Source organism: Lactuca saligna, chromosome 9 (genome assembly GCF_052625555.1).
Source record: "Lactuca saligna cultivar CGN05327 chromosome 9, ASM5262555v1, whole genome shotgun sequence".
Lineage (NCBI taxonomy): Eukaryota > Viridiplantae > Streptophyta > Magnoliopsida > Asterales > Asteraceae > Lactuca > Lactuca saligna.
The window spans coordinates 157,007,479-157,079,567 of record NC_136425.1 but is presented as its reverse complement, the minus strand read 5'-3'; the positions used below and the strand labels follow the sequence as shown (position 1 = coordinate 157,079,567).

The following is a 72,089-nucleotide window of genomic DNA, read 5'->3' as shown; positions in this document are numbered from 1 at the left end:
GGTACACCTTCGACTGTATGACATAATGAGATTAATTGGATTGAATATGTTCGTTTTGTTTTGTTTATTGCATTAATGTTTGAAAAAAAATCTTTTTGTACATATGTTATTTTCATTAGTTCTTCTTTTATTGCATGCATGCACTCTTAATTCCACTTAGTCCTTTTCGTTCCTTCCATTATTTTCATCTTGGTTTCTTTTTAGTCACCTGTCGTCTTCTCTAGGTAGATTCTCGATTTCGTTCTTTCTTGAGGACAAGAAAGGTCTAAGCTTGGGGAGGTTTGATAGGTGCATTTTATGCACCTATTTTGCATGTTTATTTCCAACTTTTTATAGCATTCTACTTTATAAGTCTTGCATTTAGTTGATTATTAGGGTAATTGCATATTTCATTAAGAATGCCTGGTACTTCACTATTTTTGATTTATTTTGTAGGCATTATGGAGAATGTAACGTGGAGCTTGGATGCATGGATGCTTGGAGCATAGAGCTTTGGAACATGAAGAGAAGATGAACTGGTCATTCCGTGCCAGAAAACATGAAGATGGAGCCAACAGTGAAGACTTTTTGGAATTTTAGCAAAAAGCATGGGCCATGCCAAAAACACATGGTCAAGACAAATGGTCATGCCAAAAACACATGGGCAAAAGGCATGGCCATGCCAAAAATGCGTGGCCTTATGGCAAGTCACGTGAACTTTAATTAAAAGAGCAGAAGAACGTCATTTGAAGAGAGAACGGTTTTGGGAGTAGTTTCTGGCGATCCAGGCCAATTTTGGGAGAATTCTTGGAGCTTTTGAGAAGACTTAATCATTGCAAACATTTGGATTTCACTTTTTTAAGGATTAAACATTCCAATTCCATCTTATTCTTGTTTGATTTGTTCTTAGCCATGTGTGGCTAAGAAACCCTAGTTCTAGTTCTTGTTCAAAAAAGGTTGATTGCTTGACTTGAAGCATATGATTTGATGTTTGATTTGTGATTCTATTCTAGTGATTATGTTTTTGTTTAAACTAGAATCCTTGAATTTGATTTGTGTTTGATTGGCCACTTTCATGAATTGAATTTTTGTGCAGTTAATTAACTTTTAGGGCACCTAATCATTCCATTGAGTTAATAATTGGTAACAAGCAATACGTTTTCTTATTGTAAAACATATATCACATGTTTTCACACTTCTGAGCGTATGAGAAGAAATGAACATTGTTGGGAAGCTTGTACAAAACTTAATGCAGTTTTTCAATACAATCTAAGAGCGTGTTTATGTTGAATTAGTAAAGCTAGGTCTAATCAAAGAGCGTGTTTTGGTTAGATAATTTGGCAAGCGAGAGTTATTAGAGCGTGTTAATATCTTTCAGTACCAACATAGAATAGCAATCTTGAATTACATCAAGTCATAATCAAGTTGAAGACAACATTGAGAACTAGAACTAGAACCATTCAATCAATTTGTTTACAAATCTATTTCATTTTGTGCATGCTTTTAAAGTAGATTGTTATTTAGTTATTTACTTTTGCAAACAAACCCCACTTTGTGACCAAAGTACCTTGTGCAAAAAGGTATAGACTTTTGTCCCGTGTCTCTGTGGTTCGACCCTGCTTGCCTTGTACTACTTTTTAGTGCATTAAAGCAGTGTACTTGGAGTCTATTGTACCCCTTTATTTGTTGGGTCTGACACGCCTAACAGGTTCTAAACAAACGTTCCAAGAAAATCGAAGAAACCTATTATGTCACCTTCGATGACAACTACGTCAAGAAGCTTCAAACAACCAAAGGATCAATGGAGGAAATCTTTGTGGTCAAGTCACAACATCCATTTCAAATTTATTTGAACAATACTTATCGTTATTCGATGAACTAGAGAAAGACATTCACTTTGAAGCAAAGGAAACTAACAATAAAATTGACACCTTGAAGCGAATCATTGATGACATAGCGAAGTATATGGAAAAAGAACACCCAGAGGCTACAGAACAGCCTAGTCTAAGAGAACCTCCAAAAGAAAGTTCTACATTTCAGGAGGAGGGTTCATCTTCATCCGATAACCCTGAATTACCATTCCAGGGGGAAAAACCATCCACTACTATATCAACCGAACGTCCAATCGAGGGGGAGAATTATGAGCCTGAAGCAGAAACTGTTTCATCATTCGAGGGGGAGAATGTTAATACAAATGATGAAGATGATGATACACATTCATAATTTGGAGAAGAAGTAAATGATGAACTGGATCCCTCCTATGATCCAAATTACCCTCCTCTTATCAAATGGACGAAAGATCATCCAAAAACCCAAATCATTGGTGAATCATCGAAGGAGTTCTCACACGCTCTCAACTGAAAGCGAAACAAACTGCTTTATTGTCTCAAGTGGAATTTTGCATGTTTAATTCGTTTGGCTCAAAAATTGAACTGAAGATTGTCAACACTGCACTCGATCACTCTGATTGGGTACAGGAAATGCAAGACGAACTCAACGAGTTTGAGTGAAATAAGGTATGGAGACTGATTCCTACACCAAAGGATGCATCTGTAGTTGGACTAAAATGGGTATTTCAAAACAAAAAAGAACAAGGAAGGGAATGTAATTCGTAACAAAGCAAGGTTGGTTGTGAAGGGATATTGTCAAGAAGAAGGGATAGACTACGAAGAGACCTTCACTCTAGTAGCAAGATTGGAATCTGTAAGAATTTTATCTTGCTTATGTTGCTCACAAGAACTTTGAAGTATATCAAATGGACGTCAAGTGTGCATTAATAAATGGAGAATTAGAAGAAACGGTGTATGTTGAGCAACCACCAGGTTTTGTGAACGACAAGTATCCAGATCATTGCTACATTCTGGACAAGGCGATTTATGGTCTGAAGCAAGCACCGAGAGCATGGTATGAAACATTAACTCGATTTCTAAATATGTCAAAGTTTAAACAAGACTCGGTTGACCCAACCTTCTTTTGTAAGAAAGAGGGTGACTACCTTAAGATTGTACAAATTTATGTCGATAATATCATCTTTGGCTCCACGAATCCTGACTTAACAACAAAATTCAGGAAGTTAATGGAGACTAAATTTGAAATGAGCTCAATGGGTCCAATTAACTTCTTTCTTGGCTTAAATATTAGACAGGGACCCGAAGACATTTTTATTAATCAAGAGGCTTACACGAACACTTTGCTTGCCTAGTTTGGAATGTTGGGAGACTCAAAAGTGAAGGTTCCCATGGCGTTTGGCATGAAGTTAACACCTTTTCTGGACATACCGGCTACTGACATGACCCTCTATCGTCAAATGATAGGGTCCTTGATATATCTAACAACAAGTCGACCAGACATAATGTTTTCTGTTTGTTATTATGCTAGGTTTCAAGCTAATCCTCGCGAACCTCACCTGTTGGCTGTGAAGAATATCTTTCGATATTTGAAGCGAACCTCTTCTCTCGGTCTTTGATACCCAGCAAAATCAGGTTTCTTTGTTCATGCATTCTCTAATGCTAATCTAGGAGGATGTGTACTGGACCGAAAGAGCACTACTAGAGGATGCCAGTTCCTTGATGGCAAACTTGTCAGCTGGCAATCGAAGAAACAAACATGTGTGTCTCTTTCTACAGCCGAAGCAGAGTATATAGCTGCAGCATCATGTACATCACAGGTCAATTGGATACAAAGTCAACTTCGAGACTGTGGCCTGAACATGAAGAAAATTCCATTATATTGTGACTCTGAAAGTGCAATAAGGATATATTACAACCCAGTGCACCATTCCAAAACGAAACATATAGCATTGAGGTATCATTTTATTAAGGATCACATGGAAGACGGTAATGTCGAAATACATTTTGTAAGAACCATTGATCAATTAGCTGACATCTTTACAAAAGCCTTGCCTGAAGCAAGTTTTAATAAAATCTTACAAGGCGTAGGAATGATGGAAGCTGAATCTGTATCGAAATCGCTTTCGCCTCATTAAAAGTTGGAAGCGAAATATAGCGAACACTCGGTCTATTTCAGGTCCTGATTTTTCGGGAACTGAAATGAACCGAACGCTCGGTCCTTTTCGCCTCTTATATTTTCATGACTTTTTGGTTGTTCCTTTTGTACACTTTATTGTATGTTAATTTATTTTATGTTTTTCGCTTACTTTTCATAAAATCCAAAAATATTTTTTTATTAAATTTCACAAACTCCAAAAATATTCTATTTTCTGTTCTTTTTGTTTTTTGTTTATTCTTTTCAGAAAATTCTAAAACTTCAAAAATATTTTTCCTTTCTGTTTCATTTCATGTTTGATTCTTTTCTTAAGCTTGATGATCACAAGAGCTATAATGATTGGAGCTAAAGCATGTATACCATTTCTATCTTTGTACTAGTTAAGTGTCCCTAGAAGCATGTTGTTGTATGAAGACCGAAGCCTCCAAGACTATGAGTGAAGCCTTAATGATTTGATCGACACCAATCATTTCTTCCCAATAAGGATGCTAAATTTACTCAAGTCATGAGCTTCCTTACTCTTCTCATAAAGAGTTAAGAGTTTTATTCTTTTTCACTCTCAAATAGCAAGGGTACTTACGATTTCTTAACCACCTTATCTTATTTCTCTATCTCCGTTCACTCCATAATTGTAACCCTTGAGACTCTCAGCAATTACCCCTGAGGTTTATGGTTACACAACATCTGTGTTGATGATCTTAGATACGTTCACCACGTGCTAAGGGAAACCCAAAATCCAACAACTTATATGAATTGACGGTGATCACGTATACATTTGAGCTATTACTTGTTATCTCATGAAATCATTTTTAATTTTTGCGTGATCTTTATGAAATTCTCTTGCACCAAGACGTTTCTTCCCATAAGATCCAGTTTTTTTTTTTTTTGTTGAGATTTCACATTATCACCCAGTCACTGAAAAAGGACAAAACCTACTTGTTTAAAAGGCTACACTGGTCTCACAAGTGCTTCTTCCACTTTTGGTCTTATGTAAAGTACCCAAGTATGGATTGAAGAGAAAGCCACCCTAATAGCTACATATAAAAAGATGCATTTCAATGTCTCTTTATAGGCATTTGATCGTAAATCAACGGGAAATCAAACAAGCACTTTGAAGTCTCTCTTGACTTTGAAGGTAGAGATTCGTGCCCAGGATCCACCGTTTTATGTCTTTCTAGACATCACATATATCCCACAAAATATTTGCTTTATTTATTTATCTTTGGCACTATCTTGCACGAAGATCTTTGATTTTCCAAACTCTGGTTCGGTTTCTCATAAGCTATTTTCATATATATATATATATATATATATATATATATATATATATATATATATATATATATATATATATAGCTTCAGTTCATTATGATGGAATGAAGTCTATTAAAAGTGAAAGGTTGAGTCATCATGGATATGAAGAGTTCGTCATTTGAATCAATAAGGATGAGATAAGTATGGAAGGACGTGTGAATTTGAAACGATCGCTAATGTCACCACCTATCTAGGTGTAACAGTTGTACAATCCCGGTTTTCTAGGCATCGATTGAGATTTTATCGCCTGTGATATGATTACGATTTCTTTCTCACTCCTGCTTGATAGTATAAAGAGTTTTCACAAATTACCTTTACTCTTTTACTGCTCACATATTTTCAAAGCGAATACCGGTGATTCTTTCTCCACTGTTCATCTTCTTCTACATGAAGCTTCAATAATAGCAAAATCCTCTTCAGTCTACGAAACCACTGCTCGATCAACTCTTCTCTCTATCTAGGCGAATCAGAATCTTCTGATTGATCGCACACCGTTTGCCTACGATCCATATATGTTCAATGTGGTGGAATGTCTCAAGTACTCTCCACTCGTCATCACTTTGACGAAGGTCGAATCCGTACCAATGTCTTTTCTCTCACAGGTGAACTCCACCACAACCTATGACAAGACAAAAGAGAGGGTTTTCTTTGAAGTTCTCGATCAAAAGACGTCGATTTCCAAGGATCGATTTTGCTCGCTGCTACGACTCCTTTACGACGCCACCATGGTCAACCCTAAATCTATTACCACTTCTCAGCTCTTCTCCATGTTCTACAATATGGGGTATACGGAACTCCTCACGAAAGTAACCAAAGTCAAGAAGTCTTGCCTTCGTCCTTAATGGAATGGCCTCTTCACCCTGCTCTTCAAGGGTCTTTCTGAGAGGGTCGCTGGTTCAGATGGGGCTAGCAAGCTTTTCATGACTCTTCTCTATGGTATTTACATTGGAGTAAACTTGGACTATGGTTCTTTTCTTTGGACTCAGTTGGTGCAAAGTCTTTCTTTAGCTTCGCGTCATTCAGAAATCTCATGTGGAAGGTTTTAGATTCTGGTCACCCATTGGGCTATGGATAGGTTTCATGTGCCTATTATGGCTGACTCATTACTCTCCTCAATCTCTATGTTTCATACAACTAAGATCATAGTCACTGATCCCTCCAGGTTTCCCTTTGACGGTTCTATTCCAGCCTCTATGTATGCTTGTGTGTCTGATGCAAGCAAACTCTTTCAAGCGTACAAGAATCTTCCTTCTTCTGGGACAAGAGAGTTAACTCCAGAGATGATCCAATCCTTAGAGGAAGCTGATAAACCACCAAAGAGGGGCAAAAAGCCTGATTTGAAGAAGAAGGAGACGGAGGGTCAATTGTCCAAGGTGACCACTCCTAAGAAGCGAAAGTATGAGAGGGCAGCCCCCTCCCAACCACAGAAGAAAAAGATTAAGAAACTCACTAGGAAACCACGTCGTGTTTTCTTCCAGTTATTCAGACTACACTCCTTCATATCGACAACCAAACTCTCCATAAAGCGAAAGCTCAAGCTCTGATTCAGATGATGAAAGTTCAGCCCGTGGTAATACACCTCCAGTCTCGCCTACACATGAGGTACCAGTTCGCTCCAACCCACTTTCATCTCCACTAATCTCAATCCCAATTTCCATAACTCTAATCCCACTAGTTATCACTTCCAATCCCACAACAACCATTCCCATACCTTCTCCCATATTCACCGAAGCAACCACTGTCACTGCTACCCATACTACCGAAACTGAGGTTCGTGCCAACGTATCTGATATGGGGGTTCATACCTCAGTGGCTGACACCCCTGTTACATCTAAACCCCTCTCACCTTCTCCATCAACAGGAAACACCCCAATTCTTGGAGGAGAGGATGTCGACTTTGACACTTTCTAGTCCTTATAGTGTGCAAATCGATGATGATGATGATGCCCCTATCATCAAGCGTCATCTCAAGGAGCTGAACGAAAAGCTTGACAAGCTTATGGCCTCCTCCTCTACTCAAGATTCTTCTTCTGAATCTGCTATCAAAACCATGATGGCCACCTGGGTCAAGGAACATGAAGCTTCAATCACCAAATCCACCTCTACTTTTGATGCTTCAACCAAAGTTTGTACCGAAGCAACCGAAAAAGTCGATAAACTAATTCAAGATGCTAATCTTTTTCTTAAGTCTTTACAGGGTGTCGCAGACAAAAATGCCAACAAAATCAACGCCATGATTCAGAGCTTAACTCAATCTTTTCAAAAAGAGAAAGAGCACTTTGAGGCGACTCGCAAAAACTTGACCTCTGGTCAAGTCAAACTACAAGTATCTGTCTCGGAATGTTTGGATAAACTTCAGGCATATCTTGCTTTGGAAAGCAGAGTGATGGATGAACCTGCTCTAAAACCCACTCAACTCAAAACCCAAACCCTGAAGCTCAACCATGCGAACTAGGAACTTGAAGCATTGCGTTCAGAGCAACGTGTGTTTAAAACCTCTGTGGGTGATATTCATTCAATTGTCCTTCATCTTCTCGAAGCCCACAATTATGTTCTTACAATTTCTGTTAGACGTCATTTGGCTGAGAAGTTGAGGCCAACGCTTGATATTCTGAGTCGCATTGAGGGTGTTCCGGAGTCTGTTGTCCCTCCGTAACAAGGGGGAAGAAAATAAGCCTTCATCTCTACCACCGAAAGCTCAACAACCGAAGGTGGTTACTGAATTGAAGGGGAAAGAAGCTTCGGGTTCTGGTGCTCAAAATAAAGGAAAAGGCATTGAAGATGATGATGATGAGGACGATGTTGACCATATAGAGGAATCGGCTCCCAAAACAAGCACATACAAAGCCAAGCCCTCTGTTCAACAGATTAAGATAAGGTTCAAGAAGCGATCAATCAAGAGAATGAACAGAGACAAGTGAATCTGATTAAACAAAGGAAATTGAAGTTTCCATTGTGGTCATTAGAAAGGCTTAGAAAGGAGGTTCTTGAAGCACCAAGCTCTCATTGGCTAGAGCCTGTCGTTTCGTTCGATGTTGAGAATTCTAAAGATTCTCAATTCGATATGCTTATCACTCGCAAGGCCTTCATCTTTCACTACTTTGAGTCTACAGTGGCGATTCCTTCTCCAGACCCAAAGGTTGATCAAGACTTGCTTGAGTACTATCATGAATTCTCTCAACCCCAGTACCTGACTTGGAGTAACAAGAAGATCACAATAGTTAAAGTACTGAAACCCACTCCAGCAGGGAAGTTCCTAAACATCAAGCTCAAAGTGACTTGAGGATCAGTCGGTTCAACTCATACAATCATGCTTGCTGACTTACCGAATCTAAATCCACATGATTGGATTCTCCTGAACAACATTCTACTTGCCAACCCAAAGGAGTGTGAACCAATAATAGGTCACATCAAGCATATGATAGTGTGCTACATTCACAAAGTAGAACAGATGGATCAAGAGGTTGCCATCGCTATTCGAAAGAAGCCTTCAATCAAGCCAATCGGGAAGGCAGGTGACATTGAGTAGATGGTGAAGGGTAAAATAAACTCACAGTTTTAGATTGTTATGTTTATTAGGCACGAAGGTCAAAGGTGTCTGTTTGTTCTTGCTGATAAACAACTATTCTCTAATTCTTGCTTAAATCATATTCTCGAGATTATCCAGGAATGTGATCAAAACAGTGAGGAAGACAAGAAGCAGTTCACAGATATGATTCGGTGGTATACGACTTTCAGACGAACTATACTTGCCATTATTCCAAGGTTGCTAAACGAATTCCTCAACCTCTATCGAAGTGAAATCTCGCCCCAATTGACGCAAAGGGGGAGATTGTTGGGCTTATAGTGTTGCGTCCTGGGCTCGGTTGTTAGTCCAATTTTGTCACCGGTTTGGGCTTGTCCAGTCGTGTGTTTTGTTTTAGGGCTTAGTATATAAGTTGCATGCATGCAATCTTATCATTAATGCTTTTGATTATTATTCTCATTAATTGTATTGTAAAACCCTAGCTCACCTCTACAGCGGAAGTTCTTTCTCGAGCTCTGCTGAGGTGTGACTATATTGGAATCATTAAGCTTTTTTTATTCAACTTGTGTTTGCATTGTTTGATTATTTTTTTTCATTAACCCGTTGAAGATCTAATCGATCTAAAGAGTTTTTCAACTCATCATAATGGATAAATTTCGAAACTTTATCCATTATGGAGTTACTAGGAACCATGAAAATTCATCTTGATGGGTTTTGGTGAATCATGCTTAAGTTGATGCTCATATTATAATTTTAGATGGATAAAAACGGGTTTTGGGTTCCATTAAGACATGCAAAAGCATAAAGTTGGCAACTTTATGGCTTACTACATTTTAAGGATCCTAGATCTGAAGATGGACGTTATGTCTTAACTGATTAAGACCTCAAAAATAGAAGTTGGCCATCTGGGCGTAAGCAGGGCGTACACATAGGTACGTTGAACATACGTGCCAAAGGTTCCAATGTTGCGAGGGTTTTGAGTACGTCGACCATACTCGGAGGGTATGTTGAGCGTACTTATCAGAGGGAATACTTGGACTTTATTTCAGGCCGTTTTGGGCCTTAAGAACGTCAGGCCCTTGTTGGACCGTGAGTTTTTCTGTGATGGGCTTTTAGACTTGGACCCATTTTTGTAATGGCATATCTTTATGGATTTGGGACTAATTTTATGTGGGCCTTGGTGGGTTAGGCCTAATAAGGCTAGGACTAAGTAACTTTTTCCCTTAAAGATAGGATTTAAGGTTGGGACCCTCGTTGTGGGCTATTGACCTAATTTCTAATTTGGGTTTATTTTACTTGTGATTTAGAGTGAGAGGATTTGCGAGTCAGTAGCTACAGTGTGATTGGATACCTTCAGTCTGAGGTGGGTTTCTTTCACTGTATTCGTGGGTTGAAGGTATCAATGCTGACCCACTAGTTTATGATGCAGTATGACGATTTTCTTCGTGACAATTGTCAATTATACCGGTATTTGCTTGATGACTATGTGATTATTTTGTTATGATATTATGTGGTAGTGGTAGGGGTGAAATAGAACCGATACTAGTTGAAATAGATCAAATGGGATTGCAAGCACCTAGATATGCTTGATTGTATCTGGTTGAAATAGACTAAATCAGATTGCAAGCACCCAGATATGTTTGATTGTATCTGGTTGAAATAAACCGAAGGGGATTGCAAGCACCCATATATGTTTGACTATTATGTATGTATGGTATGCGATATTTTGTGGGAGCTCACTAAGCTTTGTGCTTACGGTTTACAGTTTATGTTTCAGTTACTTCTAGTTCGAAAATGGAGGGCCCAACTTGATCGCACCGCATATGCCCATGTTTTATGCATTATGTGATTTTGGGATTTATACTATAATATTTCAATATGATACACTTTTGGTTGTTTTGACATGGTTACTGAATGTTTTAACATGAATTAAAAATGAAATTTTTACCTTCTAGTTTTTGGGATGTTACAATAAAACTCATCAGTGGTAGCAGAACCTATGTTTGTCTAACATTGGTTGTACATGAGATAAACGAACAAAACAAAAATTTTCAAAAAAATTGCATCTCAGAACGTGAGAAGTAGTGTCTCACGACCTGAGATTACTCTGAAATAGAAATTCGGGATTTTGTTGTCTAATTTGATTAGTGTGGTTAATTTTAGTAATTATCTAGTTTTAAATATGTCAAAATCCAATTTTTGAATGTCTTATATAATTAAAATAAAAACCATAAATATCAGGAGATAACCTTTAATTATAAAGGTCTAAGAACTTAGTTGGGTGTTAGAAGGACTATAAAAGGTTAGAAAGGGTGACCTAATGTTCTGGACTAAGCCATTGTTCAGGATGTTCATGGGACTCGGCAAGTGCATGAGCAGACTCGGCGAGTCCAAGGCAATCTTCTTATGGATGAAGATGAACTCGGAGAGTTTTTCATACAACTTGGCGAGTCATGGACCGGACCTGTTTATTAGTTGAAGATGGACTCGACGAGTTGTTCATACAACTCGGCGAGTCGGATGAAGATTCAGTCAATGTTCATTTAGAAGGAAAACTCTTCGAGTCATCGCCTAACTCGACGAGTAGGGACGGGTATAAGGGCAGATGGAAGGATAGGGACTTGACAAGTGTTCAGGCGACTGTTCAGTTTTCAAGATACTCTCTCCGGATTTTTCTCACCAAATCAAATCGTATATAATGGTTTTGATGGTTCCATATCTCTTTACCACTTTCAAACTCTCTAAAAGATTTATGGCGATCACAAAGCTCTTCACTATTCATCTTCTTCTTTAAGCTTCATCAATGGCGGCTTCATCTGAGAATCTTTCTGTTCAAGACCAAATTGCTTATTCATCTCTTTTGACTATTAAGAAACATGAAAACCTCATCATCGACCTTGATCAAGTTCGTTATGATCCCTTTCTATACCTCTGATTGAGTGCCTGAAATACTCTCCTCTCACCATTGGTGTGTCTCAAGTTGAGAATGTTCCACTATCGATTCTCTCCAATGCATACACAATAGCCAACTATGTCAAGGAAGAACAGAGGATTTACTTCGATATCCATAACCATACAACCTCGATTTCCAAAACCCGCTTCTGCAATCTGTTAGGGTTTCCTCAGTCTGAAAACATGGTCAACCCAGAAACCATCTCCAATGCTACTATCTTGGAAATGTTTTATCAAATGGGGTATAAGGAAACTCTCACAGCTGTTTCCAAGTTCATGAAACCCAATCTTCCACCTACATGGAATTCCCTATTCACAGCTGTTTCCAAGTTCATGAAACCCAATCTAAAAGGGTCATTAGAAATGATTGTGCAAGCAAGCTTTTCATGGGTCTAATGTATGATCTGTATACAGGTCAAAATGTTGACTATGGTTCTATCCTCTGGGCTCAACTGATCCAGAGTACTCACTCTGTTACTCGTCATAGTGAGATCTCATGTGCAAGATTTTGGACCATCTTCGTCAACAGGGCAATTAGGCAGCACAAGATTCTAGTGATGTTTGATGTATTGATGGCATCTATTGCAACACTCCATACAATTTGTATCATTATGGCGGATAGGTCAAAGTTTTCCTTCATTGGCTCGATTTTGGAGGTTATGTTTCGTGATGTTCCTCCCTCAAGTAAAATTATAGAGGGTTATTGTGCTCTTACTATTGGATAAGGTGTCTAAGTCCGTAACTATATTTGGTATCAACTTGACCCGACCCGGCATGGTCCATTTGGGTTACACTTCACTAACAACTTGTATGGATATACTTTTGAGAATAAGATGTTTATGATATATTAATATATTATTAGTTATAATATATTAATATGAAATCATAATTATGTAGCACCTGGTTCTTGGTATGTATTCTTTGTAATTAATCCTTTAAACATTTGCATTTTGAACTTGGACTCGGCGAGTTGAAGGACCAACGCGTCGAGTAGAAACGGGATTAGACGCGGGACTTAAGTGATGGACTCGGCGAGTCAGGGACCGGACTCGATGAGTCCGTGCTGTCTGGACAAAAACACTAATATGAGGGTTTGCACCGTATATAAACTCATTAACTTGGCCTCCCTTCTCCCTAACACTCTCCCAGAGCTGCATATCGAAACCCTAGCCGTTAGTGTGTGTTCTAAGGCCATTTTGGTGCTTTTGTGAACTTGTGAAGCTTGTAGGGAAGAAGAGAAGTGGAGTATTCGACTTGGGGGTTGTAGATACAGGAATCTCATTCCATCTTCAGCTTAGTCAAGGTAAAATACCCCTGCTTTGGTCTTTCATTGGATTGCTCATCTTTAGAATATGGATCTTGGGTGCATTTAGGGCTTTTCAAGCCATTTTCGGGCTAAAAGGGTGTTATGAGGACTTTGAATCCGGATCTGGACCATAAGAGGGGTCTCATGGCATAAAGGTGCTAACTTTAGGGCCATGAGAGCCCCATGCACATTGTAGGGCACTTTATATGGATTTTTGAGTTAAAAACCCCATGAATGTGCATCAAGTTTGGAACTTTATGCATGAGGTGGCCACTAGGAGGCCAGATCTATAGTTTTGGTGCGTTAGATCTCATTTAAATCGACTGCATGGATTGGTCAATATTGGACTCGGCGAGTCCGTTCTGGAGTCAGCGAGTCCAAGGCATAAAGTCCCATATCTGTTAAGGGTCTAAAGAACTTAGCTGGGTTTTAGAAGGACTATAGAAGGTCAGAAAGGGTGACCCAATGTTATGGACTAAGCCATTGTTCGAGATGTTCATGGGACTCAGCGAGTGCATGATCAGACTCGGCGAGTCCAAGGCAATCTTCTTATGGATGAAGATGAACTCAGCGAGTTTTACATACAACTCAGCGAGTCATGGACAGGACCTGTTTATCAATTGAAGATGGACTCGACGAGTTGTTCATACAACTCAACGAGTCGGATGAAGATTCAATCGATGTTCATTTAGAAGGAAAACTCGTCGAGTCATCGTCTAACTCGACGAGTAGGGACGGGTATAAGGACAGATGGAAGGATAGGGACTCCACGAGTTGGCGAGCCAACTCGGCGAGTCAGGTCAACTAGTAGTTAACTTTGACTTTGACTTTGACTTGGTCAGGGGTAAAATAGTTGTTTTACCCTAAGAGTAGATACCAGTTCTAACTAAGTGTTTTGTGGGAATTATAGCCAGAGGATTTCCGTAGCAGCAGCGGCCAGATATAGAGGATTCTCGCACAGATCATCAGCTACTACGAGGTAAGTAACCTTCCAGTAGTGGTGGGTCTACGGCCACAATGATGGCCCATCAGTAGGAGTTGTATGATTAGATGATTGTCTATGTGATATTCATCTAGGTTTGCTACTACCTGTTATGTTTATGCGCTAGTGTGATATGATGCTATGTGCTAGTGACAATAGAGGAGATAGTCCCCAGAGTACCGGTCGATAGGGCTGAAGGGGTAGTTATGCCCAGCCATGCTAGATAGAGTATGTGATATGTGTTATGTGGTAGTAGTAGGGGGTGAAAGAGTCCCCAGTATCCGGTCGAGAGAACCAAAGAGGAGACCAGCACCCAGATATGCTAGTCAGCATCCGGTCGAGAGGACCGAAGGGGAGGCCAGCACCCAGATATGCTAGCCTGTATCCGGTTCAGAGGACCAAAGGGGAAGGTTGGGCACCCAGATATGCCTGAAAATATATGTATGTTATCTAGTTGTATGGTATGTGGTATGATGGGGGAACTCACTAAGCTTCGTGCTTACAGTTTTCAGTTTTGGTTTCAGGTACCTCTTCATCGAAAGGGAAAGAGCTGGCGCGGTAACAGCACATCATACACACACATTGTTTTCCGCTTTACGAGCTTGTTCTGGGATTTGTACTCTGATATTGGGTTATTTTCATACTTTGTTTTTCAGACACGATGTATGTTATGAAATGGCTTGATTAGACAATGTTTTATTTACAAGTGTTTTCAAAAGTATTGATTTTAAAAACAAAATTTTTGGGAGTGAAATTTGGGTCGTTACAAGTTGGTATCAGAGCCCTGGTTTGAGGGATTCGGACACACCTTCGGGGGTGTCTGAACTCAAATCAAGGGATTAAAGGATTTCGAAAAAGAAAAAGTTTGCTAAAGGATTAAATAAAGAGTTTTAAGAAAGAACGAAGTGTGTGATGTGCGCGACTGGCCGAGCTCAAGTAAGTATTCCCCAAGTACCCATACAAGCTTATGTTACGTTTATCAATTTCAGTAGAACAACATGCTAGAATAGGACCAAGGATCTAGGAGTGATGCCTTACGTGCCTGCTATATGTGCTTCAGCTTATGAGAATTGCATGCTAGTATTGAGTAGATAGCAGTAGGATAGCCTGGTTAGGTTATGCCTGATAGTATGAACTTAGCATTGTATGCTAGTATAGATTAGTCAGTATGATAACCAGAGTGGTATATGCTTGATTATGTACTCGATGCCCGAATGCTGCTTGCTTTGGGCTTTTAGGAGTTCCAGTTATCTTTACTATCTAGTAAGTGAATATGTTACATTACATATTGTGAGGATTAAATAATAGGTCTAGCTCTATTGCGCAGCTCTTGTCTGAGTCCAACCGTTGTAGGGTAGGATCTCTAATTCGAAGAATTATCTAGTCTTAGTAATATGTAATAGTATTCACGAGCTAGTTAGGGGAAGATAGCAGGGACTTCTTATGCAGCTAATGGCGGAGAGTGGGCTGGTGATTACCCTAGGGCAAGCCTAGGATGAGATTAGCAAGAGATCAGTAGTAGTAGTAGATGGGACCTGGTGGAGTCAAGGCAGTCCTTGAAGAAGGTATGGATAGATGTGGAAGGTAGTATGGGCCCGTACTACTGAAAGTAGAGGATTTGTACCCAAACTGAGGAAGGATGAGATAAGACTAGGGAACTTGTTGTAGATGTGATCCCTCAAGAGGTATCAGTATCACTAACGGTTGTTATTATGTATTGCAGAATGGTTGTACTACGTTCGAGGCCAGTAGTTGGCAGCTCAGGAGTGGGATCGGGTTTGGGGTCAGGTTCCAAACCAGTAGTTGAGGGGATACGTGAGTTGATAGCATCAGAGATCACCAGAGGTATCCTTGAGTCGACCCCCATCATTGTTGGGTCGATCAAGGAAGGGATAGTTGAGTTGATGGAGGATCGCCTCAGGGCGTTCAGTAGTGACCTGACATCTGGCCAGTCAGGATCTTGTACACTGTCCTTTAAGGACTTCATGGGCAGTGGTGCGCCGGATTTTCATGGGGCAAAGGACCCTATAGCTGTAGACGATGGATTGCAAACATCGAGTCTGCACAGTTGACTAGCTTCTGCCCTGAGGGGTCGAAGGTGAGGTTTGCAGCGGGGTGTTTGAGAGACAGAGCTAGAGACTGGTGGGAGTCTGTTGGTGACTCATTGGGAGCCTCGACTGTTGAGGCTATGACATGGCCAGACTTTGTGACCTAGTTTCGAGTGGAGTTTGCCCCTGCGGTGGAGCTCCAGCAGTTAGCTAGAGATTTTCTGGATATGAGGCAGACGACCGAGACTGTGGCGGAGATCACCGCCAAGTTCCGGGAGAGGGCGTTGTTGGTGCCCCAGTACGCGGGTGATGAGGAAATGAGGAGGAATCACTATCATAACATGCTACAAGCTGATATTCAAGAGCATGTCAGTTTTTCCGCTTGCCCTACTCTGGAATCCATGATCGCCAGGGCAAGGGAAAGGGAGATCGACCTGGAGCACATCCGGAATAGGAAGGTTGAGGAGGGGCAGGTTACGGGGGCTTCGGGGAAGAAGCCCAAGGGACCAGACGCAGGGCCGAAAGGCCAACAGGGGTGAGGCTACTGCATGAAATGTGGCAAGACGCACGATGGAGTGTGTAAGTTGGGATCGTCAGGCTGCTATAAGTGCGGCAAGATGGGGTATTTCAGCAGGGATTGCACCGCCCCTGCACCTATGATACAAACGTCAGAGTTGCTGTGTTTCCACTGCAACCAGAAGGGCCACAAGAAGGCCAACTGCCCCCAGTTGACAGCAACATCAGCGCCAGTGAAGGCGCCAGCTCCAGCAACCTTGCAGATCACTGATGGCTGGCAGGGTAAGGCAGAGGCTCCGGTGGTGAGGAGTCGGGCATTTCAGCTGACTATCGAGGAGGCACGCGCCGCACCCGATGTGGTGACGGGTATGATTTTTTCCCTCTGTTTTATTTATTTGCTGTTATGATATTGATATGAGCTCTGTGTATATGCATTTAGGATCGTTCCATGTGAACGGTATCCCATGTCAGGTGTTGTTTGATTCGGGTGCCACCCGATCGTTTGCTTCTCTTGCGCTTAGCAAGAAGTTTACTGAGTCTTCGGGCATGTTGGATTGCCCTTTAGAGGTAGAGATTTTCAATGATTGATCGGTGCGAGCATCAGCGGTGCTTAGGGATTGCGTTCTGAGGTTATTTGAGGAATGTTACTTGTTAGACTTGGTTCCAATTCCGTTGCGTGGGAACAAGGTGATCATAGGCATGGATTGGTTGAGCCCTAATGAGGCGGTGATAGATTTCACACAAAAGTTGGTGTGGATCAGGACCCCAAGTGGGGGAGAGCTGGTGATTCAGGGCGAGAGGCCACAGCGAGGACCAACCCTATGTTCAACAGCGAGAGCTAGGCATTACCTCCAGAAGGGTTGCGCAGGTTATGTCGCGTATGTTATGGTTACCCGGGAGGCGGGTAGGGTGACGGTGGGCAAGGTGCCCGTAGTACGAGAGTTCGCGGACGTATTCCCTAAGGAGCTGTCTGGGATACCTTCGAAGCGACAGGTGGAGTTCAGGATCGACCTAGTCCCTAGTGTGGCTCCGATAGCCAAGGCACCATATCGGTTGGCTCCTCCCGAGATGTAGGAGTTGTCTATGCAGCTCTAGGAGCTGCTAGACAAGGGATTTATCAGGCCAAGTAGTTCGCCTTGGGGAGCCCCGATCCTGTTTGTGAAGAAGAAGGACGGGTCGCATCGTATGTGTATAGACTATAGGGAGCTAAATAAGGTAACATGGAGCATCTTGGTTCTCCAAGATTGATTTGCGTTGAGGGTATCATCAGATGAGGGTCAGAGAGGAGGATGTGCAGAAGACGGTGTTTCGGACGCGTTATGGCCATTATGAGTTCGTGGTGATGCCTTTCGGGCTCACCAATGCTCCTGCCGTGTTCATGGATCTCATTAACCACGTGTGTAGACCGATGTTAGACCGGTTTGTGATAGTGTTTATTGATGATATCTTGGTTTACTCCAAGACGCGAGAGCAGCATGAAGAGCATCTGCGAGAAGTTTTGGAGACTTTGAGGAGGGAGAAATTGTATGCTAAGTTCTCCAAGTGTGAGTTCTGGTTGCGCGAGGTGCGGTTCCTCGGACACCTTGTCAACCAGGACGGGATCTTAGTGGACCCGGCCAAGGTAGAGGCCGTGATGAGATGGGAAGTTCCAAAATCTCCATCTGAGATTCGGAGTTTCTTGGGATTAGCAGGCTACTATAGGAGATTCATTCAGGATTTCTCCAAGATAGTTGTACCTCTAATGCGGCTAATGAAGAAAGTTGTGGTCTTTCGATGGGGGCCTGAGCAGCAGGCAACGTTTGAGACGCTGAGACAGAAATTATGCGAGGCGCCAATCTTAGCCCTGCTAGAGGGCTTGCAGGATTTTGTGGTGTACTGCGATGCGTCCATCTCAGGGTTGGGCACAGTGCTAATGCAGAGAGGGCATGTCATCGCCTACGCGTTGAGGTAGCTGAAGCCTCACGAGGTGAATTACCCGACGCATGATTTTTGGTTGGGGGCTGTTGTGTTCGCCTTTAAGATTTAGCGTTATTATCTCAATGGGGTTCGTTGTACCATCTACACGGACCATAAGAGTTTGAGGTACCTCATGGATCAGCCGAATCTGAACATGAGGCAGCGTCGGTGGTTGGACGTGGTGAAGGATTATGACTGTGAGATCCTTTACCACCCGGGGAAGACTAATGTGGTGGCCGATGCACTTAACCGCAAGGCAGCGCCGATCAGAGGCGTGTGCATGAGGATGACGGTGGTGACTCCCCTATTAGAGCAAATTCAGGAGGCTCAGCAGGAGGCTATGAAGGAGGAGCATCGTAAGAGCGAGCGGATAGTGGGTCAGGTTACCTCTTTCGATTAGGATAGCTAGGGATTATTGACATTACACCATAGTGTGTGGGTACCGTATCATGGAGGCATGCGCCAAGTTCTGATGGAGGAGGTGCACAAATCCCGATTCTCCATTCAGCCCGGGGCGACGAAGATGTATAGGGATCTTTGTATAGACTATTGGTGGCCCTGCATGAAGCGGGATGTAGCTTGGTACGTTGAGGGGTGCTTGACATGCAAGAAGGTCAAGGCCGAGCATCAGAGACCACACGGAAAAATGCAGCCATTGGATATTCTGCTGTGGATATGGAAAGATATGACGATGGATTTTATCACCAAGCTTCATAGGACCGCACGAGGAGTAGATTCTATATGGGTCATCATGGATCGATTGACCACAAGCGCCTACTTCATACCGATCCGGGAGAGTATCTCGGCCGAGAAGTTGGCCGATATCTACATCCGAGAGGTGGTGGCGCGGCACGGAGTGCCCGTTTCCATGATTTCAGACAAAGATGTACGGTTTACTTCCAGGTTTTGGAAGAAGTACCATGACAAATTGGGCACTTGTCTGCATTTTAGCACCTCCTTTCACCCGCAGCAGATGGTCAGAGTGAGCGGACCATCCAGACTCTTGAGGATATGTTGCGGGCATGCGTGCTAGACATCGGTGGTAGCTGGGATACCTATCTTCCTCTAGCTGAGTTCTCATACAACAACAGCTACCACACGAGTATTGATCGTCCTCCCTTAGAGATGTTGTATGGAAGGAGGTGTCAGCAGGCTTCAGACTGCACAGAGTCGGCAGAAAAGTTATGCCGACAAGCGCCATTCAGACCTGGAATTCAAGGTCAGAGATATGGTTCTTCTGAAGGTGTCACCATGGAAAGGCGTCATCCGATTCAGGAAGCGGGGCAAGTTGGACCCAAGGTACATCGGACCATTCAGGGTTGTAGCCCGGGTGGGCAAGGTAGTGTACAGGTTAGATCTGCCATCCGAACTCAGTCAGATCCATAGCACTTTCCACATCTCCTAGCTGCGGAAGTGCCTAGTGGACGACTCAGCGGTGGTAACCCTAGAGGATATTCAGGTGGACGACAACTTGAACTATATTGAGAGGCTAGTGGCAATCCTCGACTGGAAGTCGAAGGATTTGAGGAACAAGAGGGTGGAACTCATGAAGGTGCAATGGCGGCACCGGAAGGCATCAGAGTGGACTTGGGAGCCGGTGGAAGAGATGATGGAGCACTACCCCAAGCTGATTCAGGAGCGAGCAGCAGACTTCGAGGACGAAGTCTAAGATAAGTGGGGGAGATTTGTAGCACCTGGTTCTCGGTAAGTATTCTTTGTAATTAACCCTTTAAACATTTTCATTTTGGCCTTGGACTCGGCGAGTTGAAGGACCAACTCGCCCAGTAGAAGCAGGATTAGACGCGGGACTTAAGTGATGGACTCGGCGAGTCAGGGACTGGACTCGACGACTCTGTGTTGTCTGGACAAAAACCCTAATATGAGGGTTTGCACCCTATATAAACTAATTAACTCGGCCTCCCTTGTCGCTAACACTCTCCAAGAGCTGCATATCGAAACCCTATCTGTTTGTGTGTGTGTTAAGGCTATTTTGGTGCTTTTGTGAACTTATGAAGCTTGGAGGGAAGAAGAGAAGCAGAGTATTCGACTTGGGGCTTGTAGATCCAGGAATCTCATTCCATCTTCAGCTTAATCAAGGTAAAATGCCCCTGCTTTGGTCTTTCATTGGATTGTTCATCTTTAGAATATGGATCTTGGGTGCATTTGGGGCTCTTCAAGCCATTTTTGGACTAAAAGGGTGTTATGAGGACTTTGACTCCGGATCTGGACCATAAGAGGGGTCTCATGGCATAAAGGTCCCAATTTTAGGGCCATGAGAGCCCCATGCACATTATAGGGCACTTTATCTGGATTTTTGAGCTAAAAACCCCATTCATGTGCATCAAGTTTGGAACTTTACGCATGAAGTGGACACTAGGAGGCCAGATCTATAGTTTTGGTGTGTTAGATCTCATTTAAATCGACTGCATGGATTGGTCAAGATTGGACTTGGCGAGTCCATTTTGGGACTCGGCGATTCCAAGGCATAAAGTCCCGTATCAGTTTAGGGTCTAAAGAACTTAGCTGGGTGTTAGAAGGACTATAGAAGGTCAGAAAGGGTGACCCAATGTTCTGGACTAAGCCATTGTTCGGGATGGTCATGGGACTCGGCGAGTGCATGAGCAGACTCGGAGAGTCCAAGTCAATCTTCTTATGGATGAAGATGAACTTGGCGAGTTGTTCATACAACTCGACTAGTCATGGACAGGACCTGTTTATCAGTTGAAGATAGACTCGCCGAGTTATTCATACAACTCGGCGAGTTGGATGAAGATTCAGTCGATGTTCATTTAGAAGGAAAAATCGTCGAGTCATTGCCTAACTCGACGAATAGGGACGGGTATAAGGGCAGATGGAAGGATAGGGACTCCACGAGTTGGCGAGCCAACTCGGCAAGTCAGGTCAACTAGTAGTTGACTTTGACTTGGTCAGGGGTAAAATGGTCGTTTTACCCTAATAGTAGATACCAGTTCTAACTAAGTGTTTTGTGGGAATTATAGCCGGAGGATTTCCGGAGCAGCAGCGGCCGCAGATAGAGGATTCCCGCACAGATCAACAGCTACTACGAGGTGAGTTACCTTCCAGTAGCGGTGGGTCTACGACCACAATACCGACCCATCAGTAGGAGTTGTATGATTAGATGATTGTCTATGTGATATTCATCTGGGTTTGCTAATACCTGATATGTTTATGCGCTAGTGGATATAATGCTATGTGCTAGTGAGAGTAGGGGAGATAGTCCCCAGAGTACCGGTCGATAGGGCCGAAGGGGTATTTATGCCCAGCCATGCTAGATAGAGTATGTGATATGTGTTATGTGGTAGTAGTAGGGAGTGAAATATTCCCCAGTATCCGGTCGAGAGCATCGAAGGGGAGACCAGCACCCAGATATGCTAGTCAGCATCCGGTCGAGAGGACCGAAGGGGAGGCCAGCACCCAGATATGCTAGCTAGTATCCGGTCGAGAGGACCGAAGGGGTAGGTCGGGCACCCAGATATGCCTGACAATATATATATGTTATCTAGTTGTATGGTATGTGGTACGATGGGGGAACTCACTAGGCTTCGTGCTTACAGTTTTCAGTTTTGGTTTCAGGTACCTATTCATCGAAGGGGAAAGAGCTGGCGCGGTAGCGGCACATCATACACACACACACACACACTGTTTTCTACTTTACGAGCTTGTTCTGGGATTTGTACTCTGATATTGGGTTGTTTTCATACTTTGGTTTTCAGACACGATGTATGTTATGAAATGGCTTGATTAGACAATGTTTTATTTACAAATGTTTTCCAAAGTATTGATTTTAAAAACGAAATTTTTGGGCGTGAAATTTGGGTCGTTACAAATTATTTAATTAGTATTGATCAAGAATTAATTTAGTAATCAAAATGGAGCTAATTAAATATGGACTCTTATTTACATATATGGATTGGGCTAATATTTATTTAGGATGGGCTAAGAGTATATGGGGTCCATGGAGGTTTTAACCCATGGATCCTAGGTAAATGAAGAGTCATGGGTATTAGGGTTTAACCCTAATCCTACATACTATATAAAGGAGTCTTTGGTTCAAGATAGTGTGTGCGTGAGCATAAGGGTGAGTAGATTTCTATAGTGATCTTATTCTCTCAAGAGCATCTAACTTGTTTTTGGTGATTTGTGACACCACTTGAGGCATACTTTCAAGAGCCGATTTCTATAGTGATCTTATTCTCTCAAGAGCCGATTTCTGTAGTTGTCATACTTTCAAGATTAGTGTTAATATGATTATGCTAATTGTCTTGAATGTGATGATATGAATTAACTTGCACTATGACTTTGAATATGATCATGTATGTATGTTTGTTTGATTATTATGATTAGTTAAAACCCATGATTGTATGTTTTAATAGAATCCATAATTTGTCCTCATGTTATGGATTACCAAAAGTCTTTTTCATTAAAACCATTTAAATAACTCATATGTTACATAAAATGAAGAGTCTTCATTTTTTGGCCATTAACTCGTAAGTTATGAAGTTGAAGAGTCTTGAATAGTTTCAAAACTTGCCCTCAACTCTTGGAATTTGTAAAGTCTTACACATTAATACTTTAATTCCAAATAGATCCTTGGAATTTTAAAAGTATAAAATTCAACCCTTATACTTCTATAATATTAAAAGTTTAATTAGTATATATATGTATAAGAGTAAGTCAGTCTTACTTTAGTAGGCCTCATTCATGAAGCCGGTCTGTAAGGGGGTATAAGGTTACTGCCTATAAAATGGTAGTTTAATGGGTGTCCACTCTCACCCACTGCTTCCTTGACTGGTGGAGGGTCGTTAGCCGAACGAGTAGGATATGACCTTAAACCTCGTTAAAAGTATAATGAAATTATAAAGTAACTAAAACCTTATAAATTCTCATTCTTAGTTACTTTAGGAAAATGTGAAAAAGGTGCTAACCCATGAAATTACACTTTGTACCTTACCAAGTCGTTAGTGGAGCGTGTGTGGTTAACCGACACACTAATAAGGACTAGTAAGAGTGACAAAGGGTGACTTAAGTTTTATCATAGATCGGTGGAGCACGTGTAGTTAATCGGCACATCGATTAGGTGATAAAATTAAGGGTACCAAGTCAATTTGCATGGTTATTCACACCTTGTTTGTGATCCTCAGCATCCAGTCACAAACTTGAGAGGGAGCAATCAAGATTCAAACATGCCATTGAAAGTTCAATGTATCTTAAAGATCTAGGAGTTTCAAATCCAATTAAAACTTAGTAATTTATTTTGTTTTTCATGGTGGAAATTGGTAAATCGTCATTTACCTACCTTCAAATATTTTATAGCTTGGATTATGGCATCCCTCTTCCAAGCTATGAAATAGTTTGTAGGGTCCTAGCCTTAATATTTCATTTGGGTGACTTATTAAGGATTCTTCATCTAATTAAACGTGTCCTTCTTTCTTTTTAGATGTCAAACAACACTGTTGTTGGCTCAAACCCTACAATGAATGGATTAGAAACATCAGGATGATTACCCGCTATGAGGACAAGGAATATGTCCTTGATAAGGAGCTTAAGGTTATCAATGAGTCCACTGCTACTCCTGAGGAGGTTGCGGAGTACACTACATATGAGAGGGATGCTACCAAAGTGTCCTGCATCATGTTGGCTACCATGCCTCCCGAACTCCAGAAATCCTATGAAGATTTCTACCCCTATGAGATGCATTTGGATCTGATGGATATGTACCATCAGAGCGTGACTCAGGAGAGGTATGAAATCATATCCTCTATGATAACAGCCAGGATGAAGGATGGTGAACCCATCACCGGTCACTTGCAGAAGATGCAAAGGTTCGTGGACCAGTTGCTAAAGCTAAATGTGAACTTTCCTAAGGAAATGATGATTGATATCATTCTCCATTCCTTACCTCCAAGTTATGATCAGTTTCGTATAACTTATCATATGAACAAGGAGGAAGTCACACTAAGCAAACTTCAAGGGCTTTTAAGGACCGCTGAAAATGGCCTTAAAGGCAAGTCAGTTGTTACCTCTACTACTACTCCTACTACAACCCTTGTTCTGGCAATTGGGTAGGGAAAAGGGAAGAAGAGGAAGACCCCTTCGAAGGGCACCAAAGGAAAGTCCCTTGATGTCTCTTCTTCAAGTGGGACCAAGAAAGGTCTCATTCCTCCTTCTTCAAACCCAAAGGAAGTACAATGCGTCTACTGCCACGAAAAGGGGCACTGGAAGCGAAGCTGCCCCAAATACTTGCAGGATGTAAAGGATGGGAATGTTAAACCCACCCATATAGGTATTTATACTATATTGTTTGGTAACTCATTGCATACTTACTCTTAGGGTGCTTGATACAGGTTGTGGTATTCAGATTTGTAATGATTTGCAGGGCCTAAGAAGTAGTGAAGAAGTGGAGCATGGGAAGATAAACCAAATCATGAGCAATAGGAAAGCATCACATGTGACCAAGATTGGAGTTTATTCTTTATTGCTAAATAATGGGTTAACTTTAGATTTGAATAAATGTTGTTACTCATATGAAATGGAGAGAAATATTATTTCCCTTCATAGTTTGTACAAACAAGGTTTCTCATTTTCATTTGATAATAAAATTGGTGTTACTGATGCTTTTTATAATGATGTGTTTTATTTTAAAGCATCACCTGTGATGGTGTATATGACACTATGTCGATTGTAGACAACTTAGGAAATAATGTATATCATATCGATTCTTCGATGAGATTAAATAAAGCATCTTTGTGGCATTGTCGTCTTGGACATGTTAACAAGAAGCGTATAGGCCAACTCCAGAAGGCTGGAGTTTTGGAATCATTTGACCTTAATTCGGATGATAGTTGCGAGTCTTGTTTACTTGGAAAAATTACAAAGTCACCCTTCACTGGTACTTGTGAGAGGGGTGAGGGTTTGTTGGATCTCATACACACAGATGTGTGTGGACCCTTCAAATAAGCCACAAGGGATGCTAATCGATACTATGTGACTTTTACTGATGATTATAGCAGATATGGATATATCTACTTAATCAAGCATAAGTCAGAAACCTTTGAAAAGTTCAAATAGTTTAAGCAGGAAGTCAAGAATCATTTGGGTAGGAATATCAAGATGCTCCGATCCGATCGGTGAGGAGAGTATCTTAGTATTGAGTTCCTTGAATATCTTAAGGAATGTGGGATAGTCTCACAATGGACACCTCCTAGGACACCACAGCTGAACGGTGTTGCCGATAGGCGCAATCGGTGTAACATCCTGAACCTCGGGTATGATAGTTAGAGTTTCATTTTTTTGAAGATTTAGGAGTGGCTCGACGAGTTGAAGGTCTGACTCGATGAGTCACATCGAGTGATCATATGGATTTAATGAGCGGACTCGATGAGTCCAAGTAGGGACTCGCAGAGTAGGTACTAGGCAGAGAAAACCCTAAGTTTCAGGTTGGAGCCTATTTAAAGGAACTTATGACCTTGATGCGCCTCATATCTCCTGTGAGAAACCCTAGATCGCCATTGGAGCCATGGGAGACTCCTTATGATGAAATCAAGTATTTTGGTGGCTGTTATGGAAGGAAAAGAGCATGATTCAAGCAAGGAGCAAGATGGGGGCTGTGGATCTAGCATTTCTTCACATGGGACTGCTGTAGGAGGTATAATCTTGCATCTTTTCTTCTATTTTGGTTGGACCTCATGATCTTGGGAATTTTAGGGTTTAACTTCCCTTCTTTAATGCTTATGAACTAAGTGAGACATGATCCAAGATGGGAAACCTCATATCTGAACCATGTGAGGTCTTTAGAGGCTAGGTGCCTCAGCTTTAGTGGTCCAAATGAGGGTTGATGAGCACAAACCTTCATAAAGAGCATGTATTGGCGTTTTGAAGCAATAGCATCATGTATAAACATAAAGATAGAAGCTTTACATAATTATTGAGCCTTGGGATGATAGACCTATAGTGTAGAGTGATCGATCTGGTTGAAATCGTTTGAATGAGAAATCAGATCAAAGGGACTCACCGAGTCCATGACCTGAGTCGACGAGTCGACGTGGGTTTTTCCCGATGGATTGATTGTACGATAACTCGATGAGTTGGGGGTCAACTCGACGAGTTGAACTAGACTTTTGAGACTTCTGAGGATACGAAGGGACTCGACGAGTCACAGGAGTGCACTCGATGAGTCGGGTGATACTTGGATTGTTGACTTGAGTTTGACTTCTGTTAAATTTGGGGTTTTGGTCATCATGAGTAGTAGAGACCATGGAGGGGTGTTAGGTGCAATTTGTGCACCTTTTTGCACACCTTTTAGTCCCATTTCATGCATCTATTTAGCTCAATTGTTCTTCCTTTTTCTTGCATTTCATCATATTCATGTTAGTCTCTAGAACAACCTTATTTGCACACTTTTATGTCCTTTTCAGGTAAACCGGAGGTTTGAGCACGCTTTGGGAAGTGTCGGGAAGCATTGGTGAAGATTTCGGGATGATCGGGCGAAGAACGAAAAAGTTGGAAAAATCAAGTTTGGATTCGGAGTCAAAAGGGTACACGGGCCATGTTGGATTTAAACTGCAAAACCAACACAGGCTGTGTTGACCAAAAAGAGGAGCTGTTGACCTTGCTGAACACGGGCCGTGTCAGATTTACTCTATGTTCAACATGGGCCGTGTTCGACTCAGAAACCAAGTTTTGGCAGTTTTACCTATCTTTCATATTATATGTTAAGGGCCATTTTTTGACACACACAACATATCAGAGCACATTTGGGGGAGGATTTTCAAAGGTTTTTGCAAGGATTTGATCATTTACCATTTGGAAACATTATTTCTCTTATTGTAAGTTGTAATTGCACATTATTTCCATCTTTTATTCTCGTGATCTTGTTCTAGCCATGTGTGGCTAGAACCCTAGTTTCTCCAATTTCATGTTTTGACTTCTTGGTAGTGACTTCAATCATATGACATGATGTTTGTTCTTAATTTCTATCTAATGAATTTGATTTTGCTTCAATCGAATGTTTGATTCAAATTGTGATTCTTATTGTCCATTTGAATTAGGGTTAGGTCATTCAAGTTATCTCTTTTACAAAATCTGTAATTGTTTTGTGAAATTGAACAAGTAACAAGCGTTAAATTGATCTCTATTGAATGAATTTAGTGTAAATCTTATTCATACACTTTTACACTCTCGAGCTTATGAGGAGTATTGAGTGTTGTTGGGAACATTCACATAAAGCTTCATGCAATCTTATAATCTAATTCTAGAAGCTTGTTTAGATTAGGTTAATAAGGTTAGGGTTAATCAAAGAGATTGTTTTGGTTAATTAATATTGTGAATGGGAAGTGTTAGAGCTTATTAGCACTTTCAAGTACCAACTTAGATAGAATTGAATGAATATTGTGTCATCTTTGAGTCACATTGATAAGTTGTCATACATGAAGTTGGAGTCCTTACAAAATCTAAATCTAATTCACTCATTTAGCTGATTGCGTGTGTTTTTAATTTGTTTGTTTAGTCATTACACTCTAAAACCCCCCTCGTTACTGTTGGTGACTATAGTACCTTGTGCAAAGAGGTATTGACTAATTATCCTGTGTCTCTGTGGATCGACCCTGCTTGCCTTGTACTACCTTTTAGTGCAATATAGTGGGATTCTTTTGGAGTATATCGTACCCCATTATTTGTTGGGTCTGACACGCCTAACAAGGGGTAAAATGGTCTTTTATCCACTTCAAAAGAGTTAATGAGCGAAAGACCCGCCTTCGATTATCTAAGTCGTGAAAAGAGTATTAATAAGAGATACTCATCCTTTGTGTTAGGAGGAGGCTAGTTCGAGATCCGAGCACGAGGTTATTTGCTCACGTGCTAACCGAGGTGAGTCTTCTCACTATACTTTACCTTGAGTGGTAGTTATGTGTGACCGGAATGTATTATGTGCTTACATTGAGTATTATGTTATCCTGTTGTATGTGGTATGCTAAGCATTATGTCTTTGTGATTTATGCTATGCGGAGTTTATAGACCGGACCGGAGGTTCCAACGATCCGTGAGGTCGGAAGGCTCACAACCAGACCGGACCGGAGGGTCCAACGAGCTAGACCGGACTGGAGTGTCCAACGAGCTATGGGACTGGAGGGTCCCGCTGAGACGCATTGACCAGAGGTTCTTACAGAGTATCGCCTCGAGTGGCGAATGGTTATACGTGGTATTTTGGGGAACTCACTAAGCTTTGTGCTTACCGTGTTATGTGTTATTTGTTTCAGGTTTCTCAGGATCGTGGGACGGCACTGGTTTGATTTTACACACCAGAGAAAGATTTATGAGGATCCTGGATTATTAATGGAGTTGTGTTTTTGCAATTTGAATAAACGAGATTTTTATACAATATGTTATGAAAAGTACACGATGTTTAAACGAAAATTTTGTTTGAAAATTTTCGTTGTTACAAGTTGGTATCAGAGCCTTGGTTTGAGGGATTCGGATGTGTACAATTAGCCAGAGCCCGAACGGTGATTTCCTAAAATACCCTTACGTTTGTATTATGAGATATTTATGAGATATGCTATGAGATATTATGCATGCTAGAGATAGGCTAGGTATTTCATATGTTAGGACTAGAGTGGCCTGATTAGTGATGCCTTAGCCTAGGAGTTACTGCTATCTATGATGTGCTTTCGAGCATGTCTTGTGTAGGAGTATCTAGTAGGAATCCTCTAGAGAGGGATTTGAGTAGAGGAGTAATCTAGGAGAGATACCTAGATGAGCATTTGAGGAGTCTACAAAGAGAGTAGTTAGACACCCGCGTGCGGTAAAGTTTCTTGAGTTCGGTGGTTTCCTTTGATTATGAGGAGAGCAAGTGGGTAATAACCTAGAGTGGTTTTACATGTTGGTAGAGATTATTCGATGCCCGAATGCTGCTTGCTTCATGTTCTGTGGAACTGTTGATGATGAGAGTCAGCTACTAAGTGAATATGATGATATTCGGGAGGTAGATGGTTGGGATCATAAGGAGTTCTTCAACAGCTGATGGCGGAGAAGTGTAAGAACCTAGGAAAGGGTGACCCTAGTCAGATGAGTACACTGACAATGTTGGATATTTCGAAGAGGAGCGAACACGCATGACGGGGTTGGTGATTGAGAAGGTCGAGCAACTACTTAGGAACTCGGGGATGGTTCGTGTGGAAAGTATGGGTAGATGTGGCAGGTAGTATGGGCCTGTACTACTGAAAGCAGAGGACCCATACTCGATACAGAGAACATTCTGGAGGTTTTAAGTAGAAGATCGAGTGGTGATTTCATGGTTCAAGTACCATGATTTGTAGCAGATCGAGAGGTGATGTCATGGGTTGAGTACCATGGTTCGTAGTAGATTGAGAGGTGGCCACATGGTTCGAGTACCATGACCGGTAGCGGTTAGTGTTACTGGTTCTACCAGTTATTCCATTGAAATTGGTTAGACTAAGATCAGATGTGAAAGAGTATGGGACCAGAGGGCCATGATGAACGAGTTTTAGTGGAGCATCCCTTGAAAGGGAAATCGAGTTAGCTCCGAGGGATTTTTGGTAAGATGGCAGCTGAAGTCGCAAGGCTCAAGGATGAGTAGAGATGGCAGTTATGGAGGATTATGGCATGAGTTGAGCAATCAGCCGATAGTGGAGATGTCACCTTCTGTGACATGGATGGTATTGTTTCCGTTTACTGTGGGAAACATAAGAGGTGTTGAGAATTCGGTTTCTAAGCCTGGGGGTAGAACCCTACGGGTTAGCATTGATGGCGACCTTCCATCAGAGTATTTAGGCAGTATGTATGCCGAAAGGTAATGTTAAAGCATGAGCAGGTTGTCAGCGGGGACTGAGATGGTTAAGGACAAGGATCCACCCTATTTGAGCATAGTAGGGCATGTATTAGCTGTAGCGGCAGACGATCAAGAAGAGGATAGTGGGGCGGTAGCTCTTATTATCTATGATGCGTATCAAGTGTGATAATGAGGACTCCACTCTTATTACAACCCACATGATGGAACATTGGTTAAAGAGTCGAGGATGAGGAATACGATTAGTTCGTTATTTTCAGACTGAGAGTCAGGGTTACGACTGGACAGTTGAGATATCCGGTAGTGGGATGGTGCAAGATTCTGAATGACTAAAGGTACTCATGATGAGAAGTTTCTGAGGATTTCATCGGAGATTTGGGGTATTTGGAATTGCTTGACCTCCATCGGGGAGATCATCAAACATTGAGTATCACCTTCCAAGAGTAGGTGCGATGTTATTGGAAAAAAATAGTTTGTGGGTTATATTGCTGGCAAACCAATTGGTGATGGTTTGAACCCTGAGTGGGGGAGAACCTGGTACTTTTTGAGGAGATCATAGGATTGTCAAGAGTGGTTAGAGAAATGGATAGAGAGGTCTGCAGTGCAGATTCCTGAGACCAGGGTTATTGGTGGTCAAGGAGAGGTGTAGAGCGAGATAGTGCATGTGGTACATGTTTGAGAAAGGATGAGTGTCTCCATGGAAAGTGGCCGTTAGTTGGAGACCTTGTGGTGGTTAGGAATCCTTCAAGGTTAAAATGGTGAATTCGAGGTCGTTGGCTTGTGGGGTTAGTTCGGCAGTTGAGAATTTTTGGTTTAGAGTATGGGCTATTATATGCAGTATAGGAAGGGAAGAAGTTGATTGGGCAACCAACTTCAGGGTCGTTATGAGTATTATTGCATGAGTTTTGAGCAATAGAGGATGAAGTTTTGGATTGTCATCTTCGTGTTCTGAGTCGTTGGCAATTTCTCCGTGTTTTAATTTGGGAGATAGAGGATTCCGGGGTTACAAGTGGCACAAGAGAAAGATCGGTTGCGAGATTTCGAGGAAGCAATGTGGTATCTGAGTATGATGCCATGAGTATGAGATCAGTGGTAGAGACAAGACACTGTGAGGCGTAGTGATGGTATTCCAGGGGATCGAAGTTAATGTCCTAAATCTCGGATTATTTTGAGTTTTGAGTTTGAGATGACGAGTGGGTATCAGGTGTCTATGGTTCAGGTGGGGTCCCTTCAGCTAATTGACATCAAATGGATTTATTTGAGAATGTGAATTGCATCGAGAAAAGGAGGTTTTGTCATGATAGTGGTTGTCCGAAGTAGTGATGCTTAGCCTGGATGGGTGTGTGTGTACCTATCTATGCCGGGCCACAGAGCATGAGTTAATGATCGCAGTGTGGTGTCAACCTGAGGATGAGGTTGTGACGTGTTAAGAGTAAATACGGTAAGACTGCGGGGAGCTGCAGTTTCAATGAGTCGGTGCAGAGAGGGTGTGGTGATGCTACGGGGAGCCGTAGTACTCACTATTTAGTGAGAGGGTGTGGTGATGCTACTGGGAGTCATAGTCCTCACTATTCAGTGAGAGGGTGTGGTAATGCTACGGGGAGCCTTAGTACTCACTATTCAGTGAGAGGTTGTGGTGATGCTACGGCGAGCCGTAGTACTCACTATTCAGTGAGAGGTATGTTGATACTACGGGGAGCCGTAGTACCCTTAGTCATCGAGAGAATGTTGTGATGAAGTGCTCTCTGATCAGAGCTTGACGTAGAAGAGTTTTAGGATTGGGTAGCCCTAATATTGGAGTTTGTGGAAGCCTAGGGTCGAACCAGGGGCGAGACTGGGGTCTCCATGTTTGTCGGAAGTCGTTATATTCTGAATTGAGTAGTGGTTTTCGTGGCCGAAGGGAAGTGGATCAGTGAGGTACGCATGGGTTGCAGGTCATGAGTCATGACTTAAATGTTTCATTGGGGAGAGTGGTTCCAGCTCTAGGTCAGATCAAACTATCGAGTTTGATTTTGGCTCTGGTAGTGTGTTGAGTAGACAGAATGAGATTACAGATCCAAAGCTGAATTTCTTTTGGAAGGGGGTATTGCTTCCATCAAGTGTCGTAGACCTGAGTGGATAAATTTGTTGGTATGAGAAAACCGCGAAACGCATGGAACCAATGAGTAGCAGATGGAAGAGATCGAGAGTGAGTCAAATTCTGTATTCGCTTGAGGTAAAGCAAACTTCGCGACTTGTGTGTTGCACCGGGCTGAGATAGTTGTATTGATAAGGAAGTCGGTGAGACGTTTTGGTACACGCAATTGGTAACCTTTGGAGGTTCAATTGATGGGTCGGGAGATGACCTGGTGCTCAGTCCTTTGAAAGGGCTATTGAGAAGGGAGCTGAATTTTATGTTTGTCGGATGTCGGAGGACGCTTCTGAACAAGCATGGTCATTGTTTGTGTCTGAGGACAGGGTGTTGAGGGTTACTTGTTCAGAAGGGTTGTGATTGCAGTACAATGAATGAGTCCCTGGTGTGATGTGATCCTTCCATTCCATGGTATATGATCTGGATTGTTTATCATGTCTGGGACGAGTGATCGGTAGCCAGTTTTGGGCAGGGACTTATTTATCGGTCCCCACTGGAGAATCAGAGGTACAGTGAGCTATCGAGGTTTGTTATTCGAGGAGATATCAATGTGGTGACATCTGGTGAGGGCGGTTTGGCTGTGTGTCAGGCTACTAGAGTCCGAGATTCTTGAGAGCCAGAAGGAGTAGCATAGTGGAAGATGGGTCTGTCCTTTTTCCAGGGAAGAGTTCCTGTTTGGATTCAGCCAGAGAGGAAGATAGTTGTGTAGTATGAGATCCCTTTAATGGTGTTGTTCGGGTATTGGAGCAAATATATATGTTGCGGAGGAGCGATTTCGAGGGTGAAATCTAATTCAAGTGGGGGAGATTTGTAACATCCAGAACTTCGGGTATGATAGTTAGAGTTTCATTTTTTGAAGATTTAGGAGAGGCTCGACGAGTCGAAGGTCTGACTCGCCGAGTCACGTCTAGTGATCACGTGGATATAATGAGCGGACTTGAAGTAGGGACTCATCGAGTAGGTACTGGGCAGAGAAAACCCTAAGTTGCGGGGATTGAGCCTATTTAAAGGAACTTATGACCTTGGATGCGCCTCATATCTCCTGTGAGAAACCCTAAATCGCCATTGGATCCATAGGAGAGTTCTTATGATGAAATCAAGTATTTTGGTGGGTGTTGTGGAAGGAAAAGAGCATGATTCAAGCAAGGAGCGAGATAGGGGCTGTGGATCTAGCATTTCTTCACATGGGACTGCTGTAGGAGGTATAATCTTGCATCTTTTCTTCTATTTTGGTTGGACCTCATGATCTTGGGAGTTTTGGGGTTTAACTTCCCTTCTTTAATGCTTATTGTCACACCCCAAAACCGGAACGGCAGAAACGTTCTGGGGTGGATGACGTCATGTCAAGTATCACAACATATATAGTATAGTAATCAAAGTACAACAACCATTGCATTAATAGTAATAGTTTTACATAAGTTAAATTTCATAACAACATCAAAGTAATACAAGTAATATTATAAGTGTAGCTTGGTACTTGTCTATTGCTGACCTGAGAATACAAGTTATTTGAAAGAGAGTATCCGCATTTTTATAAATGCTGGTGAGTTCATAAGTATTTAGTGTCATTTGTGTAAGTGAGCCTTTTATTCAAATAACTTTATAAAAGTAGTAGTTTAGAATCAATGGTGTATTAGAGTCCTTTCTAGAAAATCCTATATTTTCTAAATAAAAGCAGTCTTCTACCAAGACTCGACAGAGTTATGTTTTAAAGAGTAATTTTCCCTGAAATACTATCATTACCAAAATATGGTATTTGATTTTAAAGTAAGTAGGAGAATAAAAAATAAGGAAAATAACATATGCCTCAGCAAAAAATACTGTTGACTAAGGAAAAAGAAATCATAGACTCCAGGAGAGTATCGAATGAACGACACGCCTGGCTCAGTCTAACAAAAGGAGACACAGACCCCATACGGTATCAAATGTACGATACGGCTAGCAAGGTCTTAAAACAAAGAAAAACAGACCCCAGATAGTATCAAATGAAAGATCCAGCTAGCAAGGTCTAAAACAGAGAAACACAGACCCCAGACAGTATCAAATGAAAGATACAGCTAGCAAGGCCTAAAACAAAGAGAAATTCTAAGAGTGTGTTTCCAGCATACAATGTTAATTATCGTTACCTTAAGGCCATGAATTATAAGGTAAACATGGAGATACTCGTAACCATACTGATCGACACTAGAGTACTTGACGCCCTGCAAGCGTTGGTGTAAACATGACATTTGTCACCCCTTGGTTTGGTAGGCCGTGGACTGTAGCTAGCAGTCAGGGTGCGGGGGTGTCAGTCCCGTATAGATCTATACACACAATGCCCGCTCTCCCTACAGGAGACTCTGGTTACCAACTCGACGAAGGGGAGATCCGTGTCTTGAAGATGCATCTCGAACAGTGAATTCTGATGTAAGTGTTGGACTAACGGTAGAGACTCACAACTGAACTAATCGATGTAAACCTTCATGTCTATACATGTATACATGGTATATAGTTAATGTTTAAACGACCTTCGGACGGATATCTGATCCCACCAGACCACATCCAAACGAGGAAAAGGAAATAAGGCGAACTAGCCTTCCTAAGTCCCTTAAACATTATTTATATAACTATACAAGTACATGCATACATTTAACTAAGTAGAAACATTTAACAAAGTAGAAGTGTTTAACGAAGTAGAAGCGTTTATCGAAGTAGGAGCGTTTAACGAAGTAGAAGCATTAACAAGGTAGAAGCATTTCACGAAGTAGAAGCGTTTAACTAAGTAGTAGCATCTAACTAAGTAGGAGCATTAACTAAGTGGAAGCGTTTAACAAAGTAGAAGCGTTTAACTAAGTAGGAGCATTTAACGAAATAGGGGCATAACGAAGTAATAGTATCTAACGAAGTAGAAGTATAAAAACATGGGAGAAAACTTTAATGAAAACTTTGGAAAAACTTTACACTTAAGAAAATCATGACTTGGTATTCTTTTGTAAAATAAGTTTGAAAGCCTTTAGAAACCCTTGAAAATATTTCATAAACAAGTTTTGATTATAACAATATAAGTAAAGAAAACCTTTGTTTAAAATACTGGTGTAACTGAATTTGAAGTAAAACATATAGCGCGAGAGACAATTTGAGAAAAGATTTGAACAAGTAAAGATGTTTTTGGAAAACCATTTACAGTATCATACTTGGTAAAACAGTTGACAGTGTAATAAATCCTTGTGCATGCGGGTTATCAGTCACATGTGATTGATATGATAACTGGCATGTTTTAACTTGTATCCCCCCCCCCCCCATAAAAGCATGTAAAACATTTAAAAGGTTAATTCATGGGTATGAACTCACCTGTTGTAAGCGGATCGAACGAAAGTGTCGGTTGGGTGCTCAGCATCAAGTAAAGACTTGAACACACTTAGTGACCTATTAACATATGATGACATATGTTTACATGCAATTAGTAAATATAATACTAATTAAACACCTATATGCATCCTAAAATGCGGAAAACACTTTGGTCAAGTGCTAAGAGTGTCCCGGGTAACATCTAAAGGTGTGTATGGCCTAGATAGGGAGTTTACTCTTCAAGGGTAAATTCTTTATAGAGTTTATGGCCCTAAGACCTTATCCCCATGAGTTTACGGCCATAAACTCATGGGTGGTGTGTTCTTTGATGCATTAAGGTCTTATAACACTTGTGGAACTAGGCTAGGTTCAATTCTAGGGCTTATGAAGGGTTTAAGGCTTCAAAATGGACCATTTGAGGAGTTTACGGTCCATTGACACTCCTTGAGGAGTTTATAGCTGTAAACACACGAGTTTACGGTCGTAAACTCATGCTTGGTCATTTCTTTTGTTGTTTGGTGGGTCTAACTCATGCATGTAAGGTTCTAGTCACTTTTAGGAGCTTAGGAAGGTGTTTAGGGTACTTAAACACCTTGGAAAGGTGTTTACAGTCTAAGAAGATGTTCTTGGGGATTTTACTACCTTAAACACATGATTTTACGATAGTAAACTCATTTTGTCCATGAATCCTATGTGTCGGTGCATCAAACGAAGGGTTACAAGGCTCTAGGCACTCGTGGAAGCTTTTGGAGGTGTTTGAGGGGTAGTTTAACACCTTAAAAGGTGTTTATGGTCCATGAATATGGTTTTACGGTCTAAGGATGTTCTTAGACTATAAAATCATGTTTACTCCCCAAAATGCAAGTTTTTGGTGTTCTAAGTCCTTTTGGGTAAGCCTCTAAGTCATTGCTATTCATTAGAAGTGGTTTGGAAGGGTTTTTGAGCATTAAAACCCTCTTCAAAGGGGTTTACGGTATTGGGAGGCTCCCAAGACCGTCAACTCAGGTTCTTGGGGTTTTTGGATGATTAAACCACGAATTTGCAAGCTAGATAAGATGAACAACGAGCTAGGAAGGTTAACTTACCGATTTGAAGCTCGAAGGGGCGATTTTTGACCAAAACCCGTTTGTAGAGAGAGAGAAAGTAGAGAGAGAGTCTAAGGTGGGAAAAGGTGGGAATGAAACCCACTCCACCCTTATATAGGGTGGAGTTTATGGCCTGGCTGGGGTTCACCTGACACCAACCGCGAACGGGGTTTTTCACAACTATTATTAATCACGGCAAATTTGAAAATTATACCGCCTTAATTTTGGTTCGCAAGACGAATATTATTTAAAATATTCTAACGGGTTTAAATCTGGTCAAAAATATTTTCGGGATAAATTTGGCTAATTTTTGATGCAATTAATTTCGACGTTAAAACTAACGGAAATTTTTGGGTTGTCACACTTATGAGCTAAGTGAGACATGATCTAGGATGGGAAACCTCAGATCTGAACCTTGTGAGGCCTTTAGAGGCTAGGTGCCTCAGCTTTAGTGGTCCAAATGAGGGTTGATGAGCAAAAACCTTCATAAAGAGCATGTATTGGCGTTTTGAAGCAATAGCATCATGTATAAACATAAAGATTAAAGCTTTACGTAATTATTGAACCTTGGGATGATAGATCTATAGTTTAGAGTGATATATCTGGTTGAAATCGTCTGAATGAAAAATCAGATCAAAGGGACTCGCCGAGTCCATGTCCTGACTCGACGAGTCAGCAAGGGTTTTTCCCGATGGATTGATTGTACGATAACTCGGTGAGTTGGCGGTCAACTCGACGAGTTGAACTAGACTTTTGAGACTTCTGAGGATACCAAGGGACTCAACGAGTCGTAGGAGTGCACTCGACAAGTCGAGTCAAACTTAGACTGTTGACTCGAGTTTGACTTCTGCTGACTTTAGGGTTTTGGTCATCTTGAGTAGTAGAGACCATGGAGGGGTAAAATGGTCTTTTATCCATTTCAAAAGAGTTAATGAGAGAAAGAACCACCTTCAATTATCTAAGTTGTGAAAAGAGTATTAATAAGAGATATTCATCCTTTGTGTTTGGAGGAGGCTAGTTCAAGATCCGAGCGCGAGGTTATTTTCTCACCTGCTAGCCAAGGTGAGTCTTCTTACTATACTTTATCTTGATTGGTAGTTACGTGTGACCGAAAGGTCTTATGTGCTTACATTGAGTATTATGTTATCCTGTTGTATGTGGTATGCTATGCATTATGTCTTTGTGATTTATGCTATGCGGAGTTTATAGACCAGACCGGAGGGTCCAACGATCCGTGAGGCCTGAAGGCTCACAACCAGACCGAACTGGATAGTCCAACGAGCTAGACCGGATCGGAGGGTCCAACGATCTATGGGACTGGAGGGTCCCGCTGAGACGCATTGACCGGAGGGTCTTACAGAGTATCGCCTCGAGTGGCCAATGGTTGTACGTGGTATTTTGGGGAACTCACTAAGTTTTGTGCTTACCGTGTTATGTGTTATGTGTTTCAGGTTTCTCTGGATCGCAGGATGGCACCGGTTTGATTGTACACACCAGAGAAAGAGTTATGAGGATCCTGGATTATTAATGGAGTTGTGTTTTGCAATTTGAATAAACGATATTTTTATACAATATGTTATGAAAAGTACGCGATGTTTAAACGAATTTTTTTTTTTGAAAATTTATGTTGTTACAATCGGAACTTGCTGGACATGGTTCGTTCCATGATGAGTCGAGCTTCGTTACCAATCTCATTCTGGGTGTATGCCTTTGAGACTGCTGCCCATATCCTTAATCTAGTCCTTACTAAGAAGGTTGCCAAAACACCTCACGAAATGTGGATTGGGAAAGTTCCCAAACTGGACCACATCAAGATTTAGGGTTGCGAGGCTTTCGTGAGGCGCGAGTCTCATGAAAAGCTTGAACCTCGAAGTGAGAGTTTTATTTTCATCAGCTATCCACAAAGATCCTTTGGTTACCTCTTCTACAGGCCTAGTGAAAATGTGGTCTTTATAGCAAGAAAGGGAGTCTTTCGTGAGAGAGAATTCAAGCCAAGGAAACAGTGGGAGGCAAATTGACCTTGAAGAGCTTCAAGAGTCAAGTGGTGAAGGAACTTCAAACACTATCAACCAATGTGAGGAGGAAACTCTTGTTGAGCTGATAGATGAGTCCGTACCTCCGAGGCGTTCCACTAGAGTTAGGAACACACCTGATTTTTATTATGGTTATAACATCACCACTGAAGGTGATACATTTATTAGTGATAGTACACTAATAGATTTGGATGAACCTAATAATTACAGGGAAGCCATGGCAGGCCCTGAGTCTGCTAAATGGAAGGAGGCTATGGACAGCGAGATTCAGTCCATATATGACAATCAAGTTTGGAACTTGGTTGACAATGTACCAGGTCGTAAGATAATTGGGTGCAAATGGATCTTCAAAAAGAAGACCGACATGGATGGGAAGGTAGACACCTACAAAGCAAGATTGGTGGAAAAGGGCTTTACCCAAACTCCGGGAGTTGACTATGATGAAACCTTCTAACCAGTAGCAAAGATTAAGTCTATTAGAGTTTTGTTGGCCATAGTTGCATTTCATGATTATGAAATATGGAAAATAGATGTCAAAACTGCTTTCCTTAATGGGAAGTTGGCTGAGGATGTTTACATGGCTCAGCCAGAGGATTTTGTCGATGCAAAGTACCCTAATAGGGTGTGTAAGCTTGAGAAATCCATTTATGGATTGAAACAATCATCTCGTAGATGGAATCTTTACTTCGATGAGAAAGTCAAAGAGTTTGGCTTTTCGAGGAGTGAAGATGAGTCCTGTGTGTAGGTTAGGGCTAGTGGGAGTATAGTTAGCTTTCTAGTGTTTTATGTGGATGACATACTACTCATAGGAAATGATATCCCAACTTTGCAGGAGGTTAAGTCCTGGCTTGGGAAGTGTTTCGCTATGAAGGACCTTGGAGAAGCTGCCTATATCCTAGGGATAAGGATATTGAGAGACATGATTAAGAGACTAATTGGACTTAGTCAGAGTACCTACTTGGATAAGGTGTTGAAAGGATTCAACATGCAGAATTCCAAGAAAGGGGACTTACCGATCCCGCACAATGCGAAACTGAGTAAGACTCAGAGTCTGAGTACAAAGGCTGAGATAGCTGAGATGAGTCGATTTCCATATGCTTCTGCTGTTGGCTCGATCATGTATGATATGACTTGTACTCACCCTGATGTAGCGTTTGCTTTGAGCATGGTTAGCAGATTTCAAGGAAATCCTGGAATGGCACACTGGACTGCAGTAAAGAATATTCTCAAGTACATACGGTGGACTAAGGATAGGGTCCTTTCCCTTGGTGGGAGTCATGACTTGAGAGTGATTGGGTATAATGATGCTAGCTTTCAGACTGATAGGGATAATTTTCGCTCTCAGTCAGGCTGGGTCTTTACTCTAAATGGAGGAGCAATGACTTGGAAAAGTTCCAAGCAAGAGACAGTAGTTGATTCTACTTCTGAATCTGAGTACATAGCTGCGAGTGAAACGGCGAAGGAGGCGATATGGCTGAAGAACTTCATTGGAGATCTTGGACTTGTGCTAGCTATACAAGAGCCTATGGAGATTTTTTGTGACAACAATAGTGCGGTTGCCTTAGCCAAGGAGCCAAGAGATCACGGTAGATCCAGACACATTGACAGAAAATACCACTTCATAAGACACAAGATAGAAGAAGGACTCCTTGTGGCAAAGAGGGTATCATCAGAAGAGAACCCTGCAGATCCCCTCATGAAGAGACTGACTAGGGTTAGGCTTTTGCAGCATGCAAGAAGCATCGGGCTGAGGGACGATATTAGTTTTAATAATTAGATTTCTGAAACTTGTAAAATGTAATTAACATTTTATGATTAAATAAAAGTTGTTATTTATTTATGAGTAAAGTGTTACTATCCTATGTTGCTTGTTTACTATTGTTTCAATTTTGCATGTTTTGACTTCCAGAATAATTATTTTATTCAAACTCTCCACAGTCGGTCATATGTTGGAAGTAGATATGAATCATGACTGTCATTAATTTGGCTTGTAAGATTTGTCTAAGGTGCATTAGACATATCAATGGTTGCTACAACATTCATGAGTGCTCGTAAGGTCTGAGTACTGGATTAAACCAACACTCTCTTGTATCAGTTAATGGAATTTATCTCGAGTGATTGCGAGACGGTAATATCATATATATATATATATATATATATATATATATATATATATATATATATATATATATATATCTCTTCAAACCTAGAGATATGAGTTGTTGACTATGAGTTGGTTATCCATTGATTGTACGAAAACACATCAGTAACTTGATGTCATAAAACGTGCTTTTGTGCATAATTCAACAAGTAGTTATTACAAGCATATGAGTTGAAGTTTATCTGTTCATTCTAGCAATAGAAACGATATCTGGGCCCCTCGATGATTTGGTTTTGAATTATTTACCGGGCCCGGAACCTAATTGATGTGTTCAATTTAGTTCTATGTCAAACAAATCAGAGATCAAGAAACAAATGCTGGACAATAAGTAAGACCATGTTCCATGTGTTTTTCCGGTTGATATCTTGGGAACAGAGGAGTATATGATCACTTATCTAAAATGGCGCTTCATAGTTCAACAGGGTTTTAAAGAGCTACGATTGTTGGTCGGTTCCTGAAGTTATACTTGCAACTATAGTTATTAGACCTATCTAAGTGGGAGACTGTTGGATAAGGTGTCTAAGTCCGTAACTATATTTGCTATCAACTTGACCCGACCCGGCATGGTCCGTTTGGGTTACACTTCACCTAACAACTTGTATGGATATACTTTTGAGAATAAGATGTTTATGGTATATTAATATATTATTAGTTATAATATATTAATATGAAATCATAATTATTTAATTAGTATTGATTAAGAATTAATTTAGAATTGATTAAGTGATCAAAATGGAGCTAATAAAATATGGACTCTTATTTATATATATGGATTGGGATAAGATTTTTATTTAGGATGGGCTAAGAGTATATGGGGTCCATGGATAGTCCATGGAGCTTTTAACCCATGGATCCTAGGTAAATGAAGAGTCATGCGTATTAGGGTTTAACCCTAATCCTCCATACTATATAAAGGAGTCTTTGGTTCAAGAATTGGCACTAGTGTATGTGTGAGCATAAGGGTGAGCCGATTTCTATAGTGTTCTTATTCTCTCAAGAGCTTCCAACTTGTTTTGGTGATTTGTGACACCACTTGAGGCATCCACACTATTGGTTCTAGCCTCATAAACTCCAAGCTACTCACTACAAAGAAAAGGTATGTAATTCTATCTAGAATTTTTGTTATTCATGTACCTACGATTGCATGCTAGATATGTTAAAGCTTTGGAAATCATTTTGCATGTATAATAAAGAAAATATAGTTCCAAAGATTCTAGGGTTGTATGTGAACCTTAAGGATGTTAGGATGCTCAAAACCCATCACTTACTCCTTCAGGACCTCGTCCATTGTCTGACGAATTTCAAACAATTTTGGCTGAGGCAGATAAAGCCAAGAAAGGTGGCAGAGAGTCAAAGAAAGCAACAAAGAAAGAAATTGAAAAAGAAGGACCTTCTGAGGCTGCAAAATCTCCGTCTAAGAAGCGAAAGTCTCCTACTGCTTCCACTACTGCACCAAAGTGAAGGAAGCAACCTGCTAGAAAGTGAAAGTCTCCCACTCCTACTCCATCTCAGAGTGAAAGAGAAAATTATGAATCTGAAATTGAATCAGACATTCGCATTGAGGATGATCCACCAGTTCGTAATGAAGAATATGAGCTCATTCACACTAAAGAGCAAGAATTTGTTCACATTGAGGAGGTCGACAAGTTCGCAACGAACCACCTGTTCGCACTGAGGCTCCATCTCCAAATTGTGAGGTAACTCCACCTCTTAATAATTATGTTCCTTCTCCACCTTCCTCACCGAAAAAAATTGCTTCTATCCTAATCACCATCGCACCCATGCCACCACCAGTATCATCTCAACGATCCACAACTATTCCAGTCTCAATCCCTATTTTCACCGAGTCCACCATTTCACATCACACCTCTGCTACACCTGCAAGCTCAGTCCATGTATCTGATATGGGGGCTAACACTTTAGGTTTTTCAAGCCATGTTACACCACCCATATCTCCCATTTGCACTAATGACTATGAAATGCGTTTCATAGATAATGAAGATGATGATTTGGACGGATTCGCTTACAGTCCTTTTTAAATAAGGATTGACAGTGAAGATAAAGTCTCTACTATGAAAGGGGAACTTCAATCTCTTCATGAGAAGATTGACCAGCTGCTTCTCGCATCTAAAGTCTCCACCTCTGAGGCTTACTCCAAAGTTGTTATTGAATCAATCCTTGATCGTGTTACAAAGGAACATTCTACCAATGTCTCTACTTTGTCCAAGGCTGTTTCTGATTCTACTGATGCCTGCAAGGAAATAACTGAAAAAGTCGATAAACTAATTGCGGACACAATAGCATTCATGGAGGATTACAAGAACACCTACAACGCCAACATAGTGACCTATGAACAAGGCTATTTAGAATGTTGGTACCCTGTTCCAAACGGAAAAGGTGAACTTTGTTGAGCTTTGCAAAGCGCTTTAGTCTGATCATGAAGCATTCCAGTCTTCTATCACTGCAAAAACCACAAAGCTTCAAGAGGATTTGGCAACGGAAAATAAGATCATGGATGCTCTCGCCATCAAGGAGGAAAAGTGTAAGACGTTGGAAACCAAGCTTCACTTCTCTCAAAATCAGGTCGATGATTAGCTAACAAAGAAGGCAGTCACGCGCAGTTGCATCTCCGATGTCACTGGACTGCTCTCTGATATCATTGAGACTCGTGATCCAATGATCTCCATGATAGTAAAGAAGCATTTTTCTGAAATGCTAAGACCGGTGTTTGCTATGTTACACTGTTTGGAGGGTGTTTCAAAGCTGATGTCTTTTTTGAAACAAGGGGGAGAAGGTAGCTCCAAAGTTGAAACGAATGAACCCCCCAAAGATCCAATTAAATCTCCTGTCATCAAGCAAGAACCAAAGAAGAAAGAAAAGCTATTCAGTGAAGAGCCTATTATTGAGGATAGTAAAGACGAAGAGTCTGATGAAGCTGAGCTTAAAAGGCGGAAGGCTCGTGAGGTAGAGATTGATGAATATGCTCGCAACGTCAGAGAGGCAGAAGAAAATGAAAGAGTTGAGAAGGAAGCTCAGGCCACTCTTAAAAGAAAATGTTATTATTTCCTAAGTAGACCCTGAAGCGCATGCAAAACCAAGCTGTGGATATGCCAAGTCAGTATTGGTTGGATCCAATTGCCTCTTTTGAAATCCAAAATACATAGGATTTGCAATTGGACCTGCCTATCACACCAAAGGCGTTCAGGTTTTGTGCCTTTGTAAAGGTTGCTAATGTACCTTTCACAGACCACATTGCGGATCAAATGCTATTTGCATTCTACTTGAAGCACATGAAGCCTCAGTACGAGACTAGGAGTGAGAGCAAGATTATTGCTATGAAGGTTACTGGGCCGATCTAGATCGAAAGCTTCCATAATGAGAAGTTTAAAGTTACGAGAGGATCAACATCTCAAGCCTACGAATTCACTCTCGCAGACCTGCCTTGTTTGAACCCCCATGACTGGATGATGATATACAATATTCTACTAAGAAACAAGGAGAAGTACGAACCTATGGTGTCCCATCTTCAACTTTTGATCAAGTCTTATATTCAAGAAGTTGGAATGATGGATGTGGAGATTGCTACTGTTTTGAGGTAAAAATGAAGCGATGTTCCGAAGGAAGCTCCGAAAGACTTCGAGAAGCTCAAGCCAGGAAAAATTTTCAAGGACGGATGGTTTGTGGTGTACACGCCTAAAGATCATCCAGGAGAAGATCGTCACAAGTTATTTTTTCATCTCGAAGACAAAAACTTATTTACTGCTTCCTGTTTGGAGTTTATTTTGGAGCAGGTTGCATGGTTTAATGGAAACAACAAGAATGACGTAAAGTGTTTCACTGATGTGATCACTTAGTATATTCAAGTTTGCAAGCTGTTGTTGAGCTTCATTCCCAAGGTCTACAAAGTGCATAAGCGAATCAAGAACTAATTGGCTATAGTCTCAATTGACGCAAAGGGGGAGATTGTTGATGATTTAGTGTTGTGTCATTGGGCCTGTTTTGTCTAGTCCATTTTGTATAAATGAGTTGGGTCTGTCTACTCATATTTACTGCTAGGGTTATAGTATATAAGGTGCATGCATGCTACGTATTTAAGTTAACTCTTATAATTATCTTTGTAACCCTACTTTAAGCCTCTACAGAAGCAATTCTCCATCAAGTTCTTCTGAGGCGTGACTATTAATCATTTAACACCAGTTTGATCATATCGTGTTCTGTTTACCAGTTTTAATTTATTCGATCATTAAGGATTTATTCCTATCAGCCTTAATTGTAATTTTTTGGCATTAATGAGCCAAGAATGTCATTTTTACAAAAAGTGGCCCTTTTATGCCATTTTAGTAAATAATTAAGCTAATACTAGCAAAATAATAACAAACGGGCTAATTTTTCCATTCTCATGTTATTGGGCATTAGTGGCCCATTTATATGCTTGATAGGTCCTCAATACTCTTTATATGTTTATTGGGCCTCATTGACCCATTAACATGCTTGACGGACCTTGGATACTTTTTGCGTGCTATTTAGGCCTGTAAATACCTTACATGTGAAATGGGCGTTAGTTTTCCTTTTACATATATTTTGGGCCCAAGTTATAAAATCTCATTCCTTTCAGGCCTGGAAATGACTTACATGTTTAGCGAGCCTTAGTTGTTCACTTACATGGTTCATTGGGCCTGGAATATGTTTTATATATTTCTCTTCGCGTAAATTCAATTAAGGATCTAGTGAGATGTGTCGGTTGACACCTACTGAGTGTACGATGGTAGCCTGTAGTTGTGAGAACCCAAAATTTTCATTCGTACGAACTCTACAATCCAACACTTCAATTAAAAGTTAAATATTTTTCTACTAATTTTTAGCCAGTTTAAAGTCCATTTGAGTATTTTAATTAATTATTCACGAATTGGATGGATAAAAGGAAGTGATTTCTAGTTAATCGGGAATGTAATGGATCAATCAACACCTTGAATTGGTGTTCACGGCCAAACAAAGAGAGTTTGGGCCGTGAACTCTCTTAGGGCCGCAAACTCATGCCTTAAGCATGAGTTTATTCTCCATTCTTTCATTTCCTAACTTCCAAACTCAAGAACCAAAGCCATTCTCTCTCAAGTAGCATACCGTTCTTCACCCGATCTACCAAAAATGTAAGTATTACTTGACTTGATTTGTTGTTATAACCTATCTCCTAGTCATTATACATCATTTCATCCATTCAATTGTTGAATTTCATTAGATCTTCAAAACACCAAGAACACCAAGAACACACACTAGTGTTCTTGGACCTTAAACACCCAATCAAGCTCCTATCTTGTAAGTTCACTTTCCCTAGCTTCTTGTATGCTTAGTATGATCTTAATAACACTTGAAAATCATCAAGAAACCATAGAAGAAAGGAGTTTACGGCCAAGGATGATCTTGGGTCGTAAACCCCTTTCAAGGTGGTAAATTGGACCTTTGTTCCTTCCTATGCCTTGGATGCCAACCTTGATCCTTCCTAGAAGTGTTTAAGACCTTAAACAACAATCAAAACAACTCCTCATAAGAGTTTACGGCCGTAAACACCTAAGGAAAGGGTCCGTAGGCCATAAACTCTACTAGGTAGTGTTATTGTGCCCTTAATGCTACCCTAAGGCTTGGACTTGATCATTAGATGTTCAATCTTGACTTGTAAGACCTTAAATCACCAAATGGAACTTAGTACCATGAGTTTACAGCCGTATACTCATGGGGGTAATGACCTTAGGCCGTAAACTCCACAAGGAGTGGTCTTTGGGCCATAAATTCCAATGTCATGCCATACAGCCTTTAGATGCAACCCTTTGGTACCTATAACACTTGAATCAAAGTGTTTTCATGTCTTAGGGTGTTTTTAACTTGGTTAATTAGTTTTTAAATGACTAATTAGATACATATATGTTTGATTATATGTTAACTAGGATCATTGTGTGTGTACAAGTCCTCACTTGACACTTAGCTTCCTACATCCTCCGTTCATCCAAACCACCAACTGTAGGTGAGTTCATACCCCCTAATCAACGTTTTAAATGTTTTTAAATGCTTTTATAGGGGGGGAATACAAGTTAAATCATGCTAGTTATTATATCAATCACATGTGATTTATAACCAGCATACAAATGGATTTACCACACTTTTAGCTGTTTTATCAAACCGTTTACTTCAAATGGCGTTCCAAAACGTTTTACTTGTTTAACAACTTTTTATTAAACTGTACTACTTTTTGTATGTTTTCTTCCAAACTCTGTTATATTTTGTTATCAAAGGAATTACTTTTGAAATGCTTTATAGAATGACATCAAGTCATTATTATTTATTTATTGTTCAAAACCCTTACATGTTTTACAAAGCTTCGTTTATACTTTTAAATTGTTAAAAGCATGCCTATATATGTATAGTTATATAACTAATGTTTGAAGGACTTAGGAAGGCTAGCTCGCCTTATTTCCTTTTCCTCGTTGGGATGTGGCTTTAGGGTATCGGTTATCCATCCGAAGGTCGTTTAACTATTAGTTATATATCATGTATACATATATAGACATAAAAGTACCCTCAGTCAGTTCAGTACCTTTGGCTAGCAAAGGTATACCTTCGTTGATACTTGTACATTGGTAGTAACTTTTATAGGTATGGTTAGGAGATACTACTTGCTATTCCTATTACAAGGAATTACACCAGATTCAGTTCATACATGAGTCTATACTAAATGCTATATGAAGAGATACACTTACATGAATACACTTACTTGGATACACTTACATGGATACTTTTACATAGATACCTTGTTAAAAGCTTGCATGTATATGTATAGTTATATAAGTAATGTTTAAAGGACTTAGGAAGGCTAACCCGCTTTATTTCCTTTTCCTTGTTGGGATGTGGTCTGGTGGGTATCGGGTATCCGTCCGAAGGTCGTTTAAATATTTAGTTATATATCATGTGTACATATACGGACATAATAGTTCTGATTAGTCAGTTCAGTACCTTTGGGTAGCAAAGGTATACGTTCATATATCCCTAGTAAGCTATTATAGGTATAGTTTGGGCTTATATATGATTTGGTAATAAATATGGATTTTGACCTAGCGATTCATTGCGGAAGTCACCTTTAGTTCCAAACATAGAATAGGAACTACCAATCATATTACTACTTACTTACAACGGGTCTCGTGAGAAGACTACTTACATACAGCGGGTCTCGTGAGAAGACTACATACATACAGCGGGTCTCGTGAGAAGACTACTTACTTACAACGGGTCTCGTGAGAAGACTACTTACTTGCTTACTTTCTTTCACTTAAGTCTAGGTAGAAGACTACTTTCAAAACAGTCTAGTTTTGGTAGAAGACTACCTTTTTATACTAGTAAGAAATATGGGATTTTCTAGGAAATTCAAACGTTTACACTTTTACTTATAAGACTTTTCATTAATACTTATATAGATAATGACATTAAATAGTTATGAATTCACCAGCTTTAAAGCTGATACTCTCTTTCAAAATAATTTGTGTTCTCAGGTCACAAATAGACAGGTACCGATGTAAGGTTTAGAGAAGACGGAGCAGTCAAGACTCGTCTTTTATTTTGAGTATTCATTATGTTGTTATTACTATGAAAGAATACACTTGTAAGTAAAATTATACTAATAATGCAATGGATGATGTTGTTGCTTGTTTACTACTTTGCATTGTTGTGATACTGTACATGACGTCCTCCGCCCCCAAACGTTTCCACCGTCCCAATTTTGGGGTGTGACAGTAGTTATAACCCGAGTCTCTTAGAGGGAGAGCAGGGGGTTTGTGTATAGATCTATATGGGGATGTCACCCCACACCTGAGTTGTTCGCTACAGTTATACTACACCAGTCTAGGGTGACAAAAAAACTTATTCAATTATCCGTCGGCGTCCATAAACGCCTAGACAGGCGAAATTGTCATTATCTAGTATGGTTATAACGACTCACTTAGAAGAATTAACATTATGAAATTTACGGGAGACCATTCTCTTTGGATTACTCAGGAACATACTTGCGCCGGTACTCAATCTGGGGGTCGATATACCAGCATTCTCTTTTACAGGCAACATAGGGTTGTCTGGAGGCATTCTCTTTACATTCTTTTCATTTAATTTTGGAATTCTATTATATAATAACACACATGCATTAATACAAGATCGGACACAAACATACTAAACTATTTTAAGAAAATACAAGATTTTCTTATGATTACAAGTTATACAAATCATTTTCTCAAACATGCTTATGAACTCACCAACATCTTTATGTTGACCTTTATAAATTAACTTGTATTCTCAGAAAACTGTTGAAGCAGGTTAGGTTGAACAATCTAAAGGATGTTTTGTTATATTTTGTTTCATCATACTTTAATTATTTTGGCATGTAATATTTAAACACAATACTCGATGTAAACAATGTATCTTGTTATATTACATGTGTGATGATGATGATGTTATGTTTCAATTATATACTATGTGATGATACTACAAGCATGAAGTCACGCATAAGCCCCCAGATGTTTACGCCATTTGGTTCGGGGGTGTGACAGTAAATGTGAAGCATTTTCTTATTTTAGAGATGTACGTTATGTTTTAGGCCTTTTAGATGATGACAAATAATATGTGACATCCCCATTTTCACGGCCATAAAAGACCGATTTGTTTATGCTTTGTATTAAAATCGGAGTAATCTTTTAAAGAAAACAGTTGTGGAATTTGTTCCTAAAACAAAATGTGATAATAATTTATCAAAACATTTTTTTAAAGAAATGTATTTTCATTAAATAACAAAATCTCGAGATGTCATGTTCTGATGCAGGCCAAAAGTATAAATAGTATAAAATAGACCTTACAACACTAATTTATAACTACTGATCTATAATCCAAAATCTCTCGTCAGGTCCACCAACTTATACTCTTGTGCCATTACCTGTAATGCAAAGAAAACTGAGTGGGTCAGGCTTGGGAGCCTGGTTAACATATAGGGTTTTCAACCCACAATAATATAATTATTATATTTAATCATCAAACAATCAACCCAATTACTCATCCCCATTATCTTCTTTATTTCTTAAGGTTTTACCCTAAGAATCAACTATCCTTTATTCATTCGTTCCTAAGGATTGACCTAAGGAATTGGCACAAAGTCCATTGTTGCCCGAGGTTCCTATAACAAATACTAAATCCATAGCTGCCAAGGTTCATCTATACAGACTAAATCCATAGCTACCAAGGTTCATCTATATAGTACTAAATCCATAGCTACCAAGGTTCATCTACACTATACTAAATCCATAGTTACCATCGTATTATTATAAAGCACTAAATCCATAGTTGCCTGGGTTTTTAGAGTACACCGATGAACATCAAGTCCACAACACCTACAAGTTACGAGCTTCCTAGTGTTCCACAGGACTGTCTAGAATAGTCCGTGGTTGCCATCCCTACTCTGATGAATGACGGGGGCCATCGTTTGGGTAAAGGTTTCACTCATTTTTCACCTGTCACCCTCACCTCATGATCTATATCAACTTTCGTCTCATCCTAAAACTCATCTTTCATCACACACCAACTATTTCATCTACCCATGTTCTACCAAACATATTTGTAGATATAGATTACATATATAGTTTAAATCATTTAAAAACCTATATAAAACATTCATTCAACAACCATTTCAAGTAAACAAACAACATATAAACACATAGCATGTATTTCATAGCAAATACTTCATATCTATGCGGTAGAAGCAACTAACTACACACCCACTTGATAAGACGATTATCAGACATCACCTCGTCTCTTAAAACAATCGTTTCCGATGAAACCGGGATGCTTCATCCAAAATCGGCTTCTCGCGGATAGAGTTTCGGCTCGAAAACTCTTTTTCTCGGGATTTTCAGAGCTTCGGGACTTGTTTCGGGGGTCCGAATGATACTGGGGCTTCGGGGGTACAACTTGCCAAGAAAAAGGAAGAATGAGGGGGTGAAAGGAAACAAATTAGCAAACAACTTCGGTAGGCCTCACATTCTATTTATAGGGTGAGGCTGGCCTCCAAACGCAACGCATTCCACCGTGCGTCATTGCTTACAACCTTAGGACTTGACATGCGACGGGACAGGCTCTGGGCTCCGAACGCGGGGTGTTCCCTCTTTGAACGCAAGGCGTTCCCTCTTTGTTAAGGGTGCCTCGAACTTCAAAAATTCATATCTTTCGCATACGAGCTCTGTTTTAGACGTTCTTTATATCCACGCGAAGGTGAGATTATGCTCTACAATTCTCGTTTTGACTCCTTCGGCAAATTTTGAATTTATTTTTATTATATTATTTGTAGTAGGTCGGGACAGGAAAACTTCGTTATGAATTCACAACTCCTTCATCTAATGTCTGTTTTCATCTGTCGTTTTACCGCTAGACTACTATCGACGAGATCTTCGATTCTTGTTTACATTTTTTTGGCTAGAAATCACTCGATCTCATATTCGAACTTTGGGCTTCATACCGCTAAGTCGAAACTTCGAAAAGTCATAACTTCCTCATACGAAGTTGGATTTGCACGTTCTTTTTATGCACGCTCTCGGTTTAACGTATTCTACGACTTTCGTTTAGATCTCTAAGGCCAAATATCGCTCTATCGTAAATTCACTATTTACGTCGCGCTATGTCATGTCGGATCTGTCGCGAAACTTCGACAAGTCATAACTTCTTCGTTATAACTCAGATTTCAACGTTCTTTATATGCACGGAAACCTTGTGACATATACTACAACTTGGTTAATATTATTTATTCTAAACAAATCTTTTATCAATAAGTCATTTTTGACGTTTATCGTCTCTAAATTGACTAGTCGAATCTACGGGCATTACAATTATCTCCCCCTTAGGATGATTACATCCCGGAATCATCAACGAAATAGGAGTTGTATAATGATTCCATATGTCATATCTTTTCATCGTAGGTAATAATTGTAACTTCTATGTTTCTTCGAATGAGTATCTAACTCTTGGACTTCTTGACTGCAGCCGATGCTCAATCTTGCATCTGCTCTTCGTACTATGTTAGACACTTAATTGCAACCTACGAGTTACAAAATAAATCCTTATTGAGGACTCCTTCTTCTTCTTAGGATAGGTACTTTCCTTCATTTATTGTAACAGACTCATGGGTCATGTTCTAATGACCTCTCATCGTATGATGCAACGCTTAGACTCAAGTCTCTTAGAGTCAAATTCCAGAATGGAACTTACCTTCCTTCATATTCTAATGTGATATAATCACATTTTTAGCATGTAGCATTTTTAGCTACTAACTTCTTTAACAACGACCACGATACTATGGATCGCATTGATCTCAATCTTCTGACTTAGGTCAGATGTTACATCGAACTTGGTTCTATGAACCACGTAACAAACTCATCATAGTCGGACTCAATTTGAAATGACCACTAGGGTCAGAATATCAATGATCTTCTTAGTCATTACTGAAGTAATGGTAATGACATACTCGAATAAAACGGAATCAATTACTAGCTTCTTGGTAACCTTGTGACTTTCCTTGATCCAAGCGTGAGTCCCGTGCTTCCAGTAGTATAGATCTCTACTACTATTCACATCTACTCATACTTGTCCAAAGTATTTTCTCGCAGTCCCCAAGTCCTAAAATCACAAAACAATTTAACACATACGAATGTGTCCAATTAATCAACATTTTTTCCTACTCTACTAAGACTTCTTCCATGTGCATCTTCACTCATCAATTCTACTTCAACTCGATTGGTGATGGAAATTCCAGACGATGGGACAACTTCACGAATTACACCAATCGTTCCATCATCCTGCCAATCGAAGGTGTACTTCAGACGTACCATTAAACATTCTGTTATTTTATCAGACATATTCTAAAGGCAAGATACCACTCTTACGATATCTTCCGATAGGTGTCATTCACTATCATAAGCCTTCATTTTCTCTATTTACTCAATTCTCTACGAGTCTTCACCATAATGTTCTATACACCAAAGCAGTCATTCAGTGTATCAAGACGAGTATATAGATAGAGGAAGGTTTAGACGTGTAATCCTCCTTATTACTCCGAAAAAGTACATGTCATTTCTAATATCATAATTAAACGTTTAGAATCCTGAGCACATAAAATTTGTAGAACCGGTCGGCAACAGACCATAGATCCAAACAAATAATAACATATAAGGCAAACATATAGCATTTAACATGTAAAAGCATTTTAGGCATCTTTCCTAAAATATACTAGTGCTTGTGTCTAAAATATGGTAGACACTCATCTCACAATCTTCACTTAACATTCTAAGTTTAAGTCTAGAAATCCTACAAATTCCTAGTTCGCTTAAACTAATGCTCTGATACCAACTGTGACATCCCCATTTTTACGGCCAGAAAAGACCAATTTGTTTATGCTTTGTATTAAAATCAGAGTAATTGTTTAAAGAAAACAGTTGCAGAATTTGTTCCCAAAACAAAATGTGAGAAGAATTTATCAAAGCATTTCTTTAAAGAAATATATTTTCATTAAATAATAAAATCTCAGGATGTCATGTTCCGATACAAACCAAAAGCATAGACAATATAAAATAGACCTTACAACAGTTATTTATAACTACTGATTTATAATCCAAAAACTCACGTCAAGTCCACCAACTTATACTCTTGTGCCATTACCTGTAATGCAAAGAAAACTGAGTGGTTTAGGCTTGGGATCCTGGTGAGCATATAGGATTTTCAACCCACAATAATATAATTATTATATTTAACCATCAAACAATCAACCCAATTACCCATCCCCATTATCTTCTTTATTTCTTAAGGTTTTACCCTAAGAATCAACTATCCTTTATTCATTCGTTCCTAAGGATTGACCTATGGAATTGGCACAAAGTCCATTGCTGCCCGAGGTTCCTATAACAAACACTAAATCCATAGCTGTCAAGGTTCATCTATACAATACTAAATCCATAGCTACCAAGGTTCATCTATACAATACTAAATTCATAGCTACCAAGGTTCATCTACAGTGTACTAAATCCATAGCTACCATCGTATTATTATAAGGCACTAAATCTATCACTGCCTGGGTTTTTAGAGTACACCGGTGAACATTAAGTCCACAATACCGACAAGTTGCGAGCTTGCTAGTTTTCCACAGGACTGTCTAGAATAGTCCGTGGTTGTCATCCCCTACTCTGATGAATGACGGGGGCCATCGTTTGGGTAAAGGTTTCACTCATTTTTCACCTGTCACCCTCACCTCATGATCTATATCATCTTTCGTCTCATCCTCAAACTCATCTTTCATCACACACCAACTATTTCATCTACCCATGTTCTACCAATCATATTTTTAGATATAAATTACATATATAGTTTAAATCATTTAAAAACCTATATAAAACGTTCATTCAACAACCATCTCAAGTAAACAAACAACGTATAAACACATAGCACGTATTTCATAGCAAATACTTCATATCTATGCGGTAGAAGAAAGTAACTAAACACTCACCTGATAAGACGATTATCGAACAACACCTCGTCTCTTAAAACAATCGGTTCCGATGAAACCGGAATGTTTCCTCCAAAATCGGCTTCTTGCGGAAAGAGTTTCAACTCGAAAACTCTTTCTCTTGGGATTTTCGGAGCGTCGGGACTTGCTTCGGGGGTCAGGATGATATCGGGGCTTCGGGGGTACAACTTGCCAAGAAAAAGGAAGAATAAAGGGGTGAAAGGAAAGAAATTAGCAAACAACTTCGGCTGCCCTCGCATTCTATTTATAAGGTGAGATTGGACTCCGAACGCAGCGCGTTCCGCCGTGCGTGATGGCTTACGAACTTCGGACTTGACATGCGATGGGACAGACTCTGGGCTCCGAACGTGGGGCGTTCCTTCTTTGAACGCGGGGCGTTCCCCCTTTGTTAAGCGTGCCTCGAACTTCATAAATTCATATCTTTCGAATATGAGGTCCGTTTTTGACGTTCTTTATATCCATGCAAAGGTGAGATTATGCTTTACAACTCTCGTTTAGACTCTGTCAGCAAACCTTGACTTTATTTTTATTATATTATTTTTAGTAAGCCGGGACAGGAAAACTCTGTTATGAATTCACTACTCCTTCATCTAACATCCGTTTTCGTTTGTGTTTTTACCGCTAGACTACTATCGACAAGATCTTCGATTCTCATCTAGATTGTTTCGGCTAGAATTCACTCGATCTCATATTCGAACTTTGGCCTGCATACCGCTAAGTTGAAACTTCGAAAAATCATAACTTCCTCATACAAAGTCAGATTCGGACGTTCTTTTTATGCTCACTCTTGGTTTAACGTATTCTACGACTTTCGTTTAGATCGCTAAGGCTAAATATTGCTCTATCGTAAATTCACTATTTATTTCGCGCTATGTCGTGCCAGATCTGTCGCGAAACTTCAACATATCATAACTTCTTCGTTATAACTCGGATTTCAGCGTTCTTTATATACACGGAAACCTTGTGACTTATATGCACGGAAACCTTGTGACATATACTACAACTTGGTTAAGATTATTTAGTCTAAACACTCTTCTATCAAAAAGTCATTTTTGACGCTTATCGTCTCTAAATTGACTAGCTCGGATCTACTGGCGTTACATAATACTTCGATGCAATTAAAGAAACAAAGTCATTATGGAACTGATTTTTATCTATGGTTCTTATTTGCTACGATGTTACTGTTTAACTATTTGTGTAGACGAGAGTTAGATGGTATCCTTTACAACCAACAACATAGATTAAAGACTCTGGGTATTATAATTTTCGATCATTATTTAAAAAGAACGTATACTATCTATTTTCACTATGCAATATATAAAAAAAATTATTCCCAATTAATAAGTTAAGAGCAGTCGTTATTATGACAATTATATGTTGCCTTATCTAGACCTTAAATTTATATTTCGTTTTAAAAATCATAATTATATCAAATATTCAAATAAATATATTTATTAATTTTAGACAAAATTACAAAAATGGTTCCTATGGTTTGCAAAAAGTCACAAAGTCAGTCCCTATTAAATATTTTTTTGAAGTAAATGGTCATTGTTGTTTGAAAAACTTGCACGAATGACCATTTTTACTAACGTCATTAGTATTCAACCGTTATGACTGAATTCGTAAGAACATTTTCATCTTTTCAAGTACAAAGAGACTAAATTCGTGACATTTGGTAAACCATAGGGATCATTTTTGTAATTCGTCTAAAAATAATTTAAATGAATGGAGGAGGATTCGAAGCCCCTAATCCCAAATCAACCTAAGCCTTATACCACTAAGCTGCATCGAAACTTGGTTTATAATTCCGAAAAATAAATTATATTACGTAAAATCGCAAAAAAAGATAAATAACAAAATACATTACACTTTTTTTTACATAATTTTTTTTAATAAAACAAATTGTACTTTTACTTATTGAAGAAAAAATGAATTTTTACAATTCCTTTATATGTTTTTTACGTATTTATTTTACGTAAAATAATTTTTGTTATGTATTTAAAAACTACGTTTTGCATAATACGTTATTATGTTGTTATAATCTTATAATATACACTTTTATATTATGTTAACGTATTTAATTGGTTGAAAGCAAAACTACAAGTATTTTTTTACGTAAAAACATTAAGAACATAGCGTAAAAAAATACTTGAATATTCGCTTTAAATCAACTAAAGATGTTAAGATAAAGTAAAAGTATATTTTAAGATTTTAACAACGTAATAACATTTTTGTATAATATATTATTACATTTTTTTATGTATTTAAAAGTATATTTTCAAATTATAACAATGTAATAACATTTTATATGAAAACTTATTTTTTAAATATATAAAAAAAGCATATTTTCCATAAACAAATACTTAAAAAAATTGGTCTAAATATATTTTTTTTACAATACAATAAAAATATATTTTGTTTTATTAATTTTTTTTGTAAAAATATGTTTTTATTTTTTTTATTATTGTTAATGTAATTACGACTTTACGTAATATAAGTTAGTTTTCGGAACGTTAAACCAAGTTAGGATGTAGCTTAGTGACATAAGGCTTAGGTTGATTTGGAACAAGGGATGAAGGTCTCAGGTTCAAATGTCCTTACGAATTTAATCCCTAACGACGTTAGTAGAAAGGGTTATCCGTCCAAGTTTTTCAAACCACAACGACCATTTATTTCAAAAACAATTAATAGGGACTGATTTTGTTACTTTTGGCAAACCACATAGACCACTTTTATAAATCTTACATCTGGACTATAGAACAAAGACACAAAGTATTCATTGTTTTAAGAGAAAATGATAAAAATAGCCATTTACACTAATTGCATTACAAAAATAGCCAAAAAAATCGAAATTACAAAAATGGCCACCCATTTCGCAGATGAGAAGGTCCCATCTGCGAAATGACATTCTCATCTGCGAAAGTACAAGTACCTAAAGCACAGTTGTGCTTTAGGTACTTGTACTTTCGCAGATGAGAAGGTCCATCTGTGAAATTGTTTCTCATCTGCGAAATGCCCTCGATTTTGACTATAAAAACGTTTTTTTTCTTCATTTTTCACCCTTCTCTACACAAAAACTCTCTCTAACTTTGGGCTTCTCTCGGAATTTTAGCTAGTTTTTGAAGAAAATGGAAGATTATGTCAACAATCCCGCAAATATGGTTAGATTTTAACTCTTTTAATGTCAACAATCTCTTTATTTTATCATTTGTTGTATTATTTAGTGTTAAAAAAGGGTAATTTTGTTGTGTTTGATAGTTTTAATATTTTTTTAGTATACTTGAAGTTTAAATACAAGTAGAGATAAGTAGAGACTGCGTAGATAATGTTTACAATTTGTTATTTTTGTTGTTTTTTTAGTTGTTGTATAACCTGAAATCTTGTATATTCTTATCGTATAATTGTTTATATAAAGTGGAAAATAGTCGTTTGTATATATATTTGTCGTATAAGTATAACATTTGTATAAGTTGAAAATTTGTCGTATATATATTGTTAGAAATTGTTTCTGTTTGTCGTATAAGTATAACATTTGTATAAGTTGAAAATTTGTTGTATATATATTGTTAGAAATTGTTTGTATTTGTCGTGTAAGTTGAAAATTTGTATAAAGTTGTCGTATAACTTGCAAAATTGTTAGTTTGTTTGTCGTTTTATTTTTAAATTTTTTTTTTGTTTATATGGTTATAAAATGTTAGTTTTAATTAGAAAGATAAAAATTGTTTATATATTTGTCGTTTAAGTTGAAAATTTGTTTAAGTTGAATATTTGTCGTTGATATATTTGTCGTTTAAGTTGAAAATATGTTTAATAAAATGTTTATATAATTATGTAGATATTGTTTTCTATCGTAAATATATTTGTTGTATAACTTGGAAAATTGTTTATATATGTGTATGTTATTGTTTTTTATCGGAAATATATATATTAGTAATTAAGAAATTGTATTTGCAGTTCGTAATCATATATTTAAAAAAAAAAAATTTAGTTATCTAATTTGTTTTTGTGTTTTTTTTGCAGCATGATTTTAGTTTAATGAATACGAAAGCCTTTGCGAACTTAAAAGGCTCTGGCGGTAACATATGGGAAGTATTTGAAGTTTTAGATGATGCCCGACGTGCTATTTTCAGAGATACCGTCTTTGGTTATTTTATTGATGTCCCTCGTTTACAAGAGGACGCATTATTGTTTCATAAAATGTTCATTCATCAGATCCGGCCGGACCCTGTTTTATCCCCAGATGGAATAAAACGTTTATATTTTCGAGTAGGCAATACGAAAATGGTTTATGGGCCGGAAGAGTTTTGTTTGATTACCGGCTTCAATTTTGGGGAGTATCCAAAAAACATTGGGAGAAAAGGGTCAGAAAAATTAATAAGCAGTAAAAAAAGATGTTTACTGCGTGAACGGCTATTTCCGGACCATACTAATAGTTCGGTGAAAATCGGCGACCTGAAAAGTTTAATTTTAAATCGAACATTCCTAGCACTTGACGACGTTGATGCAGTTAGAGTATGTTTGATATACATTTTGTGTGAAGGTTTTTTGGGTAAAGAAGTTAACGATCGGGTGCCACAAGATTGGTTTTATTTGGCTGAGAATTTGGATCTCTGGAATAGGTATATTTTGTTTACGTTAAAAGTTCTATTTTATTAAAGTTATAATTTATATAATAATCAATTTTGTTTTTTTGTTTTGTTAGCTTCGCTTGGGGTAGCTATCTCTGGGATTTTACTTATGTTGACCTTGAGGATACATGGAATAAGATACATAATTATTTATCAGTTTCTGAGCGTGGTCAAACTTTAAAGTACTCCGTCTCAGGATTTACGGCTCCATTTAGGGTATAAAAATTTTCTTATATTTAAATTGTTTTATTGTTATATTTTTTATTTTAATTTTAACTTTTATTACTGTAATTGTAAAAAAATTGTAGATATGGATATATGAGATGATTCCGGCTGTTCGTGCATGTAGATTTGCATCGAGAAAAAATAAAGACTTGCCTCGGATGAAACGATGGAGTGGAACAAAAAAATTGAAATGGGTTGACGTGAACAAGATTTGGTCAAAGATGCAGGTTTAAAAATATTTCGTTTATTATTAATAAAGTTGACTATTATACTTTTATATGCATTTTTAATATGTTTAATTTTTTAGGCGGGGCTACCACCAAGACAAAACATGTTACCGGGTGATGGTGAGATGACATCTTTTTATTATATGTCATTTCAAGAGTATGTATATGGTGAAGGGAAAGCAGTTTCATCCCCAGTACGGGACCATTTTAGGAGACAAGACGAATCTTCGTCTAGTATGTCGTCCAGTGGTCGCTCTCATGGTAGAGGTCGGGGCAGTGGGAAACACAAGCTAGACGAGGTGTTGAAACGGCTACATGCACTGGAGCAGCATGTATTTATGAACCGACAACCTACAGAGGTTTTTGTTGAAGAAGTGAATAATGACCAATTTTGGAACGACATTTTTTTTGATGATACGACAGTGTCACAAAGAAATTATGATGAACAGGTTAGTTACACGCTACATTATTTATTAAATTTTATTAACATATATGAATACCTGTGTTTATATTTTATATTTGAAAATATAGGTTGTGCAAGATGAAGTGATGAATAAAAACAATACAACTGAAAATGTTTTTGGTGATACTCAAGACGACAAGGTTGTTATAGATGTTACCTTTACGATTTTAATAATTACTTTTTAATAAAGTGTCTTTTTTTATTGAGTAAAAAGTTATATTTTTAATGTAGGTGTTGGAGGAGAGGAATGAGTATGCGGGGAACAAATTTGATGATGATGTGTTTGATGTTAATAATTATAGTGAAGTTAAAGAGGTTATTATAGTTACATTAATATAAATATTTTGTTTATTTAGATATTATTGCTTATTAAATTATGTGTATTTCGTTATTAAGTATAAAGTATTATTTTTAATGTAGGAGTGGGAGGAGAGGAATGACAATGCGGGGAACAAATTTGATGATGATGTGCCGGACGAAGACGAACTAATAATAACGGGAAATGTAGATTATTTTCATGATGATGATGATGACAAAGAAGTTACACCCGATAAACCGAGCAGTCGAAAACCATCACAATATTTGTGCCCTCCTTACACCGAGGTATTCGTTTTATTTATAAACTGATGATTTTATGTTTATGTGAATTATCTAAAAGATATAGATTTAAACATTTCAATATTGTTTTTAGTTGCACACGACACCGAAGCAAAAAAGAAGAACAAAAAAGAAGGTTGATATGAAATCAACAAGCCTCGTTCCTCCTCCAGTTTTTGGTGTTGCTCATGACTTCTCCATGTTGCGCCTGCAACCTTACGTAACAGGCGGTGAGGATGTCATCCAAAATTATGTATTGCATTCATATGATGTCCAGCATCGTTTGTTTAATTTCGTGTTAGATAGAGATTTTTGGAGCTCATTGTTTGGGCATACACACGACGGATGGTTGGAGTCAGCGGTAAATTAATTGTTAATTAATTCTTTTAAAAGTTAATTGTTTTTTAGTCAATAACAAAAGTATCATGTGTGCAACATATAACCATTTGGTACCGACTTTTGATGGAGAGACGGTTTGAGAGCGACCGACATACAATAATGCCTCCAAATTTTTTTGTTTCTCATGCTTTGGAAGAAGGACAGGACTGGAGGGCGTTTATGGCTGGTATTGCTACGTACCCCAACTTCATGGTTGCTTGGTGGGATGTTGATACGGTAAACTTAATAGTTTATATTGAAAATAACATCGTTTTTTTGTTATGTTTTTGTATTGTGATGTTTTTGTATTGTGATGTAAATAAACATAATTTTATTTTCTAATCCTTATACAGGTCTTATTGCCGATTCATTCATCCCCTAATCATTGGCTATTTGAGGAACTACGATTAGCGTCAATGGAAGTGCATATTTATGACAGTCTTGGTAGAGGTGCTTATGAAAAATTCCAATCTGAAGGAATCTTTTCCAAATTTGAACGTCGGGTGGCAAATTATTTGGACAAGATTAAGTATTGGGCCTGGAGGAACATCCCAAGGATTCCATTGAATATGCAATTCATTTATGAAGAAAACGTTCCCCAACAAAGTAGTCATTTGGGAGATTGCAGTGTTTTTCTTTGTATGTTTATGGAGAAATTGGTTTCAGGTCAACCAATACGTGTTCTTATTGACCCAAAGAACGCAGCTTTAGAGTTCCGTCTCCGGATGACAAAAATTATTTGGGGGTCTTGTCTTGGTCCTATGTAGTTGGATTATATAAATGTATATACAAATTAATGTTGGATTTCATTATTAGTTTATTTTTACAGTTTACTCAACGGATGGCAAAAAATATAACGTTACGACAATTACAACAAATTAATGACCTACTAATTACTTATCAATACATACAACATAAGAACGACTACAACATTTGTTTTAACGTTACAAATACAACAATTTATTGACCTAACAACTTCAAAACCATAAAAACAATATTGAAAAGCTTACAACTTGTAAACAAGAACTGCCAAGAACAACACCCAACTACAAACCAACGCTATCTTTAACTTCTTATTTTCTGATTGAAAGAGCTTATTAGAGTTAGCTACTTTAGCTATTACCATAGAAGATTGGTCCTTCTCTTCATCAACCCAACTGATAAACCCGCATTTTGGTCCCTGTTAAATTTAATATTCACAGTAAGAAAATAAATTTTTGTGATGTAAACACGAGGGTTTAAATTTGAATGACGTTAACAACATGATACCAAATACGGGCAAGCGTAAAACAATCTTCCTGGGTTTTTAGCTGTACCCGAAATCCTAACGATACGTTCTCCTCCGCAATTGCAGTATGCCATTAGCCTTCTTATTCTTTTAAATCGGAGTTACTTTCTCAGTTAAATTTTTCATAATGAGTGACACCCATTTATAGAATAAATCATATTACGGACAATTCTTTTTGACTATGAAATGAACTGGTTTGACTATGAATTCAAAAAGTTCAACTATGAAATGCAGAAAAGTACATTCTGTAGTGTTGTCATGTCGGTCAGTGAAATTTGACTATGAAATGAACTGGTTTGACTATGAATTCAAAAAGTTCAACTATGAAATGCAGACAAGTACATTATGTAGTATTGTCATGTCAGTCAGTGAAATTTGACTATGAAATGAACTGGTTTGACTATGAATTCAAAAACTTCAACTATGAAATGCAGACAAGTACATTCTGTAGTGTTGTCATGTCGGTCAGTGAAATTTGACTATGAAATTAACTGGTTTGACTATGAATTCAAAAAGTTCAACTATGAATTTAAAAGGTTAAACTATGATTTTTGATCAGTAGAGATACAATATTTTCTATTTATAATTGCATTTGTTTCATAATGCATTTGTGTGATCATTGTAGAGCACTATCATCGGTATTGAAAATGAGTAGTTACAGCGAAAGAACCTTTTCTCAACTACCAATTTTCTTGCATAACCTTCAAAGAACAAATCCTAATACCTTCACAGCCATTAAGAAAACTGATACCAACCGCTGTCGCTTCTGTTTTGTGGCTTTAGGTTGCGTGGTATAACATACTTCTTTTATTGAGTTATACAATATTTCATGGTAATGTATCTCGATTAGTTTTTACTTATCACTAATATGTGTTCGTTTTTATGTAGATTCGTACCTTCCTTAAGTGCATGATACCGCTGATATATGTGGGTTATTTACCCCTTCTTGGGAGCTTTCTGACAACAATGTACTTTGCAGTGGCTTTAGATGGAAATCATGAACCACTACTCTTAGCACCTGGTTTGGGAACCTTACAGTGTGAAGAATCATGGAGATGGTTCATGATGAGGTTAAGAGATTGTTTAGGTGAGGACATAGAGGTTGGTTTCATAAGCAACCTGTGTGATAACATAGACTTTGGTGTTGAGAGTGCTTACCCGGATTCCTATCATGGATATTGTCCTAAAGATATAGCTCGAAAGATACGTGAGTCTGTCGAACATAACAATACGGAAGTCGAATCGTTGTTTTGGAAGTCATGCAATGCATATAGCGTTGATGATTTTTACTTGTGTTTGGAAAGGTTGCAAAGTACATGTAGTAAATCACCTTTCTGCACCTTGCTTATGAGTCCAATTTACTGGCTTGACAATATACCGATTTCAAAATGGACAAGAGCATTTTTCCCAAAAATACGTTACAATGTTAAATCGATTGACGTCCCTGAAATTTTGCAAATTATATCCTCACGTGAGTTTCCTATAACAACGATAATTGAGTTAACCACCACGTCGATAGTATCAAAGTATGCTGAACGGGCCGAACTGGCTGGTAAGGGAGATTGATATATTTAGTTTTTTTTATTTTGCTACTATTTTTATTAAAATATCAAATTTTACAGGGAGGTTGTCTGGTGGGTTGATCCCTTACGTTGAGAGTAAGGTTCAAAAAAGTCTCAACAAGTCTTATAATTGTAATGCAAGACGTTTGTATGGGGATACATTTGAAGTCGATGACACTTTTTCCACCAGCAACGTATAACTTGAACGAAGGGTATGTAGTTGTGGTAAATGGCAAAAAAGCGGTATACCATGTGGCCACGCTATAGCATGTCTTAGAACCCGTACATATGAGTCCATTCAGAGAATGGTTGATTACAAGTTCACTAATTATGTGTATCGACTTGCATATGGATCTGAGTTGGTGAATGCTATACCATCACATGTGCATTGGGAAATACCAAATGAAACGGTGGTCCTGTTACCTCCCTCAATGCAGTAGTTATTCATGTAGCACCTTTATGTTTTATGTAGTATTATGTATTAGTTTTTTATGTACCCCGTTTTTATTTTAGTGTTGTGTTACGTATTAGTTATCCATGTACCCAGTTTATATTTTATGTCGTATTATGTGTTAGTTATTTATGTACCCCATTTATATTTTATTGCGTTCTAAATATTGGCTATTGAGGAAACAACATACATTAAAAGAAATGGACGTTTATTAAATAGTAACGACTAGACACATACAACAACAAGCAACTTAAATAACGAAAAACAGTTAACTTAACCAACATGCATATTAAAAATAAGGGACATTGTTTAAAAGATTCCATGCATCTAAGTGGGTAAACTCGCTACCATCATATTCAAAACGGTATAGTTCCAAAGCCACCTGCCGTAGAATGTCTTCATCCGTATTTGCATGTTCGTTATCCAACTCGTTATAAATACGTTGAAATTGTTTCACCTTCATTTTCATATCCAGAAACTTCGCTTTGACATCTCTTCTTCTTCGATATTGAGTGCGGTTCATTAAATGGTGAAACAAATGACAGACACGAGACCAAAATGATCCAGCACGAACTTGTGGGGGACCCGGTGGAAAATCCACCTCTACAGTTGTAATCCAAGCTTGAACCAAAGCGACCTCCTCTGCGTTCCTCCATATATGTGGTGAGTCCATAATTGCAAGAAGGGAAGTAATAGAATACAATTACAACGGATATTGAAATCTATTTATAACGACTCCTTACTTTCCTGGTGCAATGACTTGTCAACTCAAGCAGCAATGTATTGTGTTGTCATTCAACTGGGGATGAATTGTCAACTCCAACAGTGATCTGTTGTGTTATAAGTATAGTACACTGCATTCGTCAGTTAATTTTGACTATGAATTGCAGACATATTAGAAGATTGGACTGCAATTTTGTGTAGAAACTACTATAAATTGACCTTAAGTTACATGCAATACTTTATTAAATTAACCAATAAAGTTGTTCAAATATTGTTTTTAGATTCTACTCTCTTTGTTTCAATCAAAATGACTTCTATACCATGGAGCAATGAAGAGTTCTTGGTTCTTACACATGCTTATATTCATGTGTACGAGACAAGCAAGTTGAACGATCCAATGTTTTGGAGCCGTTTAAGAAATATTTTCAATGCTGAAAACCGAATGGCTACAAGAAACGATCGTGACGAACTAGACATCTTAGCAAGATGGTATGAAATGAAAACCGAAGTTCTATTATTCAACGATCTTTATACCAAAATTCACGACACCCATTTAAATGCTACTGAGGATGTCATCTTGGAAGCTGCTAAGGAGGAATACAAGTCATTAAGTAACGGGTTGGAATTCCAGTTTGAAGCCCTGTGGAATATTTTGAAATATATCCCGTTTGTTTAAAATCTATTTTAGTTTATTATTTGAGTACTAGGTTATTTTCATGTATTTCTTATGTATTTCGTATGTATTTCGTTTGTTTAAAATGTATTTTAGTTTATTATGTGAGTACTAGGTTATTTTCATGTATTTCGTATGTAATTCGTATGTATTTCATATGTTTAAAATATATTTTAGTTTATTATGTGAGCAACTCATATGATTAACTTGAGTTAATAAATGGTCATTGCATTAGTTATCACAATATATTAGAATACATTAGTAACAAGGATTCCATGAACCATTAAAAACATCACAACAATTACATGAAAAACAATGACATAATACGAACAAAGCATTAACACAAAACACAAGTCCATGGGTTATTCTTAACACAAATTAGAGCGGTCTACTTGAAATATTGTTTATCTCTAACAACCTTCCAAACTTCCTCATATTCGAAGTCTCTGCCGTCATGCTCACAGATGTAAAACTCTGTAACAACTTCCAAGAACTCTTCTTCGTCACGATAACGAACATTGTTACGTTTCGCATAACTACATGCTCGATTGAACCATGTCACTTCTTCCTTTACATCCGTCCACTTAGTAACAACATCTGATTTTTCTCTTTTTTGCCCTTCTCCCATCTCATGGTTAAACAAAGATGTGATGCGACTCCATTCATCACCAATTAGGCAATGCGGGGGAGCAAGTAACGATACACCATCCTTAACACTTAGCCAACATCATGTTAGAACTAACACCTCGTTTGTCGTCCATGGCCTTTCAGAATTGGAACCAGGTACTTCATTCGAAGAACTTGTTGCATTCGGCGACATTTCTAATAATGGGAATTCGTTTCGTTTACGTGATTCGGGTGTTTGGTTTTTAGATCTTAAACATCTATTTATATAAATAAATAGACTATGAATTAATACTTTGACTACGAAATGGTTATATTTGGAATACGATTTTCAGCTTTATGCAGTGTTTTGTCATGTCAAACTGTAATTTATCTCTTGTCACTTAAGGGTCCCACTGTTATGTGCAGGTTACTACAGTGACTTGTCATTACTGTCTAGTCATTTCAAAGTTGGACTTGTCATTACTGTCTAGTATGTATAAATACCACTTGTTGCTCCAGTTTAATACAATATCGACTTTATTATGACTTCCTCACACAAATTCGAAATTTGCTCATGCAACGAAGTAGATTGTTATTATTGTGATTCAGTAGACCCTTTTTTTACACCCTCTTCAGCCGGGCCATATATGTCACATGAAAATTTTGAAGAATTAAAGAAGGCTGAAGCACAACAAGAAGAGGACAAAGAGTCATCTCGACTTCTCACTCAACTTGCTAATGATATAGATTCGGAATGCAAACAAGCTCAAGAATGGATTGACCTCAATAAAAACAAAATCAAAGAGCATAAAGATTGGATAAAAAAGAGTAAGAAGGCAATCAAAACCACTGAAAAACGGCTTGCTGAGAAGGATGAGCAGTTGATACACATTATGGTAAAAAAGGATCGTTTCGAAGATAAAATGAGAATTAGGGATGACTATATAACAATGGAGAAAGAGAAGTACTCGTTGCAGTTCCCTGAGTTTAAAAATTAGTTACAAAGTTGTTGTAATATTATCATGAAACAGATTAGGTTGCAAAAGGATCGTTTGTTGTTTTTTTAAATAACATGTTGTAACTGTTAAAAAAAATATGCAAACTATATTTTATAATATAAAGGCTTCATTAATTTTTATAATCAACAAACTAAACAAAAATATGAAAGCATAGCAATGTCTTGTAAGATTTAATAAAAATATTACAATACATAATAAGTTAACAACTCGTCATTACTCTTCATTTCAAGGTTGTTTTATATCAAAATCAGCGTTATAGGTTTGTGAGCAACTCGCTGAACCACCAATATTAAATGTCATTTCTGCAGTAGAAATTATGTGACGTGCTCCGCTACCGGACGCCCTTCCAGTACAATTATTTCTCGTGTGTCCTATTTGACCACATGTAGAACACTCTTTTATAATTGGACCCTCGCCTTGGGATGGAATGCGGTCTGTGTTTCTTGGCCTGCCTGGCTGACGTTTATCCATTATTGGTGGCTTAACAATCATCAAATCATCGGGGATCTCCCATTCGGATGGCTTTGGCAGAGGGTTTATTGATTCCTCATATGTTTTCCTCAGTGTTTCGGTAAAGTAAGCATTTAATGCATACCTCGAGCAGTCTTCGTAATTGTTCACTGTTAAACATCTTATGACATGACCACAAGGTATCCCATCAGGTTGCCAATGCCTACATGTACATGTCATATGTTTGAAATCAACAATCACATTTTGTGCCCCCTTTTTGACTTCGCATTTCGTATTTGAGATCATGCGAACATCCCATTTGCTAAAACTTTTCTTGTTCTCTTTTACAATTTCATCCGCCCAAGGGGTAAGAATTGTTGTTGCTTCCGCTAAAAAAAGAGCCAAAATGAAGAAGTTAAGATCAATAACATCAAAATTAATAAAACATTAATATTAAAAATTTACTTAATACCTGCAAAGTTACGTCTTTGAAACCACCATTGTAGCATTGTAGCACGAAAAAAATCGATCAACATAAGTATTGGCACCTTACGTGCGTGTCTAGATAATGCATTTATAGACTCCGCACAGTTGGACGACATAAGATTGTATCGGTTCCCTTTAAAATGTGCTCTGGACCAAGTTTCTGGATTTATACTTTTCAAGTACTCCCATACTGGTTCTTTTGTCTTTTTCATAACATCCATGGCAGCATCAAAAGCATCAACTGTGTACGCCCTACACGCCTCCCAAAAAATTCCTTTAACCGTCTTACTCTTGCCGAATCTAGATACTATGTTGAAATACAAATGGACACCACATATTCCATGATGAGCGTGAGGAAAAATGTTGGCAACGGATGTTGCTATAGATGGAGACCTATCAGATATAATTGTAAGCTCCTCCATATTTCCTATGCAATCACGTAGTTTTTGAAAAAACCATGTCCAAGAATCGGTACACTCATTTTTGCATATACCATATGCAACCGGTAATATTTGGTTTTGTCCATCCTTAATAACTGCAAGTAACATGGTACCTTTGAACTCGCCCTTTAGGTGAGCTCCATCTACTACTAGGGTCGGTTTACAAAAATTGACAAAAGCGCGTACCTACAATACATTGTATATCTATTCAAATACACCAAAATAAAAATTAAAAAATTAATATAATATGATAATACTAACCGAGCAACCGAGTGCGACGTACAAAAACTCAAAGCGATCATCAACATCTGTTTTAATATGTGTGACAGTACCCGGATTATGTTTGGCCAAGTTGTGACAATACGCCGGAAGTTTGGTAAAAGAATCCTCTTTCGAACCCCTTAACGACAACAATGCATATTGTTTCGCACGCCATGCCTGATGGTATGAGATATTGATATTCAATTGAGCATTCATATCATTAACAATTTCTTTTCCCCGATAAACTCTACTATAGTCTTCAGCCAAAACATCAGCAACATATTCACCCAAAACATATTTGTTTGCTTGTCGATGATTAGGTTGCAACAATGTTGAAGAACATGTGTGTACATCAACAAATTTATTCACTTGGAAAAGTCCATCAGAATTTTTAATTGCTTTTGCTCTTAGTAACCAAGAACAATTTTTCGAAACACACACAGCTTCATACCTTGATTTGGTGGATCTACTTGTCCTCATCTGGAAACCTTCTCGAAGACATTTTTTACCAATACACTGCTTTAAAAGTTCTTTGTTCTTAAATATACTCTCACATTGAATCTTTTGAAGATTCATGTCTACCATCTGTGTTGGGATATCTTCATTAATATCAACTGGCCATGCTGGTATAGGGGGCATACCGTGAAAAAGGTTATCGGGAAACTTAGCTTTAACTTCATCACCCAACTCATCTCTATCGGAATTGCTTTGTAGCTCGCTTATATCTAAACATACATCACCAACATCAACATAATGCCCGTAAACATGATTTTTTTCATTTTTTTGACTTGAATTTTTTTTCTTTTTAGTTTTATCTACCACACGCCTATTCATAAGTTTAACTTCTTGTTCGGCAACATCATCACAACGACCACCCACATGATTAAGATATGTACCAACATCATCATCACCAACAGACTTGTAATTCTCAGGTTCCACATAGTGAATAGGTGAATAACTAACATTAACATTTTCAGCAACACTGTGAAACTGAGGTACACTAGGAGTATTGAAAGTACCTATCGGATCGTTGCTCCCTTTATAACTGCATAAATTACCAACAACCTGGTTTCCAATTTCACCACCCCCATTAACCTCCTCAACTTCATCAACCACCACAAACACTTTCACAGCCCTTCCTCCACTACATTTGATTACGTTTATCAACATTCTAACATTCATGTCTTCAACTATAGCTATATAATAATTTAATTCAGGATGGTGGAAACGAAGACTAATTCTATATTTGTCTAACAAACCAATTTTGCTTCTTACCAAAGATACAAAATCACTATAACTAATATACTTAGAAAATATCAAAGCAAGTTCAGAAATACCTCCCTGTGGACATATGTATTCCAGATTAGTTCCATTAACTTGCCATCTCCCACCGGTTACAAGACAAACCATATATTCAATCATTTTTTGAGCAAATTGTAGAGAGAGTTCCTAAACAAATAACAACCAAAATGATATTTTTTCTACAAAACTATTTATATAGCAACCTGATTTCGTAGTCAAAACAAACCATTTCATAGTCAACCTAAAAAAAAATACAATAATAACAACGATTTCGCAGATAGAGTCAGAGGATTTCACAGATGGACCTATTCCATCTGCGAAATTACCCCTATATATACAGCAAAAAAAAAATTTTAAAATATTAAAACCACTTGCGAAAGTACAAGCACCTAAAGCACAGCTGTGCTTTAGGTGCTTGTACTTTCGCAGATGAGAAGGTAATTTCGCAGATGGGGCCTTCTCATCTGCGAAATCGTAGGTTATTTTTGTAATTTCGATTTTTTTTTAGTTATTTTTGTAATATCATTAGTGTAAATGGCTATTTTTGTAAATTTCTTTTGTTTTAATGAAGCCACAAGTAAATTACCGTCTCCAAAACACGTTGACCCATAAAAAGTCCAAAAGTGGCCAGCTATTTTCCAATCTTCTTTTAGTCGTCTATTTTAATCAGTTGTGAAAACTAAAAATGTCATCGGATACTTTTCAAACGCCATTAATAGATTGTCCAAAACTCATTTGCTATTTTCCAAATAGAGTCGAAGTTTGGTATGTTATTTATGACAACCCTTGTTTTTAAGTCTTCTCATAAAATAGGAAGTGGCTTTTGAAAAATGTCGACTGACTTTTGGTGTTATAACGAAAGAGACATAATTTGGACATATCAATTTTTCTATACACACAAAAATTTATGTTTTATGGAGTTATATTATTTTTCATCAAATGGTTTATAGATGTTTTGTATAACTGTTATAAATTTCGAGTATTAATTATTTACATATCATTTTTAGGGGTGTTTGGGATATCTTTTGAGAGGTCAAAAGGGCTTTTGCGAAAAAATAACAGAGAAATGATGTTTGGTAAAAGCTCCTTTTGGATTTTTTATAAAGTCAGGGAAACCTGACTTTTTGGAACTTTTCTCAAAAGTTCTTTTGCCCTCTGAAAAGATATCTCAAACACCCCCTTAATCATCTTTGTGTATAGGAAATATAAAACATTTGATTGAAATTAATTATTAAAGGGATAATAACTTGAAAGGGTAACGAACTTTTGACTTTTGTCACATTTAGTCACTAAACTTTTTTTCGTTATCTATTTGTCATTGAACTATTGAAACTGTTCACATTTTACCCTTATGACCGGCTGTTGCCGGTCATAAGGGTAAAATGTGAACAGTTTCAATAGTTCAATGACAAATAGATAACGAAAAAAAGTTTAGTGACTAAATATGAACAAAATCGAAAGTTCGTTTCCCTCTAAAAAGTTTAATGATTAAATGTGAACAAACCTCCTCTTGTATTATGTTTTAGCAAATTATTTATTTTTGTTAAATTGTAATAACATTTGTTGATGAAGAAATC

General features: G+C 38.6%; 1 protein-coding gene and 1 long non-coding RNA gene across 2 annotated transcripts; both read left to right on the top strand.

Annotated features, from left to right (window-relative positions):
• Positions 1-60,810: 60,810 nt before the first annotated feature.
• Positions 60,811-61,009, top strand: LOC145014618 (uncharacterized). Its single transcript, XR_013665568.1, has 2 exons — positions 60,811-60,879; positions 60,968-61,009. It is a non-coding gene; the product is annotated as an uncharacterized LOC145014618 (long non-coding RNA).
• Positions 61,010-63,505: 2,496 nt separating this feature from the next.
• Positions 63,506-64,301, top strand: LOC145016852 (uncharacterized). The gene is made up of 2 exons (XM_078975033.1): positions 63,506-64,091; positions 64,162-64,301. Exons 1-2 carry the CDS (start codon positions 63,506-63,508, stop codon positions 64,299-64,301), a joined length of 726 nt encoding a protein of 241 aa, XP_078831159.1.
• Positions 64,302-72,089: the final 7,788 nt, after the last annotated feature.

Bases quoted from the DNA above. Each gene is read 5' to 3' on its own strand.
- LOC145016852 (XM_078975033.1), top strand. From the start codon at position 63,506: ATGTACTTTGCAGTGGCTTTAGATGGAAATCATGAACCACTACTCTTA. The intron at 64,092-64,161 runs GTAAGGGAGATT...CAAATTTTACAG, and splicing joins TGAACGGGCCGAACTGGCTG to GGAGGTTGTCTGGTGGGTTG.